Source organism: Corylus avellana, chromosome 3 (genome assembly GCF_965113065.1).
Source record: "Corylus avellana chromosome 3, dhCorAvel1.hap1.2, whole genome shotgun sequence".
Lineage (NCBI taxonomy): Eukaryota > Viridiplantae > Streptophyta > Magnoliopsida > Fagales > Betulaceae > Corylus > Corylus avellana.
In genome coordinates, this window is record NC_142492.1 from 23,990,904 (window position 1) to 24,041,674 (window position 50,771).

Below are 50,771 nucleotides of genomic sequence, written 5' to 3' on the forward strand. Positions count from 1 at the left end.
GAGAGCAAATCCCTGAAGGTAGCTCAATCGGTTAGAGATCACACCTTATGAAGTGGAGATTATTAGTTTAAATCTTCATTCCTCTCTTGTGTAAACATGATAAAAAAAAAAAAAAAAAAAAATTCAGAGTAAAAGACAATTCGTTATTTATTGAGGTGAAAGATATTTGCTTTTGTGTAGGCCCTTAAATGTCACCACATGCTTAGGGACAAAATGGTCAGGTAGGTTGCCGAGGCCTTCATACGTCAAGTTTACATATTTATTTCCTTTTGCATCTTTTTCTTTTTCTTTTTCTTTTTTTTCTTTTTTTTTTTTTTCTCTTTCAAAAAAAAAAAAACTACAATCAAATAATTAAAAAAAAAAAAAAAAACCCCCAATTCTTTCTATTCCATTTAAAAGATATGTTTGGTATTATTCTCCTACATATATCTTGTTTATCTTTATTTTTTAAACCTATTATTGAATATGTGAAATTCACACGTAGGTCTCATAAATTCAATGATAAATTTATTCATCTCTCATGCAGAAATAGACAAGAGAAACCAAACATTTTTCTTCCGTTTAATTCAACAAATGTTGCCTTCTTACAACTGGCAACATATTTGCTGTCATGACATAGTACTCGCATGTAAGCAGGTATGAACCATATGTAGCAATTTGCTCTTTATTATTAATTTTGTCTTAAAATGCCCCAATACCTCAATTAAGAGGGATTTGTTCTGATTACTTAGAATGTGGTGTTGATTTTTTCAGAGAAAAATAAATGGCCATCAGCAAGTTCCAGGGCCTTTTTTGGTGTGGTTTCTTACAACTAATGTTACTCTTCTATAAGGAAAGAATAACACTAAAAATCACACTTCTTTTTCGTAATTCAGCTTTAGTGATTTTGCTCTATTGAAGTAAAGAGTAATGCTAAAATTTACACTTATTCTTTATATCTCATTTTTTATCTTCTGGTTCCTTCTTGGAGAGGGTGAAAAACCTGCTTGTGTGGCAAGTTTAGGGACAAAAGAAGATTCAATTCATATTCCATTTTGTTTCTAATTCACCAAGTTTTGAGAAGGTAATTAAAGTATCAAGTAATTACCCACATTTACAACGATCAATATCACAATATCAAAATCAAACTGGTCCAATAATGACCAAAAGATAGAACCAAATCCTAGGAAATGGTCCACAGCCACAGGTCTTGCTACAGAGTTGGCTAGGCTGTCAGCTGCTTCATGGGTGGATGCTTCTGCAAATACTCATATCACATCCTCGGTACCGTACGTGATGGTCGTATGAAAGATCGGCCTTGACGGAATTTTGCTGCATTGTTGATTAAAAAGAGTCTTATTAACAATTATTCATGGCTTGTTCCCTCTATGCTTTAGCTGAAATTCTGGTAGTAGCCTAAGTGCGCTTGGATTGTCTAGACCAATGATCATATTGACTAATCATGACACATGACCAAGGATTAATAATATCACATCAGCTTAATTTAAAACAGTTATCAATAATATGTCATTACTGCCCGCAGCACTAAGGGCTTCTTGAATGCCAGGGGCTCATGACCACAGTTTGGTCGTTTCTGCATTTGCTGTGAAACAACAGTTCTGTCCAGAACTTTTACATGACAGCATAGGACAGGCAATATAATTTAATTTATGTACAAAAATAATAACAACAACAATAGAACAATTATATTTCATTGTTAAGAATGCTTATGTAAGCTAAAAAAATACACCCCTATTCTACAGGACAAATTCCCTCCTTCAGCATAAAAAATATGGAAGGAACATCAAACTACCTAAAGGACCATGCGAGTAGAAGCAAAATATGAGAAACTCTAACAACTAAGCACCATTACACGTTTGCAGATAATATTACTCTTAGACAAGCTCTACTGGTTTTGACAAAAGCCATATCAGACAAAAAATAAACTTTGTTATCATGACATGATCTGGTCTCAAGCAGAAGATGCAGCATGAAAAACTTGTTACATGGCAAACCCTGTCCAAATATGTCATACACTAACATAAGCATGTGGAATTTGTCCCACCCCAATGTCTAAATCAAGTAACACACACATAATTTCCAACAAATCGGGTCAGGTTTTGTTGAGTTATCAAGGAGAAACCAGGATTCATACTTCACTAAATAAAGCCTTATTCCAACAACTTGAGGTCTACTGCGATAAAACTTTTGCACAGTTTTGCCTGCAGATAACCATGGCATGGGATGTATGCTCGACTTTCTTTTCTTTTTTCCAATCCTTTGAACTATTCACATTTAATTAGTCTTTCCAATTATCCTATTTTCGTCAAGTTAGAACCAATTTAAACAACTCCAATTTGCTAAGTTCATCAATCAGTCCTCATCTGTTGCAGCCAATCATGTACCAAAATACGTTTATTATACCATGTCAGGTCTTCCCTTGTTGCTGCTAGGACAGAGCCAACTAGTCTTATTTACAAAAAGTATATAGATTAACAAATAACGTTTATTTACATGTGATTATTTTGAAGCACCATTGAATTTTTGCTTTTTACTGTTTATATTCATAATTTGGAATCCTTTTTTGTTCTTCCTTTTGTCGGGTGACAGAAACAACGGATTTTGTTGGGGCAGAAATTGTTTCCTATAATAACCTTTACAAACCATTGAGGCAATTGAGAAGACAATTTGAAATATCATAAATCCAAGTTTCAACTAGGGTTATTAATTCAGAGAAAAATCGCAAAATCATGTACTAGGCTAGTTTTTTTTTTTTTTTTTTTTTTGGGTCAGAACCGTAGGTACTTGACTCGTTCAAAGGAAATAATCGTGGCATGTCAGCTCTTTTTAATTAAAGACGTCTCTAAACCATTTCTATCCAGCCACTAAAAAGATTGAAAGATCAAATTAATCCTCCAACACCCATGTCAATTAGAGAACAACTAAATCTCTTCATGATGAATGAAAAGGACGAAACAATTATTCTTCACAAACACTACTACTGACGAATTTGATATCCTTTTTTTTTTGTCTCTAATGATTCTACAAAACTCCAATATTTTATTTCCAGCATATGCGCCACAAACAGCATTTAGTGATGCAGAGGAACAATAACAGGCCCTTACGTTGATATTTCATAGTAGACCCTAAAGTTAGATCTGGCTAAACCAATTATCCATATAAAGCTTCATTTGAATTTAAGAGTCCACAATGCCTATAGAGCTCATATATAGTGCAAAAAAAGGAAAAGCACATTCACCTTCCAATTTCAGGATAACAGGATTATCTTCATAGAAGGTGATCAAGAAAACTGAACTCAAGCTGCCTACTCAGTAGATCCTTATAAAGCTCACTCCATCTCTGTCCAGTCCATCCCATACGGTGCAAAATGGCCTCCACCAGGAGCAAGTGAGCAACCTACTCAGAGCATCTCCGATTGCTTGGTTAATCAACTTACTGACTGCCAATAGTCTCAAAGGGGCCTTTTACTGTTCTGAACCTGAATCAAACAATGAAATAATTCATGAAGCACATCACTTAATCATCATATTAAGACTGCTACAGTAAATGAAAATATGATATAGCCTTTAGATACTGAAGAAAACTCCCTATATCAGGCTACTAACCAACATAAGAAATATTCTGAGAATAGGATGGTTCCATGGCCATTAACCTCAAAATAGATCCCAATATCATACTCAGTTGCTTTCTCGTGCAAGTATTTGACTCCTGTAGGAGTAAACACAAGTTCTAAGCCCAACATTTTGAGGTAATCTGTTTATCCTCCATTTGCATATGCTTTCTGTACACCAAGACGAGCATGATAACTACAGTTCATATTTTTCACCAACCTCCTTGCTGAGTGTTTAGTTGCTCCTTGATGAAGATGGCAAACAAAGATAATATCTTGTCACCATAACAAGATCAATCTTATTGGAACTTTTTGATGGCACAGAAAAATATACCAGTTGATCAGCATCCCCATCCAAATAAACACACCTGAAATACTAAAACCAACAACGAAATTAAACCCCAACCCAGATCAGTCATTTTCCTACTAAGCATCAAAATACTTAACTAACTGATAAAGTTTCAAGTTTGATTCGTGTCAAAGTCAACTTAGAATAAAGGAATACCATTATTGTATAGTTTACAATCAAGAATCATTTTTTTATAAGTAGTTGACAATCAAAAGCAGTAATGGGGGACCTTGCGAAGTGAGAGGAGGATCTGGGGAGGAGGGAGCGTTGGTCTTCGTTCATCATTAAACATGCAAAGAATTTAGTGTACATTCGTTGTATCGATTTAAAGGAATATAAGGGGATCCTGATACTATATCTAGGACTAAGGTTTTATTGCAAAGTGTTATGAAAGAGATACAACACTAAATCATGTGCCTTTATTGTGCAGATATCTTAAAAAAGATTTCCAAGCGTTCTGCGTATGTTTAGCTTCAATTGAATCAAAGCTTTGTTTCTTGTTGTAATGATTTTTCTGCCGTTGCCTTTTTGCAGTTCACAGTAAACCGAAATTCCAACCAAACCCAATTGCATAGAACCAAGAATATGATCAAAATCTAGCAATTTGCAAAAGCAGCAAACTTCATGCTCAAAACGATTTTATCAAACACGTAGCAGAGATAACATATGAAAGTATATAAAAGGAAACAAATTCAAAAGGAGGCAACATCAAAGGGAATGGGTCTTACAGAGAAAATCTCCTTTTCATCAAAGGAATGAGCCTCACACACCCGAACTGAACCGAAAATTCCCTTACGCCCAGGTTGTTCCTACAACACCACAAACCCAATCACTTACATCCAGGTTTTCCTCTAATTCCTCTACTTTTGGAGCAACCAAAGGACCCAGAAATTTTTCTCTGTGTCACCCAGAAATGTAGCAAACATGCAAGAAACTAAAATTCTAGATAGCGATCTATACGAATATGATAGAATTCAAGTGGACTTTTCATCTTCTACAAAAATAAATAAATAAACACATAAAATTTATAAAAAAAGTTAAAAAGCCTTAAAATTTTCATTTCTTTTCGTTTTCCCATACTTTCTCAACAACCAAACAACCTATAAACCAAAAACAAATAAACAAAATATATGTGGGTCACATTATCCGGTCAACGCTTTACATACCAGAGTAAATCAAAAGGGAAAAAAGAAAAACGAGAGAAAAGCTTACCTCTGTGGATGGATTGTGGCGTGGCTCGGCTGTTCTGCAACGGATAAAATGGAGAGAGAGAGAGAGAGAGTAGTGAACTTTCTGTCGTTGGGTGCGAAGAAAAGGGAAAGCTTTTTTTTGTTGTTTTTTCTCTTTAATTTTAATGTTTTAGATTGCATTATTCAGACCGTTCATTGGAAACGAACGGCTTGGATCGTACGAGCATCACGTCAGTGGACTTAATACACAAGCCAATCAATATTAAGGGTTCATATTTGTCGGCTGCCGGGATTAGAGCGTTGCAAAATACACGCGCCATACAAATACTAAAAAGAGAACTAAAAGTGTACCAATACAATCACGAAAAATAAGAGTTCATGATTGGACCAAAATTATAAAAAAAAATAAAAAGTATACTTTACCTACTACGGTTTGGAGCGATTTTTAATTCGACCTCAAATATTTCAATTTTTACAATGCACCTTCCCAAACTTACAAATTTTTTTCAATTCGACCAATGTCATCTCAAAATTCTCATATTACCCCTAATTTATTTTTTTTATATTTTATAAAAAAAATATTCGGGGTGGCTCCTTTGGCTATCTGGCCATTTTTGCACCCCTAAATTTTTTTTATTAAAAAAAAAAAAATAGGGGTAATATGAAAATTTTGGGATGAAATTGGTCGAATTGAAAAAAAAAAAAAAAAAAAAAAAAAATTGCAAGTTTGAAGGGATGCATTGCAAAAATTGAAACATTGGTGGTTGAATTGAAAATTGTCCGAAACTTTAGGGGGTTAAAGTGTAATTTGCCCATAAAAAAAATATATAAAAAAAAAGGGGTAAAATCTTCGCATCAATCATATCAATATGAGTAGAATTTTCTATATAATGAACAAACCCTTACATAGAGTAATTGTAACACAACCTTTTCTTTCGTTACATATTAAGAAAGAAAGAACAAAAAACAAAAAAAAAGCAGCACACACAACTTTGTAAAAAACTGAAACAGAGCTCTATCCCACTTTCTTGGGGTGGCTTATGGCCAAGGGGGTGGCCGAAACCACCCCCAGTGGGTACTGGGGTGGCTTGGCCACTCCCATGGAGCCTAGGGGGTGGCCGAAACCACCCCCAACCACCATTGGCTACTTAATGAAGGCGGCTGATGTGCTTGCTTCCCATGTGCTAGAAAAACAACCATATAGGTATACCCTTTCTTCTTCCTGCAATGACACTTGTATCCTCCCTTTTCTATCCACTTCCTTAATTTGATTGACTTTGTTTTAGCATTCGTTTTTTAAATGACAATGCTACTTACTACAATTTTATTTTGTAACTATTATATAATATAATGTTGATTTGATAGTTCAATTAACTTGAGATACTTATAAGATAAAAAATATAGCTTCTAACATTATTCTTAGTTAAATATTTTTTTAATATATATGATTTGTTTCGTTATCAAATAGCCACATTGGTTTGTAAAAATGTTATAAATGATACTTGTGGACATCTTATAAACGTATTTGATATTTTCGTTCATGTTGTGTCCAATAACTTAACAACATGCCACGTCAAGTCCGCTTACAATATGATAAGTGTCTCCCATGTGCCACAAATCAACATTATTTTAAAATGGAAAAATAACCAAAAATAAAGAAATTAATAATAAGTTTAATTTTTTGTTAAAAAAAATGGTGGCATGTGGGGCCGGGAGATCCACCCCACCGCCATCCACGGGGTCGGATGTCACCCTGCCAGTGGGTGGCGGGGTGTGGGGTGAATCCGACCCGACAGTACATTGCAAGGGAGATCTTTTTTGTTATATACACAATAAGAGTTTGGATATATATATATAGGGTTAAATACCTCAAACCCCCTTAGGGTTTACCAACTTTATTTTTTCTCCCCTGGGGTTTCATATTTATCACAGGTAGGGCTGGGCAAAGACCCGCCCAACCCGCAAACCCGCCCCGCCCCGAACCGCCCCGCCCCGCCCCGACCGGGTTTTAAGTGTATTTTTGCGGGTTCGGGTAAAAATTTTTCCAACCCGTGCGGGGCGGGGTGGGTAGCGGGTTTATACATTTTTTTCATGCGGGTACCCGCCCCGCCCCGCCCCGATTCTACCCGCCCATGAACCTAACCCTAAAAACCCAAAATATCTCCCACCCACTCCCTATTTTCTCTCATCTCACGTCTGACGCCTCCAAATCCAGCAAGAAAGTTTTCTCCTCTTTCCCCCTGATTTTCTTCTTCTTCTTCTTCTCCTTCTTTCCCCCCCACGCAGCTTCCATCACCTAGCTCCCACCCATGCTCTTTCTGCCGACATCCAGAGAACTTGAAGCCTCGAAGACGAAAAGATCAACAAGGAGATTGAGAAGGAGTTGGGAGAGAGTTGGGCTGAGAGTGAAATGGAGGGAGAATCAGTGAGAAAGAGAGAAATGAATTTACGGTGAGAGAGAGAAAAAGCTGGGATTATGGACCATGGTTGATGGTTCTTTGACTTCTTTCCCTCTGATTATTAGGTTCTCATGAATCCAGAATCATGAGGTAATTTTGTGACTTGTAATTGATTAGTTAAAATTTTTTCTCCTTTCCATTTGATTTTCCTCTCTTCTTCTCCTCTTTCCCTTTGATTTTCTTCTCTTCTTCTCCTTCTTTCCCTCGATCTGTTTGCTTGCTGAGAAAATCCTTGGAAGAGAAAATTTTGATGCCTTGAATTCTTACCCGACCCGCCCCGCAAAACCCGCAAAACCCGTGCCTATTCAACCCGCCCTGCAATACTCGAACCCGCACGGGTACTGTAATTTTTTGCGGGTGACGGGTTGAAATTTCTCAAACCCGCAGGATGCGGGGCGGGTGAAAAAAAAGGCAATACCCGCCCCGCCCCGACCCGTGCCCACCCCTAATCACAGGACCCTCATGGAGTTTTGATAAAGGACCAATTTAGTCCATCCGTTAGTTGACCGTTAAAACTGACACGTGGATCAATCAGATGTTGACACGTGGCACCTATTTAATTTTTTTAAAAAAAATTAAAAATAAAAATGTATTTTAAAAATAAAAAAATAAAAAGAAAAGGAAAAAACCGGGAGCCACCCCCTTGGCCATTTGGGGGTGGCTCAGTTTTTCCTTTTTTTTTTTTTTTTTTTTTAAATATATATATACATTTAAAAAAAAAAAAATTTAAATAGGTGTCACGTGTCAACATCTGATTGGTCCACATGTCAGTCTTAACAATCAACTAACGGATGGACTAAATTGGTCATTTATCAAAACCCCAGGGGAATCCTGTGATAAAAATAAAACCCTAAGAAAGAAAAAATAAAGTTGAGGGGGGTTTGAGGTATTTAACACACACACACATATATATATATATATATATATATATATATATATATATATATGTGTGTGTGTGTGTGTGTGTGGGCGCGCGCTCTCTCTCTCTCTCTCTTAATTCTTCCTTTTTTTTCTTTTTTTTTCCTTAATTTTTTTTCTTTTTTATACTACTCATGCATCGAAGAACTAAGAAAGAAGGAAAACTTGATAAGGAGGTCAAGCGAGGCCTAAATAGATACTATAAACTTAGAAAAACCATTTAAACAAGATTTATGAGTTTATAAGAGGAAATATCAAACGTCACAATGCAAAAGGTTGAGGGCAATATTGGGCTTTCCAGTGTTGATTAACTGATTAATAATTATCATGACACTATTCTACATCGGAGACAAATGATCGGGCTGGATCTAGAAGTCAACATCAGGGAACAGGTGGCACGTCATCTCTGGTCAGAGGGACCAAGTTGACCAACCCATTCGTTGCACGCAACAGAGGCCCAATTTCGTCACTTACTGCATGGCAATCTCGTAATCTTTTTTACGTATTTATATCGATGGGTCCTCTCACTCTTTATAGCTATGTTTGGGAAGAGCCAAGTCCGACACTGTAGTTGAAACGGCACTGTTCCAGCTACGGTGCCAATTGACACGTGACATCAGAAATTAATTTTTTATCTTAATTTTTTTTTTAAAAAAATCAAAATATTAAAAAAAAAAAAATAGACCACCCCATTTTTGGCCAATGGGGTGGCTGGAGCCACCCCTGGCCGATCTGGTGGTGGTCGAACCACCCCCGTGGCCAAGGGGGTGGCCCGGCCACCCCCTTGGCCAAAAAAAAAAAAAAAAAAAAGGGAACTGGTGGCCGGACCACCCCCAAGGGGCTGGGGGTGGTTTCGACCACCCCAATTTTTTTTTTCTTTTTTTTTTTTTTTTTAAAAAAAAAATAAATAAATAAATAGATGTCACGTGTCAATATCTGATTGGTCCATGTGTCAGTCTTAAAGGTCAACTAACAGATGGACTAACTTGGTCCTTTATTAAAACTCCAGGGGGGTCATGTGATAAAAATGAAACTTCAAAGGGGTAAAATAAAGTTATCAAACCCCCAGGGGGTTTTTGGTATTTAACCTTTTTTTTTTTTAAAAAAAAAAAAAGAATTAGTTTATTACGGTATTTTTGTCATTGGGGGATATTGACATTTTTTTTTTTTTTTTATGTTTTGATAAAACATTGTCACAATTAAAATTTTTGAGGGAATATTGTCAATTAGGTGATAATTTGAAGGGGTATATGATGTAGAGATAGATATATGAAAAAATATGGGAAAATTCATTTTTAACCCCTGAAGTTTCAGGGGTTTTCCAATGTGAACCTCAAAGTTTAAAAATTGGAAATGTACCTCGCTAATGTTTCAAAAAATTTCAATTTAGACCATCCGTTACTAATTTCCGTCTAATTAGACGAAAATTAAAAAAAAAAAAGCATTGAGGGTAATTACGTAATTTCATAGATTTCTGTCCAATTTGACAGAAATTAGTAACGGAAGGTATGAATTGAAAATTTTTGAAACATTAGGGAGTACATTGCTAATTTTTAAACATTGGGAATTGAATTGAAAAACTCTTAATAATAAATTTAACCCCAAAAAACATATTCAATAATAAATTTAAGACTCCGTTTGTTTCGATGTAAAATATTTTTATCGAAAAATGCTTAATGCAAAAAAACATTTTTCTTGAAAAATGGTTTATCTGAACATATTTTATAATGTTTGACGCGTGTATATATATATCATTTTCGAGTAATGTTAAAAGTATGATTTTAAGACGTGGTTGGTTCAAATTTTAATAGAAATTTTGTCCATCTCCTTCCTATATATTGAGAAGACTTATCCACCACTAATCAGTCTTCTTGTTTTATTAATTATGTTATCCTGAATATATGTGAGTTTCCTTCATGTCGTGCGTGGCAAGGATGAAAAGCAATAGAAGAGGACAAAAAGGTCGAGAGAGAAAGGGTGGGAGGTATAGGTGAAACAAGTAATTTTTGTGGGACCAGTCGGAAGGAAATAGGAACGTGCTTGTTCGTTCAAACGCTGACCGTCCCCCTTCTTTGATTCCTTAACCACATGAAGAAGTAACATTAATTCCAGCTAATGTCCGTTAAACTACAATTTTTCTTTAAAAAATTTAGTTAATAAATTTTAACTTAGATTACTAGATGTTTATGTATATCATTTAAATGGCTAATCAAAATTCACTTTATCTAGGTTAACTTATAAGTTTTAAAAGACACAATACATCCGATTATTTATTTTTTTTATCTACATCATTTTTTTTTTTTTTTTAAGGATGGTAGTTTTCTTAAAGATCCTATTTTTCAACTTTATGGAAAAAATAGATCAAAAGAGATAAATAATATGAGAAAATTTTAGGAAAAGAGAAATGCAAAAGAGAAATAGTAGGAGAAAAGAAAATGGTTCCTGTGAATAATGCCACTACATGTAGCATTTGTTTTTTTTTTTTTTTTTTTTTTGTCTAATCCAATAAAAAATCTATTTTGGTTTTTTTTAGCTAATCTATTGTAAGAGTTTTTTACAAATCTGATTAGTCATTTTAGATAAAAGTACTATTTGGCTCATCCAGAACATTCACAATGGAAGAACTAAATATTACTTTTATCTAAAATGGCTAATCAAATTTGTAAAAAACCCCTTTACATTGGATTAGAATAAAAAATGCAAAATGGACATTTGATTGGAAGACCCAAAAAAAAAAAAAAAAAAACTAAATGTAGCAGCATTTTTCAAGTGAGTCATTTTATTTTTTATTGTTTCTCTCATCTATTTTCTCTTTTTTTCCAAAACGTTTCCCACTTTTTCGCAATAACTTATCCCAAAACTTTTTCCCAATAAAGAGTAAAAAAATAATATTTTAATGGATAGATAGAAATATAGCTAATCGTACGTAAAGACATTTAAAAATTCATTAACTAAACTAAATAAAAGTGAGTTTCGATGAGTCATTTTGCATAAAAATTTGGCTACTTCATTGTGAATACTCCTAAAATGTCACTTTATCTAGTTTAACTAATGAATTTTTAAAAGACTTCTACATCCGATTAACTATATTTTTATTTATATCATTTAAATATTATTTTTTTTACTCTTTATTGATTCTATCTTTATTTCTTTTCTAAAATTCGTATTTCACTATTTATTTTTTCAATGACAATTCGTTTAGCATAATAATTTTTCAACGATTATTATTTTTTCAAATAATCATTTTTGTAACTATAATATTTTTGAAACGGTTGTATTTTATAATAATTATATTTTTCAAATGTCGTATTTGCCAACGTTAAGTATGAAAACCATATTTTCATAGTAATGTCAATCATATCTATGAAATATCTTTTTATTAAAAATTGTGAAAGAATATTCTCATAATGATCTCTTGAAGTGGGAAAAGTTTTGATAAAAATAGAAAATAGGTAAGATAAACAATAAAAAATAAAATGGCTCAATTGAAAAGTGTTGCTAAATATAGCATTTTTTTTTACACAAATTTCATCCAAACTAGTTTGAAAGAAATTTCCTTCAACATACTCTAATTAGTGACAAGTGTCATTCAGCATTTTTGAATTTCTAAAAAATTAATGTTTGGGTTCATAAATTAGTGAAATAACAATAAGTGACTCTTAAAATAGAATTCGGCTTAGGTGCGATAGTTGAAAACTACCACACCATGCAGTAGCCCAAAACAACCCGGTTTGGGGTCGTTTTGGGCAATAATTAAAAGTATTAAAAAAATAGAAGAAAAAAAAAAGGAGCCGCCCTCATGGCCAGTTTGGGGTGGACAAACCACCCTACAGCCAAAGAGGTGGTCTGACCACCCCCCAAAAGGCCAAAAGAAAAAAAAGAAAAAAAATATATGTATATGGTTTTGGCCCTTTGGGGGTGGCCGGACCACCCCAAGGCCGGTATGGGGTGGTCGGCCACCCCAAAACCATTTGAAAAAGTGACAGAAAATTGGAAGCCAAAAGGAAAAATTCAAAGAAACCCAAAACTCGAAAAACCATGAGGGCCTTGTATTTCACTCCACCAGCAACACCCATTTCAATCTGTAATCCTCGTATATCACTCACAAATGGCGCCTCTGCGCTGTGTTTCCCAAAGGCCATGGGATGGATCTTCGTCAATTCCAGCACGGGTGAAGGCTATCATGTGCTTTTTTTGATTCCCTCATCTCACTGATTTCCCTTGAAGGAATGGATTTTATGGATCTGATGAAGCAGGAACATGCACTGAATCTGCAAGAACATCATTAAGAGACGAAGGATCACCCAGATGACATGCGGTCGGTGTTCTTGGAGTTTCTTTCTAAATGGCCAAGGGGCAACCCTTAGTTTTTTATTTTTAGTTTTTTAAACTTTTTTAATTGTTTTAATATCATTTGAGAAGGGAAGTCGCCAACCAGTCAACGACCCCAAGATTTTGCTATTTACGTAGTTGCTGCGTTTGTTGGAATGTTCTTAAAAAAAAAAAAAAAAAAAGTATATGAAATTTACAAAAATTAAAAAATAAAATAAAATTATATTCACAAAACAGCCATATTGCTGGAAATATAAATAACTTTCCCCAATACCAAACTATACTATTCACCCATAACAGTCAAATAAATAAATAAATCTATATATACCTAATTGCAAAAGAGATAGACTTAGAACATTTACATTGGACTCGGCAAGTATTTAGCTAAAGGACTTTTTTTTTTTTTTTTTTTTTTTTTTAAATTATGAACTTTTTTAAAACACCTATATACTGCTCAGCTTTTTAACTATTCATTTGTAGGGTAATTAAATTGACCCTTTTTTATTAATTTAACTTATCCACTGTTTAGCTACAAAGCTAAGCAAATTTGTTGAGCCCAATTAGTCAGATCCTTAACCGAAGGCAAAGAGGCAGGGGGTAAAATGAATTTTTCCCTTTTTTATTCATAAATTTTATTTATTTCAATCTAACACATAAGATGGAAATACCATAGACAGATTCAGTGCAGCAATATATACATATAGTATGAGGTTAATAGAATTTGTAGGGCAAAAGACAACGTAATTTATTGGTGTCCAAGATACTTGCTTTGTCTAGGCCTTTATATTTGCTTTTAGAGACAACACGGCTAATCTTTTAAGACAAAACGGCGAAAGGCTAATATTTGCTTAGAGACAAAACGGGTAAAGTAGGTTGCCAAGGCGAGGCCTTTATAAGTCACCATTAGAGTCTAGAGACAAAACGGTCTGGTAGGTTTTGACTACTTTGAATGCATTGTTAATTTTTCATAAAAATATCCTAAAACGTCAATTAAGAGGGATTTGTTTTGACTACTTTGAATGCATTGTTAAGTTTGTTTTAAGATACCCTCCGGTTGTGGGGTTAATTTTTTCAGAGAAAAAATAATGGGCATCAGCAAGCTCCGGGGGCCTTTTGGTGTGATTTTTTGCAACTGATATTGCCCTTATATTTCAGCTTTAGTGATTTTGCTAGATTGAAGTAAAGAATAACACTAGCGATCACATTTATCTCATATATATATATATATCCTTCATATTTCAGCTTTAGGGATTTTGCTAGATTGAAGCAAAAAGTAATTCTAAAAATTACATTTATTCTTTGTCTCCTTTTTAGTCTTCTGGTTCCTTCTTCTTGGAGAGAGTAAAAAAACTGCTTGTGTGGCAAGTGGAGGAACAAAACAAGATTCAATTCATATTCCATTTTGTTTCTAACTCATCAAGTTTTGAGAAGGTAATTATAGTATCAAGTAATTACCCACATTTGCAACGATCAATATCACAATATCAAAATCAAACTGGTCCAATAATGACCCTAGCACATCTGTCAAACTTAGTTGCAGAACAAAAGATAGAACCAAGTCCTGGGAAATGGTCCAAAGCCACAGATCTTGCTACAGAGTTGGCTAGGCTATCAGCTGCTTCCTGGGTGAATGCTTCTATGTATCACATCCTCGGTACCTAATGGTCGTATGAAAGATCAGACTTGACGGTATTTTGCTGCATTGTTGATTAAAAAAAGTCTTATTAACAATTATTCATGGCTTGTTCCCTCTAAGCTGTAGCTGACTTTTGATAGTAGCCTAAGCGTGCTTGGATTGTCTAGACCTGACTAATCATGATGCATGACCAAGGATTAATAATATCACATCAGCTTAATTTAAAACAGTTATCAATAATATGTCATTACTGGCCTCAGCATTAGGGGCTTCTTGAATGCCAGGGGGCCTCACGATCACAATTTCTGCATTCGTTGTAATAACAACGGTTCTGTCCACAACTTTTACCTGACAGCGTAGGCAAGGCAATAGAATTCAATTTCTGAACAAAAATATTAAGAATAACAATTAAATAATTATATTTCATTCTAAAGAATGCTAAAGTAAGCTAGGGAAAAAGAAAATCTCTGGTGTGCGTGGCAAATTCCCTTTCCAGCATAAAAAAATTGCAGGAACACCAACATTTTACTTCTAAACTAAAATAATAATAATACCAAGAGAACAATTATAATTCATTGTAAAGAATGCTAATGTAAGCTAAAAAAAAAAAAAAAAAAAAAAAGAAACCTCTTTTACGGGGCAAATTCCCTCCTTCAGCATAAAAATATGGAAGGAACATCAGACTACCTAAAGGACCATACGAGTAGAAGCAGAATACGAGAAACTCTAACTAATAAGCACCATTACAAGTTTGCAGATAATATCACTATTAGACAAGTTCTACTGGTTTTGACGAAAGCCATATCAGACCAAAAATAAACTTTGTTATCATGACATGATCTGGTCTCACGTGGAAGATGCAGCATGAAAAACTTGTTACATGGCAAACCCTGTCCAAATATGTCATACATTAACATAAGCATGTGGAATTTGTCCCACCGCAATGTCCAACATCAAGTAACACACATGATCTCCAACAAATCCGGTTTTGTTGAGTTATCAAGGAGAAACCAGGATTCATACTTTCTTTTCTTTTTCCAATCCTTTGAACTATTCACATTTCAGTCTTTCCATCCATTTCCATCAAGTTGGACCAATTTAAACAACTCTGATTTGCTAACTTAACCAATCAGTCGTCATCTATTGCAGCCAATCATGTACCAAAATACGTTTATTATACCATGTCAGGTCTTCCGTTGTTGTTGCTAATCCAGCTCAACATCCGTGTCCCCCCCCCCCCCCCCCCCCCCCCCCAAGAATTGGGTATGCTATGACAGGGCCAGCCAGTCTTACAGCCATCATCTATTCAGTCCACTTAACTTATACATGGCTGAACAAGCTACGTTAATCACCCTACCTTGTTTATCTACCCCTATTAACATCAGTTGTTTGCTCTAACTACCTTGTGCAGCTATTGGAGAAGTCTGTGAGTAGTGGATGACATGGATAGATAGAGATCTCTTGTTCTTTTCTTTTCTTTTAATAAGCAACATACATAGATAGAGATTTCTTCACGTATGATACTGTAGATTAACTCAAAAAGTACATAGATTAACTCAATAACGCTTATTTACGCGTGATTATTACGAAGCACCATTGAATTTTTGTTTTTCACTGTTTATGTTCATAATTTGGCATCCTTTTTGTTTTTCCTTTTGTCAGGTAACGGAAAAAACGGATTTTTTGGGGCAGAGATTGTTTTCTATAATAACCTTTACAAACCATCGAGGCAATTGAGAAGACAATCTGAAAATATCATAAATCCAAGTTTCCACTAGGCATATTAATTCAGAGAAAAATCACAAAATCATGTTCTAGGCTAGTTTTTTTTTTTTTTGGTCAGAACTGTAGGTACTTGACTCGTTCAGAGGAAATAATCCTGGCATGTCAGCAATTTTTTATTAAAGACGTCTCTAAACCATTTCTATCCAGCCACTAAAAAGATTGAAACATCAAATTAATCCTCCAACACCCATGTCAATTAGAGAACAACTAAATCTCTTCATGATGAATGAAAGGGACGTAACAATTATTCTTCACAAATACTACTACTGAAGAATTTGATACCCTTTTTTTTTTGTCTCCAATGATTCTACAAAACTCCAATATTTTATTTCCAGCATACGCGCCACAAACATCATTTAGTGGTAACTGGCCCTTACTTTGACATTTCATGGTAGACCCTAAAGTTAGATTTGGCTAAACCAATTATGCATATAAAGCTTCATTTGAAATTAAGAGTCCACAATGCCTATAGAGCTCATATATAGTGCAGAAAAAGGAAAAGCACATTCACCTTCCAATTTCAGGATAACAAGATTATCTTCGTAGAAGGTGATCAAGAAAACTTAAGTCAAGACGCCTACTCAGTAGATCCTTATAAAGCTCACTCCATCTCTGTCCTGACCATCCCATACGGTGCAAAATGGCCTCCACCAGGAGCAAGTGAGCAGCCTACTCAGAGCATCTCTGACTGCTTGGTTAATCAACTTACTGACTGCCAATAGTCTCAAAGAGGCCTTTTACTGTTCTGAACCTGAATCAAACAACGAAATAATTCATGAAGCACATCACTTAATCATCATATTAGGACTGCTACAGTACATGAAAATATGATATAGCCTTTAGATACTGAAGAAAACTCCCTATATCAGGCCTCTAACCGACATAAGAAATATTCTGAGAATAGGATGGTTCCATGGCCATTAGCCTCAAAATAGATCCCAATATCATACTCAGTTGCTTTCTCGTGCAAGTATTTGACTCCTGTAGGACAGTAGGAGTAAACACAACTTCTAAGCCCAACATTTTGAGGTAATCTGTTTACCCTCCTTGCTGAGTGTTTAGTTGCTCCTTGATGAAGATAGTAAACAAAGATAATATCTTGTCACCATCAACAAGATCAATCTTATTGCAACTTTTTGATGGCACAGAAAAATATACCAGTCGATCAGCATCCCCATCCAAACTAGCACACCTGAAATGCTAAAACCAACAAAGAAATTAAACTCCAACTCAGATCAGTCATTTTCATACTAAGCATCAAAGATACTTAACTAACTGATAAAGTTTCAAGTTTGATTCGTGTCAAAGTCAACTTAGAATAAAGGAATACCTTTATTGTATAGTTTACAATCAAGAATCATTTTTTTATAAGTAGTTGACAATCAAGAGTAGTAATGGGGGACCTTGGGGAGTAGCGAAGCGAGAGGAGGATCTGGGGAGGAGGGAGCGTTGGTCTTCGTTCATCATTAAACATGCAACGAATTTAGTGTACATTCAATGTATTGATTTAAAGGAATATAAGGGGATCCTGATACTAATATCTAGGACTAAGGATTTTATTGCAAAGTGTTATGAAAGAGATATGACACTAAATCATGTGCCTTTATTGTGCAGATATCCTTAAAAAAGGTTTCCAAGCGTTCTGCATATGTTTAGCTTCAATTGAATCAAAGCCTTGTTTCTTGTTATAATGATTTTTCTGCCGTTGCCTTTTTGCAGTTCAAACTAAACCGAAATTCCAACCAAACCCAATCGCACAGAACCAAGAATATGATCAAAATCTAGCAATTTACAAAAGCAGCAAAATTCATGCTCAAAAGGATATTATCAAACACGTAGCAGAGATAACATATGAAAGCATATAAAAGGAAACAAGTTCAAAAGCCGGCAACATCAAAGGGAATGGGCCTTCCAGAGAAAATCTCCTTTTCATTAAAGGAATGAGCCTCACACACCCGAACTGAATCGCCGATTCCCTTCCGCCCAGGTTGTTCCTGCAACACCACAAACCCAATCACTTGCATCCAGGTTTGCCTCTAATTCCTCTCCTTTTGGAGCAACCAAACTACCCAGAAATTTTTCTCTCTGTCAAACAGAAAGGTAGCAAACATGCAAGAAACTAAAATTCTAGATAGCGATCTATATGATAGAATTAAAGTGGGCTTTTCATCTTCTACAAAATTAAGTAAATAAATTTTTTTTAAAAAAAAAAAAAAAAAAAAGAAGGTTAAAAAGCCTTAAAAATTTCATTTCTTTTCGTTTTCCCACACTTTCTCAACACCCAAACAACCTATAAACCAAAAATAAATTTAAAAAAAAAAAAAAAAAAAAAAAAAAAAAAAAAACAAACAAATATCATATATGTGGGTCACATTATCCGGTCGACGCTTTACATACCAGAGGAAATCAAAAGGAAAAAAAGAAAAACGAGAGAAAACTTACCTCTGTGGATGGATTGTGGCGTGTCTTGGCTGTTCTGCAACGGATAAAATGGAGAGAGAGAGAGAGAGAGAGAGAGAGAGAGGGAGAACGAGAGGTGAGTTTCGAAGACCGCCGAGAGAGAGAGAGAGAGAGTAGTGAACTTTCTGTCGTTGGGTGCGAAGAAAAGGGAAAGCTTTTTATGTTGTTTTTCTCTTTAATTTTAATGTTTTAGATTGCATTATTCAGACCGTTCCTTGGAAACGAACGGCCTGGATCGTGTGAGCATCACGTCAGTGGACTTAATACACAAGCCAATCAATATTAAGGGTTCATATTTGTCGGCTGCCTGGATTCGAGCGTTGCAAAATTCACGCGCCATACAAATACTAAAAAGAGAACTAAAAGTGCACCAATATATCAATCATGAAAAATAAGAGTTCATGATTGGACCAAAATCATAAAAAATAAATAAATAAATAAAAATAAAAAACAAAGTAAAATCTTCGCATCAATCATATCAATATGAGTAGAATTTTCTATATAATGAACAAACCCTTACATAGAGTAATTGTAACACAACCTTTTCTTTCATTACATATTAAGAAAGAAAGAACCAAAAAAAAAACTGAAACAGAGCTCTATCCCACTCTCTTGTGGCTACACAATCCATGCACCCATTATTTGTAGACACCATATATATATATAAGAGTAGCTAGGCCTATGAAGCTCCAACAAAAAAAAGATGTCAAATATTGCAGGCTTAGTTGTTCCCTTCAATTACAATTTCTTCAAGTTCAACTTGATCAGGACGCTGGGTGATGTGGGTAATGATGGGAGCAGGAGTGGCTTGGAGTAGTAGCATTTCATACCAAGGTGATAACATAACGAGCATGAGGAGCATGAGAAAGGCAGGCCAGAAAAGTGGTGCCGGGAAAAAGATGGAGGCCAAAAATGAAAGAGTGAGGGGAGCTGAGAAATCTCCTGCCCTCAACTGAAGTGTCCCCACGTTAAGAGGTAGCTTGAAAGAGATAAAGAGGAAGATCGGTAGCATGAAAATGGCAAGAGACAGACATGCCATAACAAATATGTCATTATTGAAGTTAAGATCTTGAGCCCAATGCTTGGCTAGGGGTATAATGAAGACCCAAAGGGTGAGATTGATGAGCGGGGGAACTACATATCGCAATTCTACCAAGAACGGCATTTTTCTCTGCTCTCCGGAAAACAATATGAGTTTGAAGAAAGAATGGAGCATGTAGTATGTAGATGTGTTGCAGGATTCTAGTTGGGAAAGTCCCCTCAATTTTGTAGACCACCGGTCCCGTAGACTTATATGAGAATCGTGATTCTGCCAAAGACTCAATGCTATCTGGGGCCACCTGCTGATTTTCTTACTCCATCTCACGCTTCTCACAGCGAGTGAGACTCAAAAACGTCCAACCGTTCAAGCAAAATACTCCACCTGGATAGTAGCTAGGCGGTGAAACACACGCCTCTCTTCCCCTTCCCGGGCCCATTCGAATTTCTCCATCTCCCAAATATTCAACGAGACTCCGTTCCAAAAGTTCAAGCATTTGCTCCACCTCTTTTCGGGGAAATGCTTTTCACCCTTTTTCTTTTCGAGGGCTCTCCTTGCGGGAATTGATTGCATTCTAGACTTCTACCATTTCCCTTTCATTTCCTTTGTCGTTCCAAAAGTTCAAGCATGTGCTCCACCAGGCACCAAGCGCCTCAAGCATGTGCTCCACCAAGCGCCCTCTTCTTTTCCTTTGCATATCCTCACGAGTGAGACGCACGCGCGTTCTACCAAGTCAATATAAGCAAATACTCCACGCGGCACGCACCATTTCTCTCTTCCTTCACAACGTTCACATATCATCGCGAGTGAGATGCGCCCCTGCAAATGGATTGAATTTCGACATGCTCATACTGTGGAGTTAGGTTGTAATATGGACATTGATAGAATGCGAGTCCTGCTGCGTAGGACAAATATTAAAAAAATAATAATAACAAAAAAACTTGTGTGTTTTTTTTTTTTTTTTTTAAATTTTTATGAGTTAATATTTAATTTTGAATACCTAAAAACTTATTTTTGGATTTAAAATTAAAACTTAAGAGGTGGAAGGTTAATTCTTTAGTAGTGGTGGAGTCCGCCATTCTATATTGGGGGTGCCGCTAAAATATTTTTGGCATCTTAAAAATTTTCTTCACCCTAAAAATTTGGTAATTCACACAATATATGCATCACAAAAATATCTATAAAAGTTCATAAATATATACTCAAATTAATATATTAAAAAAGTAACATTTCAACACTACATAAAAAAGGCAGAAATACGAAGAAGAAGAAAAAAGTGTCTAGAATTTTTTGAGGATGCCGTGGGTTAAAACAATTTTTTGATGATGCCGTGGGTTAAAACAAAATAGAATTTTTTGTAAAAAGAACTTTTTTTTTTTTAGTTTTAGGGTTAAAAAAAAAAAAAATTAAAATCCTTTGTGGCACCCCCAAGGAGTAATGTGGCTCCGCCACTGGCCTTTAGGGATTGTATCACCTAAAAGAGATTCGATCATCTTAAATTTAGTGTTAATACTTCAAATTTAGTATTAATATATCAAATTTGAATTCCTCATTAATATCTCTCTTCTTCAATTTTTTTTTTTTTTCCAGAGAGAGAAAAAAAAAAAAAAAAAAGAAAAGAAAAGAAGAAGAAGAAAAGAGAGAGAAATCAGATGCCTGACGCTTGAGGCAGCCGAAAATCTCTATTCGATAGAATGCTGTGGAGTTGGGTTGAAATATGGACATGGATCATAGAATGCTGTGGAGTTGGGACTCAATAAAATAGTAGTAAATTTTAAAATAAATCAATTTTTTTCAAGTCTAGCATATTTCGTTTGTTTTCCTTTCTTATTTTTTTTTAAGCTACCACTGAAAAAAAATTGAATTATTTTCAAATTTACTATTAAGTAATAATTCTCTATATAAATTTTTATATTTAGATTGTTTGTTTGTTTTCCTTACTTTTTAGATTGTTATATTTAGATTGTTCGCGACTCAAGGTGTTAAAGTAGCTCATCAAACTACCAAAGCGTGTCAAAAATGCCACATTTTTTTTTTTTTTTTATATATATTCCTAAAAAACTAAAAATTTCATTTTAAAAAAAATAAAAGAAATGGATGGCCTACAAACCATCCGAGAGGTGGCGGGTTAAGCCTATCAAAGTTTCAATAAAAAGCTTCAGCCTATCCGAGTTCCAATAAAAGAGATCAAGTACAAGAATCGTTCAAATGTTATGGTAGAAGTATTGTGGTAATAAGTAAGCGGGTTATTTGTCTAATACAAAAAAGTGTCAAAATTGCTTGTAATTTCTAATTATTCTATAGTGGATTGATTTCTTAGGTTTTGTTATCCCAATGTTATTTTGCTTTGAATAATCCTTCAAAAGATTTCTATTTCGTCACCAAAATTAACTTGTATTGATTGATCTAGTGCTATCATTAATTGTATTTTGTAATTGTTTGTGTAGTTGCAAATTTTTAAATTTTTTTTATTATATTGACATACACATATTTAACCCCATTCTAAGTGGTGTTGGAGTCTTGGACTATATTTTCAGTTATTCTTGATAACTTTTGGCTTGCTAGTAATAAATGCATTTATGAAGGTAAAAAAAAAATTAATCTTTTATTTTAAAAAATTTCACACCCTATATATATATATATATATATATATATATATATGTATTCAGTTTTTTTGTTTTAAAAAAATTATTTTATTACAGTATTTTTGTTATTGGGGGATATTGACATTTTTTTTATTATTATTATTTTTTTTATAGTTTTGATGAAACGTTGTCTCAATTGAATGTCTTGAGGGAACATTGTCAATTAGTTGTCAAATACGTGATAATTTGGGGGTATATATATATATATATATATATACATATATATATATAGGATGTAGAGATATATGAAAAAATATATTCAATGATAAATTTAAGGCTCCGTTTGTTTCGATGTAAAATATTTTTCGTTGAAAAATGCTTTATGCGAAAAACATTTTTCTTGAAAAATGGTTTATTTGAACATATTTTATAATGTTTGGCGTGTGTGTGTATATATATATATACTGGCGAAGTACTGAGTCTCGGCAAAGTTCCGATGGTTGCTCGATTGGGCCCATTGGGATCCTTGTCAAGTCCTGGCGATAGTTCGGCTAGGTTCCAATGAGTCCCAATTGTGTTCTGACCAAGTCTTAGTGAAGTCCCAGCGGTGGCTTGATTGGGCTTCGATTGTGTCCCGTCCAGGTCCTGATGAAATTTCGCTAGTGACTCGATTGGATCTTGATAGTTCTCGACAAAATCCTAGTATGGCCTGACGGGTTTTCGATCGAGTCCTAATGGGATCTCGTCAGTCCCAAGAAATTCCTAGCGAAGTTTAGATAATGTTAAGGCTGGTCTGTCAATTTAAATCTGGATAAAATATTGATTTATTAATTTAAAAAGATGATTTTTTATTTAATTCTTATTTTGATGAAAAATGGTTGCAAAAATAGGCCCGACAGCCACATGGCCCTATGATGGATCCAACTACCATTAGAAAATTCTGATGGTGATGCGGTGGTCAATAGAATAAGTAGCGACACCATATGTGATTCAGACATGGTTGTCGTGAGACTGTTCTATGACGTAGTGGCCACTAGAAACACAAGGACCGAACCACCCCTTGGCTTGGGGGGCAGCCCTCCCAAGCCAAGGGGTAGTCCTAATTTTTTTTTTTTAAAAAAAAAATATACATTTAAAAATTAACTTTAGGCCCCTCCATTTTTTTTAAAAAAATGTTGCTCCCCCAAACTAAACGTTCTAGTTCAACCCCTGTAGACACATATATGACATTGGTTATTTTCAAAAATATTTGGGAAAACTTCACTTTGCCCCTTTGAACTTCTAGCCGATTTTACAAACTCCCCTTTGAACTTTTAAGTCTCTCATTTTGGATCCCTAAACTTTCAATTTCTATCACTTTACCTCTCTGTTAGTTTTCAACATTAAACTCAAACAGTTTGACTTTTTATGTCCATTATATCCCATGTTAAAACTACACCGTTTTGGGCTCCAAAATTACGACACTCACCTAGCCCAAAACGACGTTGTCTTAGGCATCAAAATTATTTTTTTTAAAAAAAAAAATCGGGGTGGCTCGGGCCACCACCTTGGCCAAAATGGGGTGGCCGGACCACCCCATTTTTGGCCAAGAGGGTGGTCGAACCACCCCCATGGCCAAGGGGGTGGTCCGAGGGCCTCTGAGTGGTTTCGGCCACCCCCTATGGCCGGTATGGGGGTGGTTGAAACCACTCTTAGGCCCTTGTGGTTGATTTGGCCACCCTCAAAAGCTCAAAACTGTGAATGAGTTTTTTTTTTTATTATTTTTTTTTTGGGGGGGCTTTTGGGGGTGGTCGGACCACCCCCCAAAACCGTTTTTTCTTTTTTTTTGGCCTTTTGGGGTGGCCGGACCACCCCCTTGGCCATGGGGGTGTTTCGACCACCCCTAGACCGGCCATGAGGTCACTCCAGCCACTCCCTTAGCTCCAAACACCCCGATTTTTTTTTTCTTTTTAATATTTTTCGCTTAAAAAAAAAAAAAAACAATTTTAATGCCAAAAACGGAGTGGTGTTTTTATTTTTATTTTTATGTTTAGTATTTTTCTTTTTCTTTTTCTTTTTTTTTTTTATGAAAAAAAAATATATAATTTTAAAAAGCGATGTCGTTTTGGGCTGGGGTGGGTGCTGTAGTTTTGGCATTTTCGGAATTTCAAGTGGACTGTGTGGGGGTATAATGGGCATAAAAAGTCAAACCGTTTGAGTTTAACGTTGAAAACTAACAGATGGGTCCAAAGTGAGAGCAAATCAAAGTTCTGGGGTCCAAAGTGAGAGATTTGAAAGTTCAATGGGTTTGTAAAATCGGTTGGAAGTTCAGGGGGCCAAAGTGAAGTTTTTCCAAAAATTTTTTAACAAGGATTACATCTAAAACTTATTTAAAAAATAATTGTTGAAAAAACTGTTTTTGAGCGGTAGCCAAATTTTCTATATCTCTGATTATGAATAAGAGAAATGTTATGAATACCAAAAGATGGTTACTAAAATGATGTGAAACTTATTCTTTAGTACTCTTAACATTTTTTTTTAAGGAAATTATATATAAACTCTATAGGTCAAAGCGTTTTTTTTAAAAAAGTCTCTGAGTATTTTTTTTCTTCAGAAATTTAGTCCCTGGGTAACTCGAAACTACTAGAAAACTCCCTACCGTCAATTTTTGTTAACTGCTGTTAGTCAACTCAAAACTCCCCGTTTTATATGATTAAAATATTAAATTTTTATTAATTTAATTTTAAAAAATTAAATCTTAAAAATAAAAAAAATGAAAAAAAAATTGAAGGGTGGCCAAGTGTGGCGGTGCCACCCCTAGCCACCCCTCCAACCCCTATGGGGTGGCCGTAAGCCACCCCAGGGGTGGTTTGCCCACCCTTGGGGTGGCTCGAGCCACCACATGGGTGGAAAGGGGTGGGCGCAAGCCACCCCATTGGGGGTTTGGGGTGGCCTGCGGGCCACCCCTCCACCCATGGGGTGGCCACGAGCCACCCCAGGGGTGGTTTGGGGTGGCTCGCAGCCATCCCTTTCCATCCCTGGGGTGGCTTGTAGCCACCTCCAAGTGGTTTGGGGTGGCCTCCGGGGTGGGCAAACCACCCCTGGGGTGGCTTACGGCCACCCCATGGTGCCACCCCTGGCCACCCTTCAAATTTTTTTTTTTTTTTTGAATAAATACCCTTACTATTTCTCTATAAATAAATATGCTACAACGCACTAGTAATGTTAAAAGTAGGATTTTATGACTCGGTTGGTTCAAATTTTAATAGAAATTTTGTCCATCTCCTTCCTATATATTGGGAAGACTTATCCACCAGGACCACCACTAATCATTCTTCCTGTTTTATTAATTATGTTATCCCGAATACATGTGAGTTTACTTCATGCCGTGCGTGGCAAGGATGAAAAGCAACACAGAAGGAGAAAAAGGTCGAGAGAGAAAGGGTGGGAGGTTTACGTGAAAGAAGAAATTTTTGTGGGACCAATCGGAAGGATATAGGAAGGTGCTTCTTCGTTCAAACGCAGACCGCCCCCCTTTTTTGATTCCTTAACCACATGAAGAAGTAACATTAATTCCGGCTAATGTCCGTTAAACTACAATTTTTCTTAAAAAATTTAAGTTAATAAATTTTAACTTAAATTACTAGAAGTTTATGTATATCATTTAAATGGCTAATCAAAATTCACTTTATCTAATTTAGCTAATAAGTTTTAAAAGACAAAGTACATCCGATTATTATTTTTTTTTTTTATCTACATTTAATTTTTTTTTAAATTTTTATAAGGATGGTAGTTTTCTTAAAGATCTTATTTTTCAACTTTATGAAAAAAAAAAAGATCTGGAGAGAGAAATAATATGAGAAAATTTTAGGAAAAAAGAGATACAGAAGAAGAGAAATAGTATGATAAAATAAAATGGCTCCAGTGAATAATGTCGCTACATGTATCATTTTTTGTTTTTTTTGTCTAATCCAATAAAATATCTATTTTGCATTTTTATTTTAGCTAATCCAATGTGAGAGTTTTTTATAAATCTGATTAGCCATTTTAGATAAAAGTACCATTTAGCTCCTCCTTTCAATAGAAGATAAGCATTCACAATGGAAGAGCCAAACATTACTTTTATTTAAAATGGCTAATCAAGTTTGTAAAAAAAACCCTTACATTGGATTAGCTAAAAAAAAAAAAGACTAAATGTAGCAGCACTTTTCAAGAGAGCCATTTTATTTTTTATTATTTCTCTCACCTGTTTTCTCTTTTCCCCAATAAAGAGTTAAAAAAAAAATATATATATATTTAATGGATAGATAGAAATATAGCTAATCGTATGTAGAAGTATTTAAAAATTCATTAGATAAACTAGATAAAAGTTAGTTTTGATGAACCATTTTGCATACAAATTTGGCTACTTCATTGTGAATGCTTCTAAAAAGTCACTTTATCTAGTAAAACTAATGGATTTTTAAATAACTCATACATCTAATTAGCTATATTTTTATTTATATCATTTAAATATTATTTTTTTACTCTTTATTGATTCTATCTTTATTTATTTTCTAAAATTCGTATTTCACTTTTTATTTTTTCAATGGTAATTTGTTTAGCACAAAAACTTTTCAACGAGTATTATTTTTCAAATAATCATTTTTGTAACTATAATGTTATTGAAACGGTTGTATTTTACAATAATTATATTTTTCAAATGTCGTATTTGCCAATGTTAAGTATAAAAACCATACTCTCATAGTAATGTCAATCATATTTATGAAATATCTTTTTATTAAAAATTGTGAAAGAATATTCTCATAATGATCTCTTGAAAAGTGAGAAAAGTTTTGAGAAAAATAGAAAACATGTGAGAGAAACAATAAAAAAATAAAATGGTTACTAAATGTAGCTTTTTTTTTTACACAAATTTCATCCAAACTAGTTTGGAGGAAATTTCTTTCAACCTACTCTAATTAGTGACAAATGTCATTCAACATTTTTAGGTTTTTAAAAAATTAATGTTTGAGTTCCTAGATTAGTGGAATAACAATAAATTACTCTTAAAATATTAAAGAAAAAATGTGAGAAATGACACTTGGCACTTATTAGAGTATTTTTTTTTTTTTTTTAAGGAAAATTTTTTTTCCTTCAACCTAGATTAGAGTAGGTTGAAGGAAATTTCTTCCAAACCAGTTTGGAGGAAATTTTTGTCTTTTTTTTTTTGGCTAATCCAATCATATCCATTTTGCATTTTTTTTTTTTGGCTAATTTAATGTGGAGGGTTTTTTACAAATCTGATTAGCTATTTTAAATAAAAGTATCATTTTAGATAAAAGTACAATTTGACTCCTCCATTGTGAGTGCTCTAAGATCCTTCACAAATTCACAATGAATAAGTCAAATGGTATATTCTAACAAGTAAATTTTATGTAACTTCCATGATATATTCTAACAAGTCCAATGTAAACGATAATATATAATAGATAACTCATATATATATATTTTTTTTCTTTTCAAATTTGAAAAGGGGTTACTATAAAACAAAGAACAAAAGGGTATAGGTGACCTTCAACAAGCTCAAAAAGAATAAATAAGCTAAAATTCCACTCAATTATATGAATTGTCATCATTTTTTAATATCATTTTTAAAGTTCAATTTCTCTCAATTTAGTGTATCCATATTCAATTGTTTGCACTCCCACCCATTCGCTAACTTTTCCCTAAATACACCTTTTGTTTTTTTAAAAAATAAGGGAAAAGTCCACACAACCCTCTCAAACTACCACTCATATGACAATGTCCCCTTCAAACTACAAAAAATTGTCAATGTTCCCCCCAATAACGAAACTACCCTTAGGCCCCATTTGGTTTGCGGAATTGACCCTTGGATTGGACTAGTTAACACTAGGTATAGTTAGTCTTTTGTTTGGTAATACTCTATTCCTGGGAATAGTCTATTCACATGGGATTACCATACACACAGGGTTAGCTAATACACTAAAAAATGAGTGGCGTAGCTAATCATTTCCTGTGGGATTAAATTAATTGTGTAAATTGCCACAAAAAACCCTACTTATGAGATTAAATTTCGTTCTCTCTCCCTCATTCTTCTATATTTCTCTCTCTCTCTCTCTCTCTCTCTCTCTATATATATATATATATATATATATATATATATATATATATATATCAATTTCTCTTTTCTCTGTCTCTATATTTCGTTCTCTTTTTTTTTTTTAATTATTATTTATTTATTTATTTATCTCTCTTTCTATTTTCTGGTACAGTTTTTCTGCAAGTGCAAACATTTTTCTTTCTCTCTATGCCGTCTCCCTTCTCTGTACCGTTTCTCAGTTTTTTTTTTTTTTTTTTAGTTTTGTTTTGTTTCTCCGTATCTCTTTTTTCTCAGTTATTTTTTATTTTTATTTTTTTTAATTGACAGAGAAACAGAATCTGTAAGGTTTTTATAAAAATACAAATATATAATCTATTTTTGTATTTCTTTTGATTCTTTGTACATTCTCCAATTATATATTTTTTTGATTTCAATATTCAGTTTGATTCTGTTTTCTTCGATTATATATTTTTTTATATAAATAATTTTGTAGCATAATTGCAAAAAAGAAAAAGAAAAATAAAAAAAGGCCACATACCTGACATAATTAAAAACAAAAAAGAAAAATAAATTATAGTAAAGTTGTTTATGTTTAAAAAAAAAAGAAAAAAGAATGAAAGTCCTTAATAATATAAATTGTATTTTTATTATAAGGGTATTTTAGGAAATTTGATCACAACATGATTCTATTAACCAACATATTGCATTGTACCAAACGAAAGAATATGATTAGCTAGTCTATTCCCACGTTACAACCAAACAAAGGAATATGAATTGTTAATCTATTCCATACTCTTCTATTCCCAGTAGTAACTAATCATTTTCCAATGGACTAGACATTCTGTGAACCAAACGAGGCCTTAATAAAATAAAAACAAAAAATTATAAAACTTCTAGAAAAAACCTAAAACTAATTAAAAAAAAATAAAAAAAATCCAAAGGGTAGAAAATTAATTAATTTTTTTAAAAAAATCCTTTTTATTAGAAAAAAATTAAAAAATTTCAAAATTTTTTTTTTCGTTTTATAAATTTTTTAAAAGAAAAATTCCTTTTTTTTTTTTTTTAAAAAAAAAGATATTCTTAAAAACAATTAAAAAATTTCGTTTCAAAACTTTTTTTTTTTAATTTTAATTTTAAAAACATTGTTCTTTTAAAAAAACGAATAAGGGTATTTTTTTTTTTGAAATTAATTAATTTTTTTTAATTTATAAGGGTATTTTTGTCTTATTAAGAAATATATAAGGGCATTTTGATATTTTTGTTAGCCTTCGGTGGATATTGACAATGTTTTGATAGTTTATGGGGTACATTGTCACAATTGAAAGTTCGGGGAGGACATTGTCAATTGGGTGGTAGTTTGAGGGGATTATGTAGACTTTACCCAAAACCAAATTGCAAAGATTAAGGCTTTGATCCGAAGTTAACGATCTTTACAAAAATACCCATGCCTCAATCTTTGCGAAAAAAATTAAATATTGTTTTTTTTTTTTTAAAAGAAAAAAAGAGAGTATTTTAGAAATTTTGTTGGGATTTAACGAAAAATCCTAACCAAGTAGGACATTGAAAAAATTAGAACAATTTTAAACTTTTAAAAAGACATTAAAAAAAAGGAAAATTACAGTTTACCCCCCTAAAGTTGACAGCGTTTTTCAATTTGAACACTAAAGTTTCAATTTTTACAATCCACCGTCCCAAAGTTTCAAATTTTTGCAATTTGACCAATTGTATCCAAAGCTTCCCATATTGCCCATAATTTTTATTTTTTAAATTTTTATAAATTTTTTTTTAAAAAAATTCAGGGTGGCCGTAGCCACTCTTATGGCCATCTGGCCATTTTTGCACCATAAATTTGTTTTTTTTTTCTTAATAAAAAAAAAAAAAATAAAAATAAAAATTAGGGGCAATATGGGAATTTTGGGATAATATTGGTCGAATTGAAAAAAAAATTGAAACTTTGTGGGGGTGGATTGCAAAAATTGAAACTTTAGTGTTCGAATTGAAAAACGCTGTCAACTTTAGGGGGGTAAACTGTAATTTTCCTTTAAAAAAATGATAATTCAAGAGTTTTCCCAATAAATAATGAAAAATGATAAAGATACAACTTAAACCTAATTTAGGCCCAACTTTTCTCTTAAGTTTTTTTAAAAATGAACTGCCTAAGGAGGAGTGAGTTCCTTAAACTTGAGAGAGAGAAATTTATTAAAAATTCGACCAAAATTAGGTTTAAGTCGTGACAGTTTCACAACTCATAAATAATTAGATAGTGTGTTCGTGATGTCAAGCATCAACGATGGGTAGATGTGAGAATTTCATGAGGCATGGGGGACGCGACGCACACAATAATCTCAATGACGGCACAGAAGAAGGGCTGCGCCATTGGGCTGGGCAAGCCTAATGGTGCAATTGCTAATGAAAGATACTTTCATTGGGCTGGGCCGCCCAATGGCGCAGCCCTCAAATTGTCTTCTTAAAAACAGAGATTGACTTTCAGCAGCCCAATGCCCTCAAATTGTTTATTAATTTATGTAAGCATTAAGCACGTACACACCTTTCCAAGTGGTGAAACATGCAATGGTTTGCATGTCTTCTTTAATCACGTTCTCAATTTTTTTTTTTTTTTTAAAAAAGAGTTGCTGTTTGGTGGTCAAAACTATTCTTGGCTTATGGGTAAAATTAGTTCAATACATATATAGGACTAATGCAGAAAAATACTCTGCCTCATAATTGGATAAACTGGCTCATGCTCTTTGCTCTGTTGAAGATGTAAGGGAATATAGTACATTCATAAACAAAAATTGAGCACAAATTGAAAGCTTTTCATGTGCGTGATTCTTCTAATTCCCACTAACTTAAGAGAATGCTGGCAAAACATGTTGGTACAAGCATCAATAGGCTATAGAAGATTAGATTAGGCTTGGGGAATAGGTGAGACTAGCTAACAGATAAATTGCATTGTAGCAGATAACAAATTACATACTCAATATGGTGAAAATATGTGTGATGGGGAGGCTGTTGGGTGTCTTTGTCTCTCAAAAGATTTACGTGCGATGCATGTGACCCAAAATCTTCATAGCTTCTAGACTACATCAATTTTGGTATCACAACGTTGTTGCAACAGCTCAAGACAAGAAGTCCAAGCAAAAATTGCCTATATTTTCCAGCGAATCTACGTTGTTTGTTTGTTTTGGAGTATTCTTGGTTTGTCTCAAAATCAAATGGGACATTTTTATTGCTTTCAAAGGTGTGAAAGCTGCCAAATTTGTCCTCTTCTTCAAAGGACAAGGAAATGTCAATATCCCAGCAATTCTCTACGTCCAGGATCCCATTACTGCAGGGAGATGAATTGGGGTTTCGATAACTATTGAGAGTTCAAAATTTGATATGATTCAGGGACCAAAATCATTAAAAAAATAATATCTTCGCATAGAATTTTCTATAACGTGAAAACCATCATTACATACAGTAATTGTAACACTACAGCCTTCTCTTTCATTACACACACACACACACACACACACACACACACACACATATATATATATATATATATATATATATATATATATATATATATATATATATAACTATCTATCCATTTTTAGTATACAATATATATGATATAAGACTGCACCGATAAAGGTCCATATATGAAAGAAAAAGTAGCCGGTCAAGGTCATACGTTGGTTTCGTTGTTCCCTTCAAGTTCACCTGATAACGATAAGATGAGGAATGGCTCGGAGGGTTTGACCAAAGCAGAAGATAAAGCGCCTCAACATGTACATCCAAAATAATTTCATATATACCAAGGTGATAATTGTAGGAGCATGGGAAAGACATCCCAGAAAAGTAGTGATGGGAGAAAGATGGAGGCTAGCCATGACAGAGTGAGGGGAGCGGAGAAATCTACTGCTCTCACGCGAAGTGGCTCCACAGTAGGAGTAAGAGGGAGCTTGACAGAGATGAAGAGGAAGACTAGTGTGGCATTAATGGCAAGAAACAAACATGCCATCACAAACATTTCGTTATTCAAGTTAGGATAATCTGGAGCCAAAGGCTTGGCGAGATTGATGAGTGGGAAACCACATATCTCAAATCTACCACCAAATCATCATATCTTAATTTTGTTAATCTAAATTATAAAAGTTCAAAGTGTTTACTGTTTTTGTTGAACAAATCTAAGGATCCTTCTTTGGTAGGCCCCATTATATGAATAGAGAATTAATATTCATATAATGGATCCTGTTTTTGTTTACTTTTCTAGTGAATAGAGAAATATTTTCTCTCGGAGGAAGAGCAAATACAAAGGGGGATTTTTAGGAGGAGAAAAAGGAGCTAGGAATGAATATGAAAAAGGATTCGGTCCCACCCTTCCTCATCATCGTGAAGATGTAGAAATGTATTATATGTCTTGACAACCGAAAGGCACTTTAGCCATTTCAAGATGTGAAAAAGTATAGAATCTTGATCACGGCATTTGGGTCATATGGATTTTGTAAAGCAAACACATGAGATCTTTCTTTAATGGTTCAAAAGAGTTGTACTACTGCATAAAATAAAATAGAGAAAGAGTTATATTTCTCTTCATACTAATTTATTATATTTATTTTATATTAATTGATGTGACTTGTTTAAATAATATTTGTTTAGTATTTGATATAAAAAATCACTTAAATCATATTACATTAATAAATATAAAAAATCTGTACAAAATACAATATTGAAACATGATCGCCCCACTTTTGTAAAGTGTATAGTGTAGTAATATGTTTAGAATGAGGTTCATTTCTTCTTTATAAATTTTATATTTCAATCAGACCCATTAAATGAAAAAACCTGAGACAGATCCAGTGCAGAAATATATACATATAGTATTTTTTGAGGCAAATGAAATTTTTAGAGCAAAAGACAACCTAATTTATTGGGGGTGCAAGATATTTGCTTTGTGTAGGCCTTTATATGTCACCACCTGCTTAGAGACAAAACAGTCAGGTAGGTTGTGGCATGTATAAGTCGAGTTACATATTTATTTCCTTTTGCATCCATTTTATAAATAAATAAATAAATAAAAACGGAATTCTATTTATTTCGTTTAAGTCGTTTAAGAGATGTGTTTAGTGTTATTCTCCTATATATATCTTGTTCATCTTTCTTTTTTAAATCCAGTATTAAATATGTAGAACTCACACGTAAATTTCATAGATTCAATGGTAAATTTACACGTCTTATATGAAAATGGACATGAGATATATAGCAAGATGAAACCAGACATTTTTCTTCCGTTTAATTCAACAAATGTTGCCTTCTTACAACTGGCAATAGCAGCAGGTATCGGAACTCAAAAGTATATGTAGCAATTTGCTCATTGTTAGTTCTTTCTTAAAATACCCCAATACCTCAATTAAGAGGATTTGTTTTGATTACTTTGAATGTGGTGTTAATTTTTTGAGAGAAAAAATAATGGGCATCAGCAAGTTCCAGGACCTTTTTTTGTGTGATTTTTTGCAACCGATAAAGCGCTCTTATATAAGCAAAGAGTAATATTAGAAATCACATTTATCTCATAATTAATATATATTTCAGCTTATGTGATTTTGCTCCATTGAAGCAATAACTAATGCTAAAAATCACATTTCATTCTTTATATCTCCTTTTTATGTATCTCTTTTCTTTTTCTTTTCTTTTTTTTTTTGTAAGCAACCTTTTTTGTCTTTTGGTTCCTTCTTGGAGAGATTGAAAAATCTGCTTGTGGCAAGTGGAGGGACAAACCAATTAAGATTCAATTCACATTCCATTTTGTTTCTAATTCATCAAGTTTCGAGAAGGTAACCATGATATTAAGTAATTAGCCACATTTGCAATGATCACAATATGGTCCAATAATGACCCTAGCTAGCGCATCCGTCAACTTAGTTGCAGAACAAAAGATAGAACCAAATCCTAGGAAATGGTCCACAAGTCTTGCTATAGAGTTGGCTAGGCTGTCAGCTGTTTCCTGGGTGGATGCTTCTGCATACACTCGTATAACATCCTCGGTACCTGATGGTCGTATGAAAGATCAGCTTTGACTGTATTTTGCTGCATTGTTGATTAAAAACAGTCTTATTAACAATTATTCATGGCTTGTTCCCTCTATGCTGTAGCTGAAATTTTTGATAGTAGCCTAAGTGCGCTTGGATTGTCTAGACCAATTATCATATTGACTAATCATGTTGCATGACAAAGGATTAATAATATCACATCAGCTTAATTTAAAACAGTCATCAATAATATGTCATTATTGCCCTCAACTGATTGAATGCCAAGGGGCCTCACGACCACAGTTTCGGCATTCGCTGTGATAATAGCAGTTCTGTTCAGAACTTTTATATGACAGCATAGGATATCAATAGAATTCAATTTCTATACAAAAATAATAACAACAACAATAGAACAATTATATTTCATTGTAAAGAATGCTTATGTAAGCTAAAAAAAAAAAAAAAAAATACACCGCTATTCTACAGGACAAATTCCCTCTTTCAACATAAAAAATATGGAAGGAACATCAAACTACCTAAATGACCATGCGAGTAGAAGCAAAATATGAGAAACTCTAACAAATAAGCACCATTACACGTTTGCAGATAATATTACTATTAGACAAGCTCTACTGGTTTTGACAAAAGCCATATCAGACAAAAAATAAACTTCGTTATCATGACATGATATGGTCTCAAGCAGAAGATGCAGCATGAAAAACTTGTTACATGGCAAACCCCGTCCAAATATGTCATATACTAAAATAAGCATGTGGAATTTGTTCCACCCCAGTGTCCAACATCAAGTAATGCACACATGATTTCCAACAAATCGGGTCAGGTTTTGTTGAGCTATCAAGGAGAAACCAGGATCCATACTTCACTAAATAAAGCCTTCTCCCAACAACTTGAGGTTTACTACAATAAAAAATTTTCACAGTTCTGGCCTACAGATATATATATGCTCGACTTTCTTTTCTTTTTTCCAATCATTTGAACTATTCACATTTCAGTCTTTCTAATTATCCTATTTCCATCAAGTTGGACCAATTTAAACGACTCTGATTTGCTAACTTGACCAATCAGTCCTCATCTGTTGCAGCCAATCATGTACCAAAATACGTTTATTATACCATGTAAGGTCTTCCCTTGTTGCTGCTAGGACAGGGCCAACCAGTCTTATTTACAAAAAGTATATAGATTAACTCAATAACGTTTATTTACATGTGATTATTTTGAAGCACCATTGAATTTTTGTTTTTAACTGTTCATACTCATAATTTGGAATCCTTTTTTGTTCTTCCTTTTGTCGGGTGATGGAAACAACGGATTTTGTTGGGGCAGAGATTCTTTCCTATAATAACCTTTACAAACCATTGAGGCAATTGAGAAGACAGTCTGAAAATATCATAAATCCAAGTTTCCACTAGGGATATTAATTCAGAGAAAAATCACAAAATCATGTTCTAGGCTAGTTTTTTTATTTTTTTGGGTCAGAACCTTAGATACTTGACTCGTTCAGAGGAAATAAACCTGGCATGTCAGCTGTTTTTAATTAAAGACGTCTCTAAACCATTTCTGTCCAGCCACTAAAAAGATTGAAAGATCAAATTAATCCTCCTACACCCATGTCAATTAGAGAACAACTAAATCTCTTCATGATGAATGAAAAGGACGTAACAATTATTCTTCACAAATACTACTACTGAAGAATTTGATACCCTTTTTTTTGTCTCTAATGATTCTGCAAAAACTCCAATATTTTATTTCCAGCAAACGCGCCACAAACATCATTCAGTGATGCAGAGGAACAGTAACTGGCCCTTACGTTGACATTTCATAGTAGACCCTAAAGTTAGATCTGGCTAAACCAATTATGCATATAAAGCTTCATTTGAATTTAAGAGTCCACAATGCCTATAGAGCTCATATATAGTGCAGAAAAAGGAAAAGCACATTCACCTTCCAATTTCAGGATAGCAAGATTATCTTCTTAGAAGGTGGTCAAGAAAACTGAAGTCAAGCTGCCTACTCAGTAGATCCTTATAAAGCTCACTCCATCTCTGTCCTGACCATCCCATACGGTGCAAAATGGCCTCCACCAGGAGCAAGTGAGCAACCTACTCAGAGCATCTCCGACTGCTTGGTTAATCAACTTACTGACTGCCAATAGTCTCAAAGGGGCCTTTTACTGTTCTGAACCTGAATCAAACAACGAAATAATTCATGAAGCACATCACTTAATCATCATATTAGGACTGCTACAGTAAATGAAAATATGATATAGCCTTTAGATACTGAAGAAAACTCCCTATATCAGGCCTCTAACCAACATAAGAAACATTCTGAGAATAGGATGGTTCCATGGCCATTAGCCTCAAAATAGATCCCAATATCATACTCAGTCGCTTTCTCGTGCAAGTATTTGACTCCTGTAGGAGTAAACACAACTTCTAAGCCCAACATTTTGAGGTAATCTGTTTATCCTGCATTTGCATGTGCTTTCTGTACAACACCAAGACGAGAATGATAACTACGGTTCATATTTTTCACCACCCTCCATGCTGAGTGTTTAGTTGCTCCTTGATGAAGATAGTAAACAAAGATAATATCTTGTCACCATCAACAAGTTCAATCTTATTGCAACTTTTTGATGGCACAGAAAAATATACCAGTCGATCAGCATCCCCATCCAAACTAGCACACCTGAAATGCTAAAACCAACAAAGAAATTAAACCCCAACTCAGATCAGTCATTTTCATACTAAGCATCAAAGATACTTAACTAACTGATAAAGTTTCAAGTTTGATTCGTGTCAAAGTCAACTTAGAATGAAGGAATACCTTTATTGTATAGTTTACAATCAAGAATCATTTTTTTATAAGTAGTTGACAATCAAGAGTAGTAATGGGGGACCTTGGGGAGTAGCGAAGTGAGAGGAGGATCTGGGGAGGAGGGAGCATTGGTCTTCGTTCATCATTAAACATGCAACAAATTTAGTGTACATTCATTGTATTGATTTAAAGGAATATAAGGGGATCCTGATACTAATATCTAGGACTAAGGATTTTATTGCAAAGTGTTATGAAAGAGATAAGACACTAAATCATGTGCCTTTATTGTGCAGATATCTTTAAAAAAGGCTTCCAAGCTTTCTGCATATGTTTAGCTTCAATTGAATCAAAGCCTTGTTTCTTGTTATAATGATTTTTCTGCCATTGCCTTTTTGCAGTTCAAACTAAATCGAAATTCCAACCAAACCCAATCGCATAGAACAGAATATGATCAAAATCTAGCAATTTACAAAAGCAGCAAACTTCATGCTCAAAAGGATTTTATCAGACACGTAGCAGAGATAACATATGAAAGTATATAAAAGGAAACAAATTCAAAAGCCGGCAACATCAAAGGGAATGGGTCTTACAGAGAAAATCTCCTTTTCATCAAAGGAATGAGCCTCACACACCCGAACTGAATCGCCAATTCCCTTACGCCCAGGTTGTTCCTACAACACCACAAACCCAATCACTTACATCCAGGTTTCCTCTAATTCCTCTCCTTTTGGAGCAACCAAACGACCCAGAAATTTTTCTCTCATTCAAACAGAAAGGTAGCAAACATGCAAGAAACTAAAATTCTAGATAGCGATCTATACGAATACGATAGAATTCAAGTGAATTTTTCATCTTCTACAAAAATAAATAAGTAAACAAATACAATTTATAAAAAAAAAGTTAAAAAGCCTTAAAATTTTCATTTCTTTTCGTTTTCCCATACTTACTCAACAACCAAACAACCTATGAACCAAAAATAAATAAACAAAATATATGTGGGTCACATTATCCGGTCGACGCTTTACATACCAGAGGAAACCAAAAGGAAAAAAAAAAAAAAAAAGGAAAAACGAGATAAAAGCTTACCTCTGTGGATGGATTGTGGCGTGGCTCAGCTGTTCTGCAACGGATAAAATGGAGAGAGAGAGAGAGAGAGAAAGCGGGAGAACGAGAGGTGAGCTTCGAAGACAAGGGAAACAGAGTAGTGAGTTTCGAAGACAGGAGAGTTTCGAAGACCGCCGAGAGAGACAGAGTAGTGGACTTTCTGTCGTTGGGTGCGAAGAAAAGGGAAAGCTTTTGTTTTCTTTAATTTTAATGTTTAGATGGCATTATTCAAACCGTTCATTGGAAACGAACGGCCTGGATCCTACCAGCGTGAGCATCACGTCAGTGGACTTAATACACAAGCGGACACAAGCCCCCATATTTGTCGACTGCCTCGATTCGATTGTTGCAAAAATACACACACACAAATACTACAAAAAGAGAACTAAAAGTGTAATAATCAATCATGAAAATAAGAGTTCAAAATTAGACCAAAATCATTAAAAAAAAAGAGTAAAATCTTCACATCAATCATATCAATATAAGTAGAATTTTATATATAATGAGCAAACCGTTACATACAGCTAGTAATTGTAACACGACCTTTTCTTTCTTTACATATTAAGAAAGAAAAAAAAAAGCAGCACACACAACTTTGTAAAAAACATAAACAGAGCTCTATCCCACTCTCTTGTAGCCACACAATCCACCCATTATTTGTAGACACTATATATATAATATAAGACTACTAGGCCTATGAAGCTCCAACAAAAAAAAGATGTCCAATATTGTAGGCTTAGTTGTTCCCTTCAATTACAATTTCTTCAAGTTCAACTTGATCAGGACGCTGGGTGATATGGGTAATGATGGGAGCAGGAGTGGTTTGGAGTAGTAGCATTTCATACCAAGGTGATAACATAACGAGCATGAGGAGCATGAGAAAGGCAGGCCAGAAAAGTGGTGCTGGGAAAAAGATGGAGGCCAAAAATGAAAGCGTGAGGGGAGCTGAGAAATCTCCTGCCCTCAACTGAAGTGTCCCCACGTTAAGAGGTAGCTTGACAGAGATAAAGAGGAAGATCGGTAGCATGAAAATGGCAAGAGACAGACATGCCATAACAAATATGTCATTATTGAAGTTAAGATCTTGAGCCCAATGCTTGGCTAGGGGTATAATGAAGACCCAAAGGGTGAGATTGATGAGCGGGGGAACTACATATCGCAATTCTACCAAGAACGGCATTTTTCTCTGCTCTCCGGAAAACAATATGAAGTTGTAGAATGAGGTTGGAGAAAGAATCTGGGATGTATCGGGAGGGTTTGGAAAAAGAATCGGGGAGGGTTTGGAGAAAGAATCTGGGATGTATCGCGAATGTGTTGCAGTATGCTAGTTGGGGAAGTCCCCCTGCGGCCCTGCCACAATTTTATAGGAGAAATGCTACAGGTACTTAAAATTTTACGAAGAAAATCCGCGTGAGACGTCTCATTTTCCTGATTTGTTGACCTTTGTTGATGTTCTAAGGGATAGCTTTTTCCTGGGTCCCACTGGTTCCTTAGGTGTAATTATTACTAGTACCGCCTATTTTTTGCAATCGGACGTTAGTTGATAACGACATTAGTTATTTATTTATTTCTTCTTTTTGCTACGACAAATTTGCGGGTCCCACCCCAACTGGACGGATCATTCTGGCCAGGGGGACAAAGAAAAACTTAAAAAGGGTGAGATTGATGAGCGGGGGAACTACATATCGCAATTCTACCAAGAACGGCATTTTTCTCTGCTCTCCAGAAAACAATATGAATTTGGAGAAAGAATGGGGCATGTAGTATGTAGATGTGTTGCAGGATTGTAGTTGGGAAAGTCCCCTCAATTTTGTAGACCATCGGTCCCCGTAGACTTTTTTTTTTTTTGGATAAATCAGAGTCGCTTATATTGATCAACATGAAAATACAATACTGATAAAAAAAATCCATTCAACCAACCGCAATTGACAGTCAACAGGTACCGCCACATCACATACACACGTCACATAAACAACACGTCACATGCAACGGGTCCCACCACGTCAAAGAGGCTACACCCCGCTTGGGCGCTGATAAAAAAACATCCATTCAACCAACCGCAATTGACAGACAACAAGTACCGCGACGTCGGTCCCGCTGCATCACATACAACGGGTCCCGCTGATAAAAAGAGGCTACACCCCCGCATTTTCCCATTAGTGGAGAATCATGATTCAATGCTATCTGGGGCCACCTGCTGATTTTCTTACTCCGTCTCACGCTTCTCACAGCGAGTGAGCCTCAAAAACGTCCAACCGTTCAAGCAAAATACTCCACCTGGATAGTAGCTAGGCGGTGAAACGCACGCCTCTCTTCCCCTTCCCGGGCCCATTCAGATTTCTCCATCTCCCAAATATTCAATCCGTTCCCAAAGTTCAAGCATTTGCCCCACCGCGAGCCCTTTTCTTTTCGGGAAAAGCTGTTATGAGTTCTCCCTTGACCTTTCTCAGGAAAATGCTGCGCCGGTGTTCCCTTGCGGGAATTTATTGCATTCTAGCTTTACCTTTCTGTTCTTTTCTCGTTCCAAAAGTTGAAGCAGCAATTTATGATTTTCAACCTAACAGGAATCAAGCATATGCTCCACCATGCGCCCTCTTCTTTGCATATCATCACGAGTGAGACGCACGCGCCTCCTACCAAGTCAATATAAGCAAATACTCCACGCGGCACGCACCATTTCTCTCTTCCTTCACAATGTTCACATATCATCGCGAGTGAGACGCGCCCCTGCAAATGGATTGAATTTGGACACGCTCATACTGTGGAGTTAGGTTGTAATATGGGGGTGTTTGTCAAACACTTTGGCACTATTCATTTTTCACCACACTATTCACTTTATTTTTTTCAAAAAAAAAATATTCTCACTTTTATATCTAATCATTCACTTTTTATATCACATTATTTACTTTTTATTACTATTCTAATAAAATAATCACTACAAAACAAAATTTTTTACTTTCCAATACCACTTTTTCATTTTTCCATACCAATCATTATTATTATTATTATTATTATTTTATTCATGAACAGTGTCCTGGAAAATGAACAGTGCTAGGGTGTTTAACAAACACCCCCATGGACATGGATAGAATGCGAGTCCTGCTGCGTAGGACAAATATTAAAAAAAAAAAAATAATAATAATAATAATTTTTTATTTATTAAATTTTTATGAGTTAATATTTAATTTTTAATGCTTCAAAACTTATTTTTGAATTTAAAACTAAAACTTAGGGGTGAAAAGTTAACTTTTTAAGGATGATATCACCTAAAAGAGATTCGATCATCTTAAATTTAGTGCTAATATCTCAAATTTAAATTCCTCTTTAATATCTCTCTTTTTCAATTAAAAAAAAAAAAATAGAAGAGAAAGAAAAAGAAGTCAAATGCTTGACGCTTGACGCTTGAGGTAGCCGAAAATCTCTATTCGATAGAATGCTGTGGAGTTGGGTTGAAATATGTACATGGATCATAGAATGCTGTGGAGTTGGGACTCAATAAAATAGCTTATTTTCATAATCTCAAATAACTATAATTATATATTTTTTATAATTAAAATATGTAAAAATAACAATTTAATATAAAGAATTTTATTATTTAGTAGTAAATTTTAAAATAAATCAATTTTTTTCAAGACTAGCATATTTTCGTTTGTTTTCCTTTCTTGTTTTTTTTTTTTTTTTTTAAGTTTCCATTGAAAAAAAATTGAATTATTTTCAAATTTACTATTAAGTAATAAAATTCTCTACGAATTTTTATACTTAGATTGCAGTGGCTGAGCCATGCTGAATAAAAAAATAAAAATAAAAACGCATGCCAAAAAGCTTTGAGAACAAAAAGTTCAATTTTAAAAAGAAGAAAAAAACAAAAAATCAGTAAGACCACAAAATTTGGACTCTATTTTAGCATCTCTTTCCAAATACTCAATTTTCGCATCTTTGCTTGGGTTTATTTTCGCATTTCATCTCTGCTTGCTTGGGTTCCTTTATAAATATTGTTAAATCACCAGTTATCTTAATAGTTTAAACTGATAAGAAAAAGTAAATTTAATTACTTAATCAACACTTTAACACTCTCCCTTACTGTTAAAGTAATGATTAAATTTACATCTTCCTATAAGCTTAAGCTTTTGAGATAACTGGTGTTTTAACATGGTATCAGAGCCAAATGTTCGATCCCAGGACCTTTAGCTCATATTTGGCTCAAGGTCCTGAGATCGGACCTTGACTCCGTCAATTTACCTCATATTTTCAATTAAATATTTCACGTGTTGGGCCCACCAATTAATTAAAAGGGAATTTGAGCCCACACGTGAGGGGAAGTGTTAAAGTAATGATTAAATGATTAAATTTATCTCTTCCTATAAGTTTAAGCTTTTGGATAACATGTGATTTAACACTCACGTGCGGGCTTAAACTCCCTTTCAACATATAAGTGAGGCCCAACACGTGAAATATTTAATTTAAATAGAAGGTGATTTGACGGAGTCAAGGTTCAATCTCGTGACATTTGGCGCTGATACCATATTAAATCATCAGTTATCTCATAAGCTTATACTAATAGAAAGAGGTAAATTTAATTACTTAATATCACTCTAATAGATATTCCTCGTTAAAAAATCTGATTGTGGTTCAAAATCGTGGCAGCCCTTCTCGGTTGCGGTATGCAAGGTTGCAGAACAAAAACGTGATTCTCGTTGCAGATCCGCCAATGAACAAATGGGTCACTACTCTCTCTCTTATGCTCTTCCGGTGTGTGTGCGTCTCTGTGTGTGAAATTTATGTTTGGGTGACATGGGTGTAGGAATGCTACATTATGGAATTCATGGTATAAGCCCAAACGTGGAATTCAATGGGGAGTCTAAGAAAGGGGGAAAAGTTGGCTAATATCACTCAAAGATTTCAAAATACAACCAAATGAAAGGGGGATGATCTCCACAAGACCCTTCTCTTTCTCTCTCTGTAACCAATATGCATAGGTATATCATTTGAATATTTAATTTTTCTTTTAAAAAAATAGCTTTCAATTTTTTATTTTATTATTATTATTATTTTTTTTTTCTGGTCATAAGTTTCCTACCAGAGTAATCACAGTTTTCATGTTAATTAGTTTATTCCGTGTAGTTTCCGAAGACAAAATCGGTTTTATAGACTGTAGCATTTCTCATTTTAGGGTTCGTTTGGCAACAGCCAGCACCCAGCCACTGTTTAGTGTCTGACCTGTTGACCAATTTTTTCCTTCAAAGTTTATCTTGTTTTTTACCATAGTGCCCCTCTCTCTTAAATTTTTCTAGACATAAATCCCACGCTTGGACAAAAGGTTGTCGGGTAGGGGTTGGAGTCAGCAGATCTGGGGATGGGTTTATGTGGACTTTGGAGGCCATTGCTGTTGCTGCTGCTGACGCTGTTGGTGACATTGCTGGTCGGGGAGTTGATGGGAGATGGGTTCTCTCTTTCTTGGGGTTTCGAGCAACTTTCCATTGATGGGTCCGTCTCCAAAACCACCGAGAAAGAGAAAAAAAAAAGAGATTGGTGTGATTTGGGTGGAGAAGAAGGGATGAAAGAGTGAAAAACAAGGTTTGATGGGGAGAGGGGTTTGCTTATTTGCTCTGTTTTTGTTTTGTTCTGCTTCTCTCTCTCTCTTTTATTTATTTTTTATTTCTTTTAGTTATTTATTTTTAATGTTCGTCTTTAGAGACCATAGGGTCTCTCTCGGGCATGAAAATTGCATATTGTCTTTTTAGGTGGGTGTTGGGGCTGATTGGGCAGAGAGAAAATTTGCCAACGGTTTTGGGAAATTGATGAAAAGAAAAAAAAAGAAAAAGAAAAGGGCATTGGTTGAAATAGGAATTTTTGGGGCCATCAGCATCTGTGCCACCACCAGTGTGGAATTTTATCAAATCTGTCTCTCTATGTTTTCTATTATATGATGAGAGAAGTGGCGTTGACTTCAGAGCCCTGAAGAAAGGGAGAGCAGAAGAATGAAGAGGGAGTTTGGGGGTGGGGGATGAAACGGGCTAGCAAGTTTTAGCAAGGGTCGGTGCTGACTCATGAAGGAGAAGACAGGGAGCTGGAGGAAATGAAGGGACCTGGAGGAAATGGCCGGACGCTGGGATTTTTTTGAAAAAACAATTGAAGGGTAAAAGGGTAATTGCACGTCAGGGAAAGGACCCACAATTTTGACTAAATAGTATCTAGGCTGCGTGGGGCTTTTGCCAAACACCACCTTATAGTCCACTTGGCCGGCCAGTTGGAAAGGCTCCCCACAATCAAGCTCCTCGTCACGAGTGAGACGCACGGTCCAATTGGGGAAGTCCCCCACAATCACGCGGTTTGTAGTACGGTGCCCTGGGGCCACCTGCTGATTTCCTCACATCCACCACGCTCCTCATCGCGAGTGAGACGCACTGTCCAATTGGGACCTGGAAAGTAGCTACGCGAGTGAGACAAAGCTCCCTTTTCTTTTCCTTCGCATATCATCACGAGTAGGCCCGGCAATTTTAACGCGACCCGCGAATCCAACACGAACACGACACGAAGTTAGCAGGTATTGGGTTTGGGTTTATCGGGTTCGGGTCTTAATCGGGTTTACCCGATTAAGACCCGGATAAATTCGTGTCTGGCGGGTCGACCCGCCAGACACGTTTAAATTAACGGGTCTGGCGGGTCATCCGAGTCTCGGGTGACCCGCCAGACCCGTTACACATTAAAAAAAAAAAAAAAAAAAAAAAACCCAGCAGTAATGGTATAACACTATAACCCTAAAATTCCTAATTCCTAAACTACTCTCATCTCACGACTCATTCACACCCCACTGCAGCACCCCTGACACCCCCCCCCCCCCAGCGCCTCTCTCCCTCTTGGCTCTCTCTCTCCCTCTATTGCAGAACGCCTCTCTCCCTCTTGGCTCTCTCTCTCTCCCTCTATTGTAGAACGCCTCTCTCCCTCTCGTCTCTCTCTCTCCCTCTATTGCAGATTCGCAGCTTCGCAGGCACCAGTGACCAGGCAGGCTAGGCAACAGCCCCCCAGCGCCTCCCTTTCCCTCGCGGCTCTCTCTCTCCCTCTATCACAGGCAATAGAACCCCCCCCCTCCCCCCAGCGCCTCTCTCTCTCTCCCAGCGCCTCTCTTCCATACTTCCAGTCCGTCTCTCGGCTCTCTCTCTCTCCCTCTATCGCAGCTTCGCAGGTACCACCAGGCAGCAACCCCCCAGCGCCACTCTCTCTCTCCCTCTCGGCGCTCTCTCTCTCTCTCTCTCTCTCATCAGAGGCCAATGGCATTGGAAATTTGGTATATTATTAATTTATTATTAATATTACATTATTTTTTCCATTTTTCATCAAGGGTTTTTTTAACGGATCGGGTCGGGTCGGGTCGGGTCGTGTGACCTATTTAGGCTATTTAGACACGGGTCATGTCGGGTCATGTTGGATCGTGTCTACCCGATACGACCCGGTAATTTTAAACGGGTTAAGCGGGTCGTGTCGGGTTACCCGGATATTTTTCGTGTTATAATCGTGTCAGACCCGCTAACCCGTTTAACTAAACGGGTCGTGTTCGTGTCTAGGGTAATCGGGTCGCGAGTCTTAACGGGTCGTAATCGGGTCTACCCGATTACCCGTTTTGCCAGCCCTAATCACGAGTGAGACTGTGAGACGCACGCCCCTCCTACCAATTCAATGTAAGCAAATACGGCACGTGGCACGCACTCTTTCTCTCTTCCTTCACAATGTTCACATATAATCGTGAGTGAGACGCGCCCCTCCTGGAAAGTCTAGACGCAAATACCCCCTCTCAGTTCAATCAGATTGAAAATGCCTTTGGGGTTGGGTTTTAGAGGTTTGCTCCAATGCGTTCTCCCACCCATCTCCCCACAATCTTCTCTCTTTAACATCTTGATTTTTTCAAAAAAAAAAAAAATCAAAAAAAGAGGAGATGGTGGGGAGATGCGTGGGACTCACGGGAGAATGAGTAATGTTATTGGTTCAAAATTGAATAGAAATTTTGTCCATTTCCTTCCTATTGAGAAGACTTATGTACCACTAATCAGTCTTCCTGTTTTATTTATGATATCCTGAACAGATCTATTCAGGATATCACCTAGATGTGAGTTTACTTCATGTCGTGCGTGGCAAGACAAAGGAGAACAAGGTCGAGAGAGAAAGGGTGGGAGCTAGGAGGTATAGGTGAAGAAGTAATTTTTGTGGGACCAGTCGGAAGGAATAGGAAGATGCTTCTTCGTTCAAACGCACCGCCCACAGGATTTAGGTATACAAAACCTCATTCTTGGAAGTTGAGTAACACCCATTCTGACGAAGGCAGTATGAGGTCAGCATGTCAAGATATTTGGACATGTGACTGTGTTTGGCAAAGGCCCGGACGAGATCACACCTAAAAATTAAAAAAAATTATTTTTAAAATTAATTATAATATTTTTACTTTTTACATCACATCAATCACATTTTATTACAATTTAAATAAAAAAATTACTATAAAACAAATTTTTTCACTTTTTTATATAAAATATTCTTACTTTTTTCTTTCATATCAATCAAATTTGTTATAGTACTGTTTCACTCCCCTTTTTCATTCCATTGCCAAACACAACCGTAGTTGCAGATACGCAAAACATATTCCGGTCTTTTAGAGGGAGGAAATGTAATTTTGTTTGTAGAGATGTTAATGGAGTGGTCCATTTGTTCCCAAATGTGGCCAAAGTAATTTTGAAAGAGCAAACTGCTATTTATATATGACATTGAATTTATTCCAAATAAAAAAAAAAATTCACTACCATGTTTTGGTCTTTACAAAAAAAAAAAAAAAAAAAAGACACGAAGAAGTAACATTAATTCCGGCTAATGTCCATTAAACTACAATTTTTCTTAAAAGTTCACGTATATCCTCAAATTACCATTCAATTGATAATGTCTACTCCAAACTTTCAATTGTGACAATATCTTCTCCAAACTACTAAAAATTGTCAATGTTCCTCCAATGACGAAACTACCCTTAATAAAAAATAAAAAAAACCTAAATTTTTTTTTTTTAAAAAAAAAAAAAAATCCAAAGGGTTGCAAATTTTTTTAAAAAAAATCATTTTTATAAGAAAAAAATAAAAAATTTCGATATTTTTTGTTATAAAAATTGAAATTTTTTGTTTTGTTTTAAAAAATTAACAATTTTCATTTAAGAAAATAAAATTTAAAAGAAAAATGTTTTTTTTTTTAATAAAAATTTATGTTTTTAAAAAAAACTATTCATCCTAAAAATATATATATTCGTTTAAAAAAAACTCTTTTTTTTTTTAAATGGTTCTTTTTGTTAAAATTTTTCGTTTTTAAAAAAATTATTTTTATTTTTATTTTTAAATTTATTTTTAAATTTATAGGGGTATTTTTGTCTTATTGAGAAATATATATGGGAATTTTTATGTTTTTCCTAGCATTGGGGAGACATTATCAATTGAGTGGTAGTTTGAGGGGGGTATGTGGATTTTACCCAAAATTAAAGTTAATAAGAGAGGTAAATTTAATCATTTAATTAATACTTTAACATTCTTTCTCACATGTAGGCTCAAACTCCTTTCTATTAGGTAATGTCAAAACATGTCATTTTTATTTTTGTGTGGCACGACTGTTTAGTTATTAAAAACATTTTTCAAAATTTATAATGCAATCCCAAACAATTAGCTCCTAGTGTTCAATTATCCTCCAAACAAGAAACTCACTTGCATTCAGGGAAACATAAAAAATGGAGCAAGGCATGAAAGAAAAGATAATCGTAAAAGAAATTATTTGAAAAATGCGGAATAAATAAAATAGACACTATAAATTATGTGGTTTGGTCTATAACTTACATTCATAGGATAAAGCCCTAAAGCCTACATTGTTGCTCTTATTCACTATATAGAAATGACTTGCTTACATGAGTATATATAGACTACAAATAATCTTTCTAGCTTTCACTAATAGTCTCACACATATAACTCTCAATTGTAGTATAAATGCTAATTAACCCCTCACATGTAGAATAAATTCTATGTAACTTACATAATATATTCTAACAAGTAAATTCTATGTAACTTCCATGATATATTCTAACAAGTCCAATGTAAACGATATCTATTTACGATAATAATAGATAACTCTTTTTTTTTTTTTCTTTTTTTTTGAAATGAGATTACTATAAAACAAAGAACAAAAGGGGATAGGTGCCCTTAAGGCTTAAACAAGCTCCAAACAAAAAAAATACATTATAAGACTAAAAAAAAGAAAATAAATGAAAATGGGTTAGAAAATGATTGTAACTATAAATCATATTATAATTTGGGTGGAAAAAGTATAATTTAACCGTTGAATTTTCTAGAAAAACTGCGTGCATGAAAAATTAGGTGAAGATCAATAACAACAAGAACGTGTACATATACACGGTGTGTAAAGTACAAAAGTGAAGCTTAAATCTTAATTAAAAAGAATAAATAAGCGAAAATTTCACTCAATTATATGAATAATGTCATTTTTAAAGTTTAAAATCATAATTTTGGTTTAAATTCAATATTTTTTTAACGGGTAATTCAATCATTTCTTTAGGGAGAGTAACTAATGATGGTTAGGGTAATGTACAGTAAAATGGTGAAAATCTTGTATTTCCTTCCTGTCTCCCTCGTATGAGCACGAAGAAAAGAAGGAAGCTCTTAATTAGTCTAAGCCAATAATATGTCCTTATCATTTGAAACATTGGAAGATAAGGAGTTGGATAATTAAGGACTGACAAGTTCCCAAACATAAATGATTTAATGAATGATTTAATGATTTAATGTTGGAACTTTATCTGATATATGTGGACCATTTTTTGAGCTTCTGGTGTCATTTCTTCAACTGCTGTCATCAGTAGGGTTATAGGGTTGGTAGATTTATAATTACTCTTTATCCAAGCAAAAAAGGAATATAGAGATTGAAATATATGTAGCTTTCCAGAATACCAAACCATATTCACCCATAACAGTGAGAAAAAAATATATACACAAAATTGCAGAGAAGAGAGATAGACTAAAGAACATTAAAAGTTCGAGTTTTGAGGGCTTTTGCTTTGTTTTATCGAGTAGGAGTACTTCCCAGGTTCTTGCATTGTTGGTAATATTCGTCTTTAAATCTCATTTTTGTCTTTTGGTTCCTTCTTCTTCTTGGAGAGAATGAAAATTATGCTTGTGTGGCAGGTAGAGAGACAAACCAAGATTCAATGAATTCCATTTTGTTTCTAATTCATCAAATTTAGAGATGGTAACCATAGTCTTAAGTAATTAGCCACATTTGAAACGATCAAAATGTCAAAATCAAACTGGTCTAGCGATGTCGCTTTCCATGTAGCACATTTGTCAACTTAGTTGATGGACAAAAGATAAGAGGTTACTTTTAAGATCTTAAGGGTGGGACCCAATCTGGAAGGGCTTTTCTTCCTATTCAAGAAGCATGGAAGTGATTCCTTTGCAGGTGCTTTCCTTTTGCATATTGAAGGTGATTCAATTCCTTGGTAATTAACTATTCTCTCTATCAAAGATCCCCACCTCTTTTCGGATTGGAGATCAGAACCGGTTGTTGCTGATATTCAGAATCAACTCCTCTTCATCTCAAAATGAAAGGCTTTGAAGGTTTCTAGATGTGCTAATTTTGTTGCACATCATGTTGCTAAATAGGCCACTTCTCTACCTTGCGTTTAGAAACATTCATACTTTTTCTCATTTTCTTTCTTCTCATCAGGAGTGACAATGACCCGCCTTTGTTGTTTGATTAAGAAAAAAAAAAAGCATGAAAGTTTTTTTCCTTCTTATAGATAGACTCCGTGGCACGAGCAGGCGCGTAGCTATTTGTCACTTTCGCAACACATCAAGTTGGGCATGCAGAAGAGGAAGACGGAAGACCCCAAAGCAATACAATTGCATATAGGGAGTTGGCTCCTTAATTCGTATGCAAACCCCATTCATTCATGAAGTGGCTTCTTTTATCTTGGGCATCTCATTGTTGCTACAAATATTAATGAATTGCCTCTTATTGCATGTTCACCAGCAGGGATTCGGCTACAAGTTTAATCAACAGTCAAGATAGAATTTCTCAAAATCTCTTTTCATTTTTTCTCTCATATTAAAAACTTCTAAACATAAATCAACTTTAAGATTCAATCTTGACCGTTGATTAAACTATAGCATGTAAGCCGAATCTCACCAGCAAATTCATAACAGCGGGACAAAGGAAACATCCAATTACTACTTTTTTATATATTCATTCAATCTACAGGTCCATGCCACTTCTCTTTTTAAGGCCAATAGCAAACAGAGCCATTAACTTCGCAGTTGTAGAGACTCAAAAAAAAAAAAAAAAA

At 34.8% G+C, this 50,771-nt stretch overlaps 3 long non-coding RNA genes across 12 annotated transcripts; all 3 read right to left on the reverse strand.

Moving 5' to 3' along the window:
* Nucleotides 1-1,004: 1,004 nt before the first annotated feature.
* LOC132173632 (uncharacterized) lies at nt 1,005-18,861 on the reverse strand. Of its 6 annotated transcripts, none has more exons than XR_015911661.1 (4): nt 18,722-18,861; nt 18,235-18,273; nt 16,791-17,471; nt 1,005-1,311 (listed from the first exon to the last, which is right to left on the reverse strand). It is a non-coding gene; the product is annotated as an uncharacterized LOC132173632 (long non-coding RNA). The 6 variants fall into 6 exon arrangements; XR_015911663.1 differs by having other exon boundaries at nt 16,791-17,479; XR_015911660.1 differs by lacking the exon at nt 18,235-18,273.
* On the reverse strand, nt 3,000-5,241 carry LOC132173345 (uncharacterized). Of its 3 annotated transcripts, none has more exons than XR_015911666.1 (3): nt 5,172-5,241; nt 3,678-3,986; nt 3,000-3,478 (listed from the first exon to the last, which is right to left on the reverse strand). It is a non-coding gene; the product is annotated as an uncharacterized LOC132173345 (long non-coding RNA). The 3 variants fall into 3 exon arrangements; XR_015911665.1 differs by having other exon boundaries at nt 3,610-3,986; XR_015911664.1 differs by having other exon boundaries at nt 3,606-3,986.
* A 15,337-nt stretch (nt 18,862-34,198) lies between the features above and the next one.
* On the reverse strand, nt 34,199-38,575 carry LOC148586977 (uncharacterized). Of its 3 annotated transcripts, none has more exons than XR_015911669.1 (4): nt 38,384-38,575; nt 37,888-37,968; nt 36,425-37,176; nt 34,199-34,481 (listed from the first exon to the last, which is right to left on the reverse strand). It is a non-coding gene; the product is annotated as an uncharacterized LOC148586977 (long non-coding RNA). The 3 variants fall into 3 exon arrangements; XR_015911668.1 differs by having other exon boundaries at nt 34,199-34,520; nt 36,425-37,168; nt 38,384-38,574; XR_015911667.1 differs by having other exon boundaries at nt 34,199-34,520; nt 38,384-38,574.
* Nucleotides 38,576-50,771: the final 12,196 nt, after the last annotated feature.